Here is a 60948-nt window from a genome sequence, read left to right as displayed (position 1 = left end):
TTGTTTTGTTTTTTTACATTAAAAAAGAACAATAAAATAATAAAATAAATAAAATAATAACGCAATAATAAGGGCGGGTCAACTTTTAAGAATGGTAAATAAATAAAGAGTTAAAAGAGATGGTGACCCCTTTTTAATTTGTTTTTTCTTAGTAACCAGACACTACATAACATGGGCCTTGCCTAAATTATAAAAGAAGGGCCAATATAAATAATTAAATATTACTCATCTTCTTTACTTTTCTGTAACTAATAAGATTCTTTAAACAGAGCCACTCCAATGGATCTAAGTTCTAACGTAAAACTCAATTATCTCATTTTTACTATTCCATTTTTCATCTAAGATACTTTCGAACTCTACCAACAATCGTTTGGGATGGACAAACTATTCCGCCAAAGATTTTTTTTGTTCGATGGCGGGTTCGGTCTCTAAAAAAGACTGGGTTCGATCGTGTTTCTTAACCCCCAGATTATTCGTAATCTGCCCGGGGTCACTTAGTGTTTCTTCATTGGCGCCATCCGTGCATAAAAGCTAGAACTAATTCTTTTTCAGTTTTTTCAAAACTTCTGGAAAGATGGTTAAAGTTACTCCGGTCCCAAGGCCAGCGAGTGACCAAGAAACCCTGGTAACCACAACCCCAGCTACTGGGGGGAACACCGGCGAGTATACAAATTTTACGAACACTACCCCGGTTACCCAAGCCGGGGCAAGTGCAGTAAATTTTACGAACACTACCCCGGTTACCCGAGCCGGGGCAAGTGCAGTAAACAGTCATCCCCTGGGATTCATTGATACCCAGGTGGAAAGACAACAGACGAGGCTCCCCCGCCAAACACTTGAACAAGTTAAAGCGTGGGCGGAAGCACGTCAGAAGGAATTCCAAGTTGAGTTGGACGAACACTTACGTTCCATCCAACAGGCCGACGAATTTGGAAGCACTCGACAACAGCTCAACATGAGCAATGGGTGCGAGTACTCGGACGATGATCGGGAGGAATCCGACACCGACGCAAACCCTCGCCATAGGGCGAAAGGGAAGCGTAAGGAAACGAACTTCCAACCGAGAGAATTTTGGAGAAACCTTCAAACCAAAAAACGCGGGTCGAAACCCACGTGACTTCTCCAAAACCTTTAGACCAGCTGTTGCAAATGCGGGAACGAATGAAACTGCAGCTTCAATGTTGGAGATTACGTACTGCGTAAACAACGAGATTCCGAACCAAGTGCATATCGGCTCGAAAGGCTCGATGACACTCCCATCCCAAGAACATGGAAGGGAGCTCAATTACACAGGCTCCATGTAGATCAATTCCAAACTTGTAAAGAAAAGGCCCAGAGCCACTTCTAATGGAAATGATTCTCCTTATCACATTGACGCTGATGGTCTTACATTTATGAACTTTCCACACTGATATGCCGGTATCCACCGCATAAATAAGTGTGAAAGGAAGTCGTTGCGTGTGGACGGCGGCAAAACCCGCATAAGCACAAAAAACGACAAAAATTTCCAAGAGATGAGGACAACCTTCACGCAGGTCAGTTATAGGTGAAGTTTGGTCATCCCACTAAATGAAAGTGCCGGTCCTACCCGCACAATCATGAAAGAGGAAACTGAACATTAACCTATTGACAACCGCGCGTCGAACGGTTTAACTTATTCAAAACACTGATATGCCGGTATTCACCGCATAAATAAGTGGGAAAGTCGTTGCGTGTGGACGGCGGCAAAACCCGCATAAACACAAAAAACGGCAAACCTTCACGCATGTCAGTTATAGGTGAAGATTAGTCATCCCGCTAAATGAAAGTGACGGTCCTATCCGCACAATCATGATAGAGGAAACTGAACACTAACCTATTGACAACCGCGCGTCGAACGGTTAACTTATTATAAACACTTGGAAAATTGCCAAGTTAAACTAAAGTATGCACGAGCTAATCATATATTGTTTATGCGGCAAAACAAGTGCCAAATTAAGCTATAATATGCATGAGCAAGTCATATAACGTTTATAACGCAAGTCATCCAGTGAAAGTGACGGTCCTACCCGCACAAACATTTATATTTCATTAAAATTCAAACATTACAAGAATGGCCGGGTATCTACCCGCCTACAGAAATATAAATCTATCCTAACGGTGGGAAGAGATCTCAAGGTTCAAACTTCAGGACCACTCCCTCCAAACCCACTTGTACCCGCACCATCAGTTGGTTGTGGCGGTTCAAGGAAAGTCTTGAGAAGGGTTAGCCCATCATCAGCAGCAGCAATTTCGTTCACCTTCTCCACCACTGGATGCGGGAAGGCAGCATACTGGTTCACTACTTGGTCATAGGCAACTTCAGTGTCCGCGTCGTAAAGAGGGAAGTTGGAAGGCGCGATGCCCTTCTCAACAAACCCCAGACCAAGCAAGAAACCAGCCTTTTCCCCATCCTCATGAGAAGCGTTGAGGGCTGCACTCATGACATCGTCGTAAGATGTGTCCGTGAAGATCCGATGCACAACCTACAAAAAGAAAAAATATATCAAAACTTTTCTAAGTATAAAGAAAAGCGCGAAGACATTATGAAGCTACGCATACCTGCGACAACGCTTCTCGTAGAAGCCATTCTTTGGTAACCAGAGAGCCTCCTGGAGGGCAGCTTGAACTTGGTCACGGGCACGTTCGGCTTCACTTTTGTTAAGGTTGGCAAGCAACACTTCCTTAGCAGCAGCCTCTTAACGCCCTTCAGCTTACGCTCAGTGCGGTCAAGCATGCCCCTCTGGTCCAAGATCTCTTGGAGCTTCTTGGCATCTTCCACGGCCAAGGCATCATGAGTCTGCTGGAGCCTCTCTAATTTGGCTTTAAGCTCCTCATTCTCGGCGCGCAGAGGCTCAGCAACAGCTTCAGCCTTGGTGGCCCTCTCGGTCGCGTTCCGCGCAGTTTCCTTAGCCAACCGAAGCTGTTCGTTAACAGCTTGGGCAGCCTTGGAACGGGCCTCGAGACGGGTCTGAACTTCAACCTCGAGGGCCTTGAAGGCCTTCTCCTTCTCCGCAGCAACGGCGGAGAGTCTCCTGTTCTCCTCCCGGATAGCCCGCGTCTGAGCCACTTCTTGGATACGCGCAACCTTTAACTTGTCATTTTCACGACAAAGCAACTCGACGCGCGGCTGCATCCGGGCAAGGAGAATCCGAAGCTCATTTGTCAGCCTACCCTCTTGGTAGCTGGACATGGCTTCCCCCAAAGCGCCACTTGGGGCCGCGTGACGCGCCCACTCGACGCAATCCACAGCCGTCCTAAGGGTTGTTCCCCGGCGGATGTTCCACCGCGGAACATACACCTCATTGGAATCCGACACTGTGAAAACAAAAAACAGTTAGGAAAAGATGATAAAGAAAAAGAGGGCCAAAATAACCCTACACACCTGTAGGGTCGACAACAGGCCGGTAGCTACCGAACCCATCACCTGAACCTAAGGGATATCCATCCAGGAGGTCAGGAAGATGGGAAGGAGGCAAAGATTGGCTAGAAGTCCCAAACATACCTGCTGAACCGGCCGGGGACGACGTAGTCACTGGTGCCGAAGGCACGGTTGAAGCTGCCGCGGTAGAGACCACCGGTGGTGAACTCACTGGAGGTGAACTCACAACCGTGGCCGCCGCTGCGGAAAAGCCCGCAGAAACAATCACCGCCGGCTCAGTGAATGATGCAGTGAATATGGCACTGACAGCCGGCGGAGAGGACGTTGCAGTTGGAACAGTTGCCTCAACGGGATGAGCAACTGAACCAATGCTGCAAACAGGCGCAGCCGCCTGGGTCATCGCCTCGGGTAGATTGACCAAACCTACCGTCATGGGTCCAGAAACGCTCCTCCCCGCTCCACTCTGGAATGCGGTAGCATCCACGCCTGCATGAAGACAAGATATTAATAACAATGGCGGAAAGAATTGCGGGTAAGATTAATTTACACTTACGAGTTTTCTTGAGCTTGAAGGTTCTGACAGGCGGGGACGAACCCGATGGAGCCGGCCTCTTCACGCCGGTCACCGTCGTCGTACTGGGCGGATTGGAGGTGACAGCTGTCTTAACCTCCGGGACAGTTGTCTCCCCACCACCAGGGTTCCTCGCCGCCTCCTCACTTTCGGTTTCCGACTCAGACCGGTTCCCTTGATCGGCAGTGGAGGCAACCTTCAACTTGCCCTTCACGCCGGCAGCTTTCTTCTTCCTCACGAAGAAAGGACCGTCTGCGGATTCCTCATCGGAAGACGACAAAATTAGAGAAACTCCAGCACAGGTTTGCGCATGAAGAGGGCGAAGGTTAATGAAACACTTACCTGGACGCGTGGCACTTAAAATCTCGTGGCCCGGCGGGTAGACCTCCACGAACCTATCCGCCGTTTGCTCCAGGATGGGCAACTCGTTCTCATCAAGAGCACGAGTACCCAGCCGAGCGGGACCACCGCTCTCACGCGGTTGCAGAAGCGACTGCAAATTGTTCCCCTCTGAAAATAAAAAGAAAAGCAATTAGAAGAAAAACCCTAAATCAGCAAGAAGATATGAAGCATACCGTAAGGGATAGAGTTCAAACCGTATTCGAGGACGATGGGAATCTGTGGCGCCTCCGCCCCAGCATCCTTCCACACCCGGCTCATCCCGAGCATCACCATCCCAGACTCCGCAAAGCGGTAAACCGGAGTCTGGATCCGGGAGATCTTGGTAAACCATTCCGCCTCCTGATAGTTGGAGGCGTGAAGGTTCGGGAGTGCTCTCCCGTTCTTAAATGTCATCGCTATGGGGACGACACGGGCAGAGATGTAGAAAAACTCCCGCTTCCAAGACCGAAGACTGCGCTCGGTAGCACATATCTTCAAACCCTTGATCCGAGTGATCAGGGTGTACCAGCCCTGGATGCACCTCCAGGAGTAGAAGGTCATCAGGCGGTCGACGCGGGGCTCAACGCCCAGAATGTGGCACACCCATTCAAAGTGGCGAACCTTTGCGATCGCCATCGGGTGCACCTCCGTCAAATGTACACCGTGTCTCTCCAAAACACGATACACAAACTTCATCAATGGGAACCTGAGATTCCCATACATGAAGAATACAGCATACACCCATATCTTGCCCTTGGGGGCATCGTATACCGTCTGGTGAGACGCAGGAAACTCAGGCTCGAAAGGCTCGAGCATGAACTTCTTGACAATATACTGATACAGGTCATCGGAAAGAGCACACTGGCACTCGCCAGCAGTACTCTTATCGTCCTTATCAGACGCGGAAACCGGGTTCTCGGTGTATACCCCGGACTCCTCGGCAGTAGCCTCAGGATCACGAATGGAAGACATGTTTTGGAAGATGGAAAGAACGATTTCAGGAGAATGCTCGACGGAAAAGTTAGAGTATTCGCCGGAAATCGCTTAGAAGAAGAAGGAAGTGAAACTGTGAGTTGAGATGCATCCTCTCCTCCCCTTTATATACTCATCGCAATGAATGCGATGAATTTAATGCGGGAGAGAGAGAAAAGCGCAGGTGCAATGAAACTATGACACGTGGAAAAAGCAAGTTGGCAACAACTGTCGACAGGACGCGCGCCGTAAACTTCACGGCCACGCGCCCGAAAACTCGCGCCCACGCGCCTGAAAAAGCGTCTGGAATGACCATATACTGACGTCGCCATAACTTCCTGCACATCCTGAAACTGTCAGAAGAAACCGTCGGACGACGCAACCGTCCCTTCAACAGTTGGGACTGTTCTTATCCTTTCACCAACTATTCGAATTTCAAAAAAATTCAAAAAGATTCAAAAGTAAGCGGGACTATACCCCTTACCTTGGCAACCAAGTAACTATAAGACAGGTGCGGGTACAGTGTCAAGGCAAAACCCTTCACATACTTAGCACCTGCAGGGAATTGAAGCCAAGAATACCTCGGCAACCAAGTAACTATAAGACAGGTGCAGGTACAGTGTCAAGGCAAAACCCTTCACATACTTAGCACATGCAGGGAATTGACGCCAGGAATACCTTGGAAGTAGAGGCAAGGCACTGCATGTTGTAGATCCGTCGCCGCCATAAACGGCAGGAGCCGCGGGCATCGGCTTGGCAACACCCAACTTTCCCTAAGATACACAAAGAACTCAGGTATAAACCATCACAATTCTTGAAACAATCACAAACATATTTATCCAAAATCAAAGGAGAGATCGAGTACACCGAAAGTTGTCGTGACATCCAATTGATCCAATTCAGAAAATAACTAATCAAACAGACAAATGGACCGATACACATAGACAACCGGAAATCCACCCGAAAACAGTCGCAATTAGAGCTTTTGCCACAACCATTGACAACCAAAAGTCGCCGGTCTCCGACACGGCCGTCGCCTAGGGTTCCAAAATGTGTTTGAAACCCGGCAACAGTCAATTATCGCCATCGCCTAGGGTTTACCAAACAGAAGCCGGCAATAGACGAATCGGAGACGCAACAGACGAAAATTTTTGCTTTCGTTTGCTTTGGTTACTCTCTCTCTCTCTCTCCAGAAGCCTCCAAGTAAATCACCGGTCGTTGAAGACGATGGTGGTGGATGTTGTAGAAGTGTGAAGACAGAGAAGAAAGATGATGATATCTAAAGATGTAGAGGTGAGACACGTGTGAAGACGGAAATGTGAAGATGCAGAGGTGAGATACGTGTGAAGACGGATGACCACGTGGAGCACTCTTGGCATCAATACAAACTGAACAGAAAATGTACAATAATATATGCAAGAGGTACAACAGCTTATACACAAAGAAGTTGTAAATTAATATATATATAAATTTTGATATCATATGAAACTTTAGTCCAAAGCTCACATTTATTGAAACTAACTTAGGCCAACGTGTTCACAAACGAAAATTTATCATTTCAATACGAAACAATGGTAATTCAACAAAATTCGAGATGTTATAGATGTCAAAAGCAGGACCGGTAGACGAACCATAAGTTGAGGGAGAGGATAGGGCTGACAAGTTAGACACGATACACGAATGCATGACACGAACCTACATGAATTTAACAATATCGGGTATGGCCTTAACAGGTTTCTTGTACTAAACAAATAACCACGAATCGATCTGTTAATTTTCGTGTCTAAACATGTAAAATACTCGTTTACCTGTTAAGTACCTGCTAGTACTTAATTGGATTCTTTATATAAATAATACTCGTTAACCCTAAATATTTATACCAAACAATTGAACACGGCGCACATCATTACAATCCAACGTCAAGTAGACGGCGCACGAACCCTTATCCGATACTTCCTCTTTGGGTCTCCGGTGGCTTATCTTCACATCTCTGGTAGTCGCAACCCTTCGATTCTTCGATCTACCTCTCCACATCTCTGATTCTCAAGCAATTTGGCCTCCTCGTAGTTGCAATGGCACCACCGGTATTAACAGATTCGTGTCTTATCGTGTATACTTGGTATTAATATGTCCGGGTTTGAAATACAGATACACGATAAAGACTCACAATGTTAAAAGAAATAAGGGACCAAAGTTGTTATAAATCTATTAACCAAGAACAAAATGACTATCAATAAGTTAACAGATGTCTGAAAGCCATTGTAGATGCATCTTGTTCTTTGTTCATCCAGATGATGAAACCAGTTAAACTACCTTCACCAACAATATTAACATGGTTACTCATCTCCACCTGCACACTCACAATCTTCTACTACTCCAAACTCCTCCCATACCCAAAACCCTCATCACCACCACCACCACCCTCACCCTGCAACCTCTTCACCGGCAAATGGGTTTTTGACCCGACCCATCAAAAACCCATCTACGACGACACCTGCCCGTTTCACAGAAACGCATGGAACTGTCTTAAAAACCAGAGAGACAACATGGGTGTGATCAATTCTTGGAAATGGGTAACGAATGATTGCGAGTTGAACGAGATTGACCCGGTTGAGTTTATGGGTGTGATGAGGGGTAAACGAATTGGGTTTATTGGGGATTCGTTGAATGAGAATTTTGTGGTGAGTTTGATGTGTCTGCTGCGGGTTGCGGATACGGGTGCGAAGAAGTGGAAGAGGAAAGGGGCTTGGAGAGGGGCTTATTTCCCAAATTTTGATCTTACGGTCGGGTATCATCGCGCGGTTTTGCTGGCAAAATACGTGTAAGTTTTGTTGCGTGTCATCGTTTGTTTATTGCTGAATAATGCGTTACAATATATAGAGAACGGAATTTGATTCGAATTAGTGTAACTTTGATTTAGAATAGCTTGCCATTTGATATATTTGTTTGTAACTTTGATTATAATCTTTTAGATGCTCACTTGGCGAGTGTGTGATGGATATATGTTTGTGCATTGTACCAATTTATACAAAATTTAGTCGAGTCCAATGGGTCATGGATATTAATTTTATGACCCCAAGATATGTGAATGTAATTATTAAAAAACATAGTTTTGCTATCCAAAAAGGGTCAGCAGCACAACTTGTTGCACGTTTGCCTTCTATTTCGATGAGTCGATATAGACACTACTCTTTTTTTTATAGTATAATTGGAAAGACTACAACATAAGTTTTTTTTTATGGATTTTTATCGTTTTGTTTGTGGACAGCTGAGAATCTACCCGACTAGTCACTAGGTTTTGATTATATAAACCCAATATGTAAAATCGTGGAGTTTTATCGTGACATGTGATAGATTCATATTAATGTTGATATATTTTTGCATTTGACCTTGAAAGTCAAACCACATCTCTTTTTATACGCAGTTGACTGGAGTCCAAGTTTGCAGTTTTACATGCCGGTGATACGAATTGGACTATAACTGATTACGTTCTATCATTTATGTGCTTGTAAAGGCTTCTTTCTTATGGGTTTCCAAGATACTTATGCTGATGATATCTTAGCAGCTTGACCAAGTGTCTTGGGAACTCATAAAAATGAAGCCTTTACAAGAACAAAATGATAGATTGTAATTGTTTTATAGTCCATATCATCAGCATGTAAAACTGCAACGTTTGAAACTGGTCCACTGTCTATTAGAAAAGATGTAAATTTGACTTTCAAGGTGAAACACACATATATTCAAATCTAATAAGAATCTGTCACATGTCACAATAAAACTCTCACGATTTTGATGGTATAAATATGAACATTTGTTCGAGTACTTCTTAGTGCTCCAACTCTTGTGAAAATTAGAAGCTTTAGTTTGCATTATTGATAGGTATTCTTACTTGTGGTTACTGATTAAATAAAGGTGGCAGCCAAAACAGTCCACTGAGGAAGACGGAGTGAAGGGCGTGCATCGTGTAGATGTTGATATTCCTGCAAAAGATTGGGCAGATATTGGTGGTTTCTATGATGTTCTCGTCTTCAATACTGGACATTGGTAATTACATCACACTTTAAATCCTCAAAAACATAAATTGAAAAATGTATTTATTTTCTTTACATTTTAATTTTAATGGTTGACTTATATATAGGTGGGGCTACGATAAGTTCCCAAAAGAGACGCCTCTTGCGTTCTATGAAAATGGGAAGCCGATAGTTCCTGCTCCCGACATGTTGGACGGGCTTCAAATTGTACTAAAAAACATGGCGGCTTACATAGATAAAGAGTTCCCAACGACACTTAAATTTTGGCGGCTGCAATCACCTAGGCACTTCCATGGCGGTGACTGGAACCAAAATGGAAGTTGCTTGTTTGACAAACCGCTTGAGAATTCCGAGCTTGACTCGTGGTTTGACCCGAGCAACAATGGAGTGAACAAAGAAGCAAGGGTACTGAATGAGGTTATTGTTAAGGCGCTGCAAGGCACGGGTATTGAAGTACTTGATCTGACTCATTTGAGCGAGTTCAGAGCAGACGCGCATCCTGCTACTTGGTTGGGAAAGAAGGATGCTGTGGCGGTTTGGGGCCAGGATTGCATGCATTGGTGCCTGCCCGGTGTCCCCGACACTTGGGTCAACATTTTGTGGCAACTTGTGCGTTATAGGATTAAGACTTGAAAGGTATGGTGTTTGACTTTGACCTTTTGTAGTGAAGATTAGTGATGGGGTCAACTGTAATTTTTATACTGGATTCATTGTATTGTTTAATGTTTAACTAGTATATTTGAACACAAAACCGAACAAAAAAGATCAACGCCTTAACTGACTTTTTTGGTTATGTTTCGGTTACTCACAAAGCACATCTAATCGAGTTCTTTAGCTGCTTATAAATTTGCAGTGTTCACAAATGATTGTATTTCAAACACTATATTAATCTGAGTTACAAGTAATTGAAACCCTTTTGACAGTTTTAAAAATATTAGTTCTGGTCTAAAGATATTAAATTTGTTTGCCTATTTTGGAGAATTCAACGTCAACCTCGATACCATTATATAAGTTGCCCTTGTAAACTTGTATTGGCCAACATACGGCGAGGATTCACAAAAGCAGGCTAATATTTTTTTTTTGAACGACCAACGAAACTTGTTTATTAGCTGGCCAATGCTTCACCTGGTTATAAAGACCTAAACTAACCATACATGATCAGCCTATATTAAGCGGAAAGTAAGCCTAAGCTCACCGAGTATTTTTTACAAATAACAATAACTTAGAAACAAACCGAATGGACATCACTTCATTCAAAATGGTAACAGTACTGTCACAATGAAAGTGATTATGATAGACTAAATCGTTCGTCATTTTGTCTAATGCGACAATTCAGAAACCTAAAATGACTGATATAAAAAGTAGTAGAGAGATGCAAAAAAATCCAAGTGCTAACATCTCTCGTCATCATCATCTTGGTGATATGCAGCCGCGGTCCTTTTTGACACAACTTGAAGACCCTTTATCTTTATTTTCTTAACAAACTTATGATTCTTTTTTATCTTCACTTTCTTAATACTTTTGCCACATAATTTATTTCCACAAAGTTTGTTCTTCACATCTGTTGAATTTTCTACAAAATCATCACTTGAAGTTGACGGTCCCTCTTCTGTAACGGTTGCAGTCACAGTTTCATTCTTACTGCAGTGGCACTCCGATTTAAAAGATTCTAAAATGGACATTAGTGAGCTCCCCTGCACCACCTCTTCTTTTAGGTGCTTCACATTCTGATATTTATCAGATATCTATTCACTGCATTTGTTCGATCGCCTCATGATTAAACAGAAACCAGAAAAAATACATAAATTTGTTGTTATATATAGTGTAAGTTTGATGTTAATGTTCAAGGGACTTACTGTAATATATCGAGTGCTTGGTCACCGTCTATAAGGAACTTGACCAACTGTAACAATATCGAAATTATATATAAACCGACTACTTCAATTATATTAAGATAAAATGCATGTAAGCGTAAATTAAAAATTAATTGCCTTGGATGTCTCCTCAACTTGTTTCAGATTCTTCAACTCTTGTTCCACCTTTTTCATCTGGATGCCTTCGCATGCGAGTGCTGCTTCAGCAAAATCTTCATTTACTTGCTTCTTTTTAACCGAGAACTCCTTTTTCATCACAGCTGATGTCAATCTCGTCTCCAGGGATCTACTCATCTAATGCATATATAAAAAAAATGATAACCCGAAATGCAAGTGATCAACAAACAAAAATACCTACCTCATCAAGAACTTGCAAAAACCTATCTCCGTCATCCAACAAATGCGACAAACGAAGTTGAAAAACCTCCATTTTGGTAGCTATAACAGCTTTCTGCACACTCAGTTTTCTAACAAGCTGCATGCGGATGAAGTAAATTAAACTATATATAAATGATCATGAAGCAGTTGAGTGAAGATGGAAGCTGCACAAACCATGTCATTTGTTTCTTCTGCATGTCGCAGCGCCTTTTTACATTCGTCTAACTTCACAGGAACGTGTAAGCTACTCTGTGCAGCGTCTTCTTTTGCTTGTTCTGCAGCTTTCTCTTCACACTCCACTTCTCTCATAAGCTTCATAACTGATTCCATTTTTAAATCCAGAGAGTTCTGCATAAACCATATTTTTGTTAGGGTTGTGCACGGTTCGGTTAATAGCCTCAACCAAATTTACCGATTCAATTATTTTTTCTGTTTTCGGTTTGGTTAATAACCAAAATCAAATTTGGGCTAAATCTTTTACTTAGAAAAACATGAAATGAGTTTGCAAGTACATGAAATGGAGATATAAATACATGCAATGGTGGTATAATTCTATAAATACATGAAATAATGGTATCAAAAATTAAATACATGACCTCGATGCATAAAAGCTAAAAAAATATGAATATATGAATTGTTCCATTTGGTTCGATTAACCGAGGGTACAAAAAATAACTAATAACCGCTTTTTGATTAATTCAGTTATCGGTTAATTTCGGTTCGGTTTCGCCGGTTGTCAGTTAACGGTTCAATTATTGTTCTTGTAAATAAAGTACTTCAAATATATATAAAGATTTAGATAAGTTTGTAACAGATGGAAAGATTTACCTTATTATTTGTAATATCTTTAATGGAAGTGTCAATAAGTTGAGTGATACACAATTGGCTTGAACCTGCAGACATCACATTGTTTGATGAAGAATCATCATCATCATCCTTCTCATGATGAACCATTTTAACCTCCAGATCAATCATAATGCAAAATAACCTGCAATGAACCAACACCAACTGACTAAGCAGTTGAGAACCTGATAACAAGAATACCGGGAGTCTAGGCAGAATTTATTGTTTGACCGTTTAAGTTACTTTAAACTGTGCCGTGGACGCCGATTCATTTTCTACTTTTTCATTTAATCAGTAAGTTTAATATTTTCTGGTTTCAACTATTTTTTAAAAATAAAGTAAACACCTCAAATGAAATAGTCAATAACGGTTTACATTAATTAAATAGATAAGCAAAAATATATGACCTGTAAGTAATTGAACGTATGGTGTAAATATTCTCTCTATGTTTAAGTCATCAACATTCCAACCCTTTAAATAGGGAATAATGATACATGATCAATCACATTCGAATACAATCTCGTAAAGAGATAAATCATATGCTAAAATATTTCATTCTATTGACTAAGACTAAGTTTATCAACAATCTCACAAAAGTTTGTTACACTATTTGAGAATTAAAAAAATAAATTAAATCAACTTAATCCAACAACTTGGCCGTGCACACAGCCCAAGTCGTGACCCTCATTCATTTAAATATTTGTTTTCTTTTTTTCTTTCACACAATTCCTTTTCTATACAAATTGATTTGTTTAATAATTTATATTATTTAACTTATTTTAAAATTTAAAAAACACAGTTTAGTTTAGTTTATATATTATGAGCATTTCAATATAAATTTTATTAAAAACGAAGCATTTTTAAAAACATGTATTTTTTTATATTATTATATGTAAATTTTGTGTTGTTAATACTTTTAAAAATTCAAGGTTTCTTTACAAAATTATGATATTATCTAATTCGTCAAGTGTCCACACTTTGTAGTTTCCATCTTATGTACTTCAATTTTAAATTCAGTGTCATGTTTGTAACTTGAATTATCGAGCATCACCGGAATTATTTTGTGCGTCAAGAAGCAATGATGGTAAGATATGAGGATCGGTATTTGCAATCTATGTAGTTATATATAAAAAAATATAAAGAGTTTTTTATATTAACATTTAAAAAAATATTAAATCCACGTCACCACTCCACGTTAACATAAAAAAAGTTAAAAAGATTTTTTATGTGAAACAAAAAAGAAAAATGCCAAAAAAAACATGTTAAAACTTTTCATTTAATTAAATAAAATATTAGAGTTGATGACTTAATTAATTAGAACAACTTAAAAATTAAGTGATGTAATTGAAACAATTTAAAATTTAATTATTATTGTTTACTATTATAGTAAATTGACCCATTTTTATAAATACAATTTACGCGTTACGGCTGTGTTCCAGAGTTAGTTTTGAGGAGGGAAAGGAAAGGGTTTGGAAAGAGTTGAGAAAATTTTATGTTCCTGAGTTATTTTTAAGGAGAAAAAGGATAGAAAAAGAAAGAAAAGTGGGAGAGTTTTAGTGTATACGTTTTTCTTTCCATATTGGAAAGATTTGCAGAGAAAGAAGAGATAAATATCAGGTTCAATTTTCAGTTCCACTTTTACCCTCATCAACAAGATGACGAGTTTATATCCCCACAACCCGCCATGTCTTCAACCCACCTTCCATTGTTGAACCTGCAATTCAATTGCTTCCACGGGTAAAGAATTTCCTTACTTTTATATTAAACATTCATCTCGATTGCACTGCCTACGGCCCGCTTTGTGTTTGCTCCACAAATCGTAAGATAAAGAGATGAAATTTTGAAATCGCAGACCTAGAACAAAACCACACCAGCTGCTGTTTTGTTTTAGTTTCCGATTTCGATTTCAATTTCAATTCAATTTAAAATGTTTTGAAGCACTGCAAACCCTAATTTAAAAAAGAACTTTTTCTGCAAATTGTTTAATTTGAGGGCAGTTCAGTTTGATTTACAAGTGCGATTTTCTAGAAAATGATTGGATTCATTCTAATATACAATTTGCCATAAAAAGATATTTATTATTGGATCAATTCCAGATCAGTGGTGATAGTTCATATGTTTTAATGAAACGTTTGACAATCCCATTGTATACTCTTGCATTGGATATAATTATTACTTTTAGATTTATGTTAATTATGTGTTTAATTAAATTAAAAATTGTTTGGAATTTAAACAAGCATGCTGGTCAAATGAAAATCAACTTGGGATAGATATCAATACCAGTGATTTGACAAATGTTAGCCTATTACTTCCAAGGGTATAGTAGTAAATTTGTAACTTTCTTTTCTTTTCCTTCTAGCTCGAGAACACATAAACTGTTTAATTTTCTTTTTTTTTATATTCTTTTTCATTAAACTCGGGAACACAGAATGAAATCACTTTTTTCCATTTCATTTCCTTTCTTTTCTTTCTAATTTTCGAAACATAGCGTACAAGTCGTAATGAAGAAAGTACAACCCCATAAGATTACAAAAAAGAAGAGATGATATGCAGCAGCAACGGATATATTAACAGAAATCCCCAAATATAGAACCACCACAAACCCTAACAACAAAATCAAATCTATTTTCTCAATTAACCAATCAATCATGGCCCTAATTAGGCTTCATCTTCATATTCATCTCCACCCAACACCATTCAACCATCTCCAAACCCTACACTGCCCCACAAAGCTTCGAATCCCATGCTCCAATTCAAACTCAAACAGCAGCAGCAGCAGCATAAGTGATACAGAACTAGCGATGGATTTGGAAGCAGAGATAGAGAAGATGACGACACAGGTGGTGCAGACACAGGAAGCCATGCGAAGGAGCAGGAAGCTTCTGTACGCAGAGATGTGTTCGTATCTCGGATTGGGAGAAGAGGAGTTGAGGAGGAAATGGGAGAGAATGGAGGAAGATGATAAGTGGGTTTTGGCTCAGGAGTTTGTTTCGGACTGGGGTTCGAACTTTCATCCGTTGTCCGCGAAATCGGTTAAGGAATTGGTGGATCAACACCTGTTTCATGATGCTAATGGTAATGGTATTGATGATGATGATCATTTTTTGTTTAGTGGGTTGAAGAAACTCATGGGGTTTCCATGATGTTTTAACAATTTTTATGTAGCTCAAATGTTTAGTTGTTATTTGTTCCATTAGTTTTTAAGTGAGTCTAACGCGCGCCATGAACATGGTTGATTCGAGGCATTTGGCTCGGGTTGTTCTAAACCGACTAAAGCGACGCATTTGTTTTAAAACTCACCGAAAGAGTTGTTTATGTAGAAAATGTGAGTTGAAACTACATGCCTTATAAGCATGTAGAAAATGTGGTAAATCAACTACATGAATACATTTGAGAACATCCTTGAGTCCTTGACTTCTTAAAATTAAACCATGACGATCTCTGAAACCGCCTTGACACTCTCAAAGAACAGACATGAGTAAATCGCACCACACCACAACCGTAAATCCTAAAAATTTGAATGGCAAATGGTTACGAAGATTACGTGAATACATGCTCAAGAAACCCACATGAAAAGTTAGAAAAATAAACTGAACACCTGTTTGACATGAGTCTAAAATTGCTACTATTTTTAAGTCGGAATCTAAGGCTTCAGTGTCTTCTGCAAGTTCTTCCTCATGCTTGTTTTTATCTGAAAATGTAAAAGAAATTCCATGATTGTAGTGAACTTCAATGCTTACTATAAGCATAAAGGGCAAATCAAAACTAAGTTGCAAAAAGTGAACTTAATACCTTCTCAATCGAACAACCAATCACGAATGCACAACAATGTCAAGGGTGCTACACAATTAACTTTTCAATTCAACTCATACGTATTCAACTGTATGCATATGTGCAAATGACACCATCATGCCAAACTACTAGCTACCAAGCATGTGTATATGCTGACCTTTAAGTGTATGTACAAATTTAATTCAGTTCAGGGAATATATACGTGAGGAACATGAGCAATCTTCCACCAGTCTACACCATTCTTCGGCCAGCAACGTTGCTTAAGAACAGGACAGTGATGAATAGACAGATGCTGGAGTGCATTAAGGCGTCGAAGACCCACCGGCAAACTAGTCACATTCTGGCAATCTGAGATTGTCAATGATCTTAGACACAAAAAGCTATCAAACCACTCTGGCAAACCACCCAGCCTAGCACAGCTATGGAGTTGTAAAGTCTCTAGTTGGGTGGCAAATTTGAGACTCTCGGGTAATAGTTGCAGCTCGGGGCAATTTATGAGAGTCAAGCGCTTGAGTGCAAAAAGATGGTGGAACCCATCAGGCAAAGCGACTAGACTTGAGCAGTACATAATGGTCAAGTGCTCCAGGGAAGTGAGGTGTTGCAGCCCCAAGGAAATGGAACCCAAGTTATTGCAGTTTTAAATGGACAAGGTTTTAAGAGATTTCAAACCTCCGATCTCTTCGCCCAAAATATTAATGCTGTGGCATTCAGTGATCTCGAATGACTTTAAAGCAGTAAGTTTCTGGAAACCTTTTGGCAAAGAAGATAAACGCTGACACCAACAAATGGTTAATGTCTGAAGAGAGTTTAGGTTTTGGAACTCCGAAGGCAAGGATTGAAGATTTGGGCAGGATATGATGTCGATGGAAGTGAGAAGAGAATTATATTCAAACAGTTCTGCTGGTAAAAGGAATAACTCTCCAAAGTCTTGAATTACAAGTGTCAAGAGTGAAGTTGACTTGCTGGTGGGATCTAGTATTCTCGGGCTGCAACTGTGCAGCGACAAGTGTTGAAGTGACAAGAATACAGGCGTCTGAGTAAGGTTGGGAGAGTTCTTTATGGTCAGCTTTCTCAATACTGGAAATACGCTTTTGTCGTCCAAACCACACCATTCTTCCAGAACCGGGAAATCTTTGATCTGCAACTCTTGTAATGATGGGAATGCCACAATGCTATTTTCACCGTACAACTCTGGACCAATTTTTTCAAGCTTATTCATTCCTTCGATCCTGAGTGTCTTCAAACCAAGATTATGGCCTAAAGTAGGGAGGCACACAATTTCTCTGCAGTTTACCAACTCAACGGTGGACAGCTTCCCAAGTGACCATTTAGAAAATGTCCGAGGAAATGCAAGTCCCGGGTACCCTAACACATGCAGACTCTTCACGTTTTCATGTGGTCTGAGGCAGGAAAGAACCTCTTCCGCTAGCTTACCATCCATGACCATTGTTGAGGTTGGTTCTGAAGGTTGCGGCTCGGAATCTTTCTTTCCCATTTGCAACCAAGAGAGACTACCTTTTGAAGTACGATTCATGATGAGATTACTGTCATCATTACCCCAACACAAACCTAATGACTTCAGATACCCTTTCTTCCATATCTTGGCTTCGTTTGCTTCTTCTGTCTCACGTACGTTCTCCAAATGTTTGATTTTTAGATCTCCTCTAAGGTTTAGAGGACCTAATACCTCCAGGTTACTCAAACGGGACACTATGTACATTGGCAACATCTGAAGTTGAAGTAGCTCCTCAATTCCATTAGGCATATGAGCCATTCTATCGCATCCTGCTATGTTCAGATGCCTCAGATTTTGCACATTATTCAGTTCAGGCAATAGGTTGAGATTACAGCAACTGAATAGGTTAATAGTCAGCAACGAACGCAGGAGGTTGACTCGAATGGGTAAACATTTGATACTTGAATAAGACTGGTCAAGATACTTTAAACACCGGAGATCGCCAAGGGATTCAGGCAGCTGTATGTTGCAATAACTCACATTCAGAACACGTAAGTAGGTAAAGCTGGATAGCATCTTTGGGTGGACCGGTGCATCATATCCTCCACATGACAGTAGTAGCAGAGTCCTCATGTGTTGTGCTTGGTAGAATGTTTCAGGCAGCTGAAAAGAACCAGAAGACTCGATTGATAGATGACGCATTTGTGCAACATTAGTAGGTGTGCCAGAGTCTAGTGTAATGGTGTCGTTTCTGGTTAAGGAGCGGGCGAGATCATAGAAAAGATCATGCAGCTTATACATCTTTGTTTGATCTTCAATAATCTCCTCAAAAAAAGACATCCATGACAACTCTTTGAAGTAGTCATCTCCGGTGTCCTCTGGCTCGGTTCCTTCTTGTGATTGAATCAACCCTTCTGCCATCCATATAAGAATCAGCTCCTTTCTTTTGATTAAATAATGTTTCGGGAATACAGAACAGAATGTGAAGCAGTGCTTAAGATGTGACGGCAAGTGTAAATAACTCAGCATCAGTGCTGCTATGATTCCGCTTTGGTTGCCTACATCCAAAGTCCACACATCACTATTCTGCACCACCAACCACTCTTCTTCCTTCCTCTTGAAACGCATTAAACTTCCAAGAGTTTTTACTGCTAACGGCACGCCACTACATTTCCCCAATATCCGTTTTCCAATCTCCAAAAGATTCGGATAAGTGTCCTGATCTCCTTGACGAAAAGCACGCCTTTCAAATAAAGTCCAACAATCATCATCAGCCAAACCCTAGAGGTAATACGAGGAAGCCCGATTTGGATCAATAATCATAGCTACTTTCTCACTACGAGTGGTCACAAGAATCTTGCTTCCATTAGCACCGCCTTGAAGCAACGGCGTTAGTTTATCCCATTTTTCTTCATCCTCATTCCAAACATCATCAAGTACAATAAGAAACCTCTTTTTGTGTAAAATATCCCAAAACTTGGACTGAATTACATCCATCTCTGATAAATTGCATACCTCACCGGTTGCAGACTCGATAACTCACCTCAAGATCTTCTCCACATCAAAAGTTTGAGAAACAAAAAGCCACAATCTCAAATCAAAGTGTTCAACCACCTTCTCATCAAAATACGCCAACTGCGCTAGAGTGGTCTTCCCCAGGCCACCAATACCAACTATAAAAACCGCTGGAAGGTTTCCTTCCGCACCAACATTTAATAACAACTCTATAATCCTTTCCCTATCCTTCTCCCTTCCAAAAACTTCAGACTCGACAACAAAAGATCCAGTAGCCCGTTCATCTGAAGCCGCGTTACCACCGTGAACAGCTTCTTTCAGATGCAAATTCTGTAGCCCTTCGGTTGCAGCCGCCTCTAAAACTTCTAGAACCTTCCTCACTTTCTCTGTGCTTGTAGATATAGATCTGAGTGACAGCCATTTTTTAGGAAGGTCATACTTTTCTTCCAGTAGCAAGTAGGGGTATGCTTTGTTTGTAAAGTCTTCAAGAAAGTCAACTGCTTGGTCAACTGTATCTTTGAGCTGAGAAATCCAGATTCTGACAACTTTGTCAGTAAGTTGTCGCTTTTCGGCGTTTTCGACAACAGCTTGGATCATGGGGAGGATCTGTTCTATCCTCTTGAAGTTGTCCCTGAGCCCACATTTATTACCAAGTGTTTGCAGAAGAGGAGAAGCCAGTTTTTCAAAGATCACCTGCAGAAGTGGAGGTAATACCATTTCTGCCATATTTTATATCTTCTTTTGCTGTAATTCTATACTTTATTGATGGAATCAGAACCAAATGATTGGCAAAGGAACAGAATGTCAGAAATTCAGTGCAGCCTATAGCCTTTTCTTCTCCCAAGTGCACTGATGATAAATAATAATATAAATTTATAAAAAGAGTTGGTAGACTTTGTAGACCATTTTTCAAGAAAGGTAATATCCTGGAAACAATTGCTTCAGAACAAATAGTTTTTTTATGGATAGCTACCTAAGGGAGGTTTCAACCGTTGGTCTAGTTTTTTTTTTTTTTTTTTAATATCTATTTTTTTTTTCCTGGTTCAAGTATAATAATAATAATAGGGTAGGGACTTCTTTTTCTGTCTGTAACAAAAAGTCTAAAAGTCACAATTGGGCTTCCAGTTAAGTATTGTCCTGATTTTTTTCTATGAATCTCCTATCTGTATATTCAACAAATAAATAACAATTCTGGCATGTGATCTTGGATTATCATCATAATGATTCTAGTTGTTTATTTATTTACTGAGGTGGTGTGCCCCTATTTGTCATCCATATTCCCCTTCTCATTTATTGTTTGGATTATTGGCAGACAGTGGCAACATGTGACTTAACCACCAAGTTGGATAAAAATTGGTTTATTTATCTACCAAACATATGATTGCATTTTTTTTACAAGACTAAAGTGACAATTTGGAATTTGTTTACTAACTTTGTACATGTTATTGATGTTTAAACTGAATTTAGTTATTTATTGCGGTACAAGGGTTTAACCTTCATTGTTGTAAAGTGTGTTTACAGGTCAAAGTGTCATTGTAAATACTTAGAGGTGTATATTGTAAAAGGGTCGTTAGTATTAACCTGTATATTGCTAAACGACACATCGATTATGTTAGCCACAACCTTGAAATCACACAAAAATAAGCCATAACTTATAGAAGATGATTACATTCTCGGTATGTTCTGTTTCCCGCTCGTTAGAAACTAGCCGAGAATAAAGGCACCTTGTTGATTGACTTGTTTAAACTCATTTACGCATCACAACTATTCACAAGGAATGAAATGTTATCAAATGTGATGCTTATAATCCAAAAGGAGGACAATATAAATCTTGGGAGTTAGATAAGATACTAGTCACAAAAGAAAAGTTATCTTTTTTTTTTCTCATACTTAGGATTGAGAGATCCAAAGGGATAGAAACCTTAAAAAGAGTTATAAATATGTTCTTTTGAATCTTGACTGTAGAACTTATGGTTTAAGAATGAATTAATGGTCTATCAAGTTTAATGAAATGTGATGGAGGCAATTAAACAAATTTCTTATGGCAACTTCACTCAAATTATGTAATTGAACCTCTTAGACCATGTGTAGTCATAACTCTCTACATCCAAGCATTATGCGTCACGTGGTGCTCAGTCAGAGTTATGGTTTTTTACAAAAACAGGCTGTAGTCATAATTCTCCACCCCCAGGCATTATGCGCCACGTGGCGCCCAATCACTTTTACACTTTTTGTTTTTTTTTTTTAATTTTTGATAAGAATAATCAAATAACAATAATATTTTATTAAATAAATATTACATGAAAATAAAAAAAAACTATTCGTCGTTGTTGTCGTCGTCTTCGCCCTCGTCGTCTTCGCCCTCTTCGTCGTCGTTTTCATCGTCTTCGCCATCGTCGTCGTTGTCTTCATCATCGTCTTCATTGTTGCCCTCGTTTTGATCATCGTTTTCACCAGGCAGAGGCCGATACATCCAAAGATGTTGGACCAAATCCTCCTTTAGTGTGTTATGTATCTCTCTTGACCGCACGGAATCCGAGTTTTCGAGTCGTTGCTCCATACTTGCCGGAGTCTGTGGTGGATTCGGGTCCGGTATGAAAGTTGGACATATTGCTCTTCCCTCGTCCTCGATGATCATGTTATGCATTATGATACACGCATACATAGCACATCTCATTCTTTCTAAAGACCACAGACGACAAAGATTTTTAACATAATGCCATCGTTGTTGAAGAACACCAAAACGCCTCTAGATATCCTTTCTCGCAGACTCTTGCACTTTCTTAAAAAACAAGTTGTCTTTTTTCATCCATCGGGTCTCTGAATGTTTTAACGATTATCGCAAACTCTAGATATATTCCATCACCCAGATAGTACCCATGATGGTAGAAGTTATCGTTAGCCCAAAACGAAGCGACGGGAACGGTCCCAGATATGTAACTCTCCATCACAGGAGACTGCTCTAAGACGGTTATGTCATTGTTGGAACCAGGAACACCAAAGAATGCCGACCAAATCCAAAGGTCGTATGAAGCGATCGCTTGAGGGCTGACCGTTGGTCCTTTTTGGTCACCTCGTGTGAATTGACCTCGCCATGCAGTTGGAAAATTAGCCCATTCCCAATACATGCAATCTACACTCCCTATCATGCCGGGGAAACCATGCACCCTTGTATGTGCCTCGTAAAGACGTAGATCGTTAAAGTTGGGCTCTCTCAGATAATGTGGTCCATATAGTTTCAATATTCCGATATTTTACAAAACTTTTATAAAATAAATGATCACAGTAAACAAGTGATAAACTATTTAAAAAAAAACAAAACGTACCGTAACAAAAATACTCCAAGGTGTCCCGAGTTGTTTTTTCGGCCATTTTTAAATACTCGTCGTTGATGCCGGTCATGTTTCCGTAGGCGAGCACGCGTACGACTGACATAACCTTCTGAATAGTCGTGAATCTTAGTGTCCCTCAAGCGTCAGGCTTTTGCTGAAAGTAATCAAACTCACGCTCCAAATAATTGGTGATGCGCATAAATAAATTTTTAGACATCCGAAAACGACGCCTAAAGGTCTTCGGGTTCTTGTATCTCGGCAGTCGCAGAAGTAATCCGCCATCAACCGGTTGTTGGCTTCGGTACGATCTCGTTCGATATATGCTCTTTTTGAAACGGGGGGGGGGGGGGAGAGCTAATCGCACTCGTAACAGAACTCATATACTTTGTCGCGAGCATAATCACACTCGTAACCGCGTGTTCCTCTTCCACGTCCTCGGCTTGTTGGTCGGGCCCGAAAAATTGTTTATATATAGATGGAGGATCCATATATAGTGAATTTTTTGTAAGGAATTATAGAGTTGAAAGAGAATTTTTATAAATTTGATGAGTTTTGATTGGGGATGAAATTGTTTAATATATAGGAAATAATTTTTTTTATTCTCCAACGGTAACAAGCAACGTCATCTCCTTGAATTTCGTGCCATTCCTAGCGTTTTACATACAACGTAGATTTAAAAAAATACATAACGCAGGGGGGGCGGTGTACCCCCCGCGTTTTCCTCCAAAACGTTGGTGGCAAAGTTGCCACTACGGGTGGTCTTAACGCGTAGTACACTAACAAAAATTGAGTGAAGTTGTTGCCATAAAAAGGGTACAAAATGTTGTTGGAAAGTAAATATGATAATGGTGTAGAAGTATGACATTTTTCGCTTGCCATCGAGATAAATTGAATCATACAAATATGATGGCAGTTGTGTTTAACATGATACTGGTAAATCTTAATAATTTACGGAAGGCATAAAGGATGTGGGGGGGTATTTATGGGTTCAACATAAATAAAGTTCTACATAATTAAGGAAGACTAATTGGTAAAAGTGCATTAATAAAGGGTAAATTTCTAAATCTAGTTAAGCAAAATATTTACGTTAAATTGTTAGTTATTCTACTAATTATTACACTACATAATTTTTTTATATTTGAAAAAGACCATGTGAAATAATATGACAACATATACAAAGATAGAAAGGTTACAAACGTAGTGCTTTGACGAAACTACCCTCACCATCTTCAATTCAATTCAATTCTCGCATGTCTTAATCAAAAGACAATTCATTCTAGTGGTTAGATATTGAGACTCATTTCATTTCAGACGGAAATTAATTATAAAGATGTCTACCTCCTCCGGCCACCATGAAGAACAACAACAAGAGCAAGCTATTGGTGACAATAATATGATTAATGTGGAACAAATGGCACCCATCAACATTGTTAATGAATAAACTCATCACGAACAACAACAACAACAACAACAAGTAGCTGCTATTGTGGAACAAGTTACACCCATCAACATCCAAACAATTCATGTGTTTGAAGCAGCAGCGGGACAAATCATCCGTACAGATCCACCACCCATGAACAACAATGTATCGAGATACATTGGAATCATACAAATATGATGGCAGATGTGTTTAACATGATACCGGTAAATCTTAATAATTTATGGAAGGCATAAAGGCTATACAAATATGATGGCAGTCACATGCATGTATATATTTACCTTAGTTTTTTTGTTTTTGTATATGTGTGTGTGTTTGTATATATATATATATATATACCGGAAAGAATAGCATGAAGGCTCCCTTCACCAGTGAAAACGCAATGTAACAATCAATTTTATTAAGATTAGCTTTGGTTATATTCTTTACGTTAGCAAACAGAAAAAAAATGATATGGGTAAGTAAGGTGCCGTAAAGTGACCCAAAGATTGTTTAGCGGCACCAAACTTTCCATTTATATATATTAGACAAAAAATAAAAATGATGAGAAGTGAATAATAAATACTTGTAAGATTTAGGGTGAGCAATAATTTTGTAATATATCAAGCACTATAGGACATAAACCATTTCATCAAAATGAAAAACGTATTGCCATTTGACCTGAAAGTTTAATATGTAAATAAATACTCTAGGGCAATGCGTAAACATGTGATATACTTTAAATCTGGTTTCTGAAAGCAAATGTTTAAAAAAATAAATACTCTCATTGATCTTTTCCTCAATTCTAAAGCCTGATGGAATGTTGATCATTGGCACCAATTTTAGCGGATTGTGATGATTTAATATCGCATAATCACATTCAAAAGATGAATCCAAACACACCCATTACCGTAAACGACTAAAACATTCAATTAATACTTTAATCACCCATCTGCACAATTAACCAAAAGATCTGACACGAAGAAGACGATGATGACTCAAGGACTTGGTGAGAAGATGGCGATAAAACCGGGAAACCACAATTGAACACCACTAATGAATCGAACCCATACAAGCGAATTGGTAAATTATGTTTAAAAAGTACAAACCTGTCGCAAAACGCGAGCTCACCTGCTAGTATTAGATAGATAATAACAATAAGTGAATAATAGTGAAATTTAAGAAAACAAGAACACAAATAAACCCCAAAAACCCAAGTTTCATTTCAATCTTGAACCACTCCATTCTACAAAAGCATCAATCTTTCTTCAAAACCCACTTCACCAACTGCATGATACACCTTCCAGATCAAAACCCTTAATCAATCAATGGCTTTATCCGAGATCGAAATCGTATCCGATTCTTCCAAACCCAATACAGAACAACAAGTTGTAATCGTTGACGTATTTGGTGCTTGTGCTTATGGCGATCTTCCCAAATTAATTAAATTCGTTGAACAAGACGGTGCTTCTGTCAATCAACCGGATGGTAATGGGTATTACCCACTTCAGTGGGCAGCTCTTAATAACTTTGCTGATGTTGTACAGTATATTATTGAGGTATTTATGTATGTTGGTTAATTATGTTATGGTTAGTTAATAGTCAGATCTGTGTGATTAGATCTTAACTGTTTGTTTTGATGTTGATGATAATATAGCATGGTGGTGATGTTCATGCTGTTGATCATGTGGGGCAGACCGCGTTGCATTGGGCGGCGGTTCGGGGTTCGGTTGCGGCTGCAGAGGTGTTGTTGCAGAATGGTGCTTGGGTTGAGGCTGCTGATGTGAATGCTTATAGGGTAAGTTATTTTAGTTTTGTGTAAAATCAACTGTAGATTAGGAATAGGGGTGTAAACGAGTTGAGCTTGTTTTGACTTACGAGAGCTCAAGCTAGAGCTTGGCTTGTTTCGAGCTCTTTTATAAAGCTTGACCTTGGCTTGTGAATCGTTTTTTTAAGATGAGTTCTGCTATAGTTTATTGTTTATTAAATAATTTTTATATATTTTGAGAAAAACCTTAAATGGGGCTTAAGCTCAGCTTGAGCTCGTGTGCAGTACCTTAAACAAGCCTAAGCTCGACTCAAGGTGGCTATGCAGTGTGAAATGAATACATACGAGTCCAAAAGAGTAAAGCTTATTTCAACCTCCTTATAGCTTATTGCCATAAGTCATAAGTTACAAAAGTGTAACTTTTGACTTATTCCGCTCACAACTTTCAGTTTTGCCAAAAGACTTATGACTTTTTATAAAAGTCATAAGGAGGGTAAAATAAGCAATCCTAAACACCCCCTAAATATACACAAGGCTCGATAACTAAACGGGCTTTATTTGAGGCTCGGGGTCGATAAGGATCTGCTCATTTCGAGCTGTTTATCGGTTCAATCTCAAGTAGCTTGCAAGTGGCTCGGCTCGTTTGCACCGCTAATTGTGAATTTTGAAGTTAATAGTCTAGTTGTGAAAGCTTACAGTTATGGGCTTATCCGCAGGCAGTTCATGTTGCAGCTCAGTATGGTCAAACATCATTCTTGAACTACATTGTAGCCAAATATCATGCTGATTTTGATGTACCGGATAATGACGGAAGGACCCCTCTTCATTGGTATGTTAAACTCATAATGAGTATGGGAGTACTTCAATATTATTTAAAGTTTCTGAAATTGAATATGAAATAATATGTTCTTATTTATGCTCAATCAGGGCTGCTTATAAAGGATTTGCAGATACAATAAGATTACTTCTTTTTTGGGATGCCTTTCAAGGAAAACAAGATAAAGAAGGTACTTTTTTTTATTAGAATTAGGGCTGTTGGCTGTCCAAAGAGCTTGTGGCTCAGCTGTCCAAACACCCCCTAATACAAGTTAACCATTAGATGAATGTCCATAATGACAAATTTATTTTTTCACTAGGTTGCACCCCTTTGCATTGGGCTGCATTGAGAGGAAATTTGGAGGCTTGTATTGTACTTATACACGCAGGGACAAAACAGGAATTGATGGTGAAAGAATGCTGGATTTACACCTGCACAAATTGCAGCAGATAGGGGCCATCGCCACATTTCGTTAATCCTTGTGTGTATCGCCTTTTCTAATAATTTTTATTTCAACAATATAAGTTTTGCACAAAGAGAGATTTATTTGATAACGTTATAAATCTCAATTAATGTGGTGCGCACATATGATGTATATATGTGTGAACCCTCGGGTGGGCAAAAGTGAAATTGCACTAATTTTGACGTTATTTTACTAATCTCGTGAAAATAACGTTAAAAGTGACGGACGGTTAATCAGGCATCATGTAGTGGCGTTGATAGCCGAAAGACAAGGGTACATGCACCGATCAGCCGGTGTCCCGATGATTGAGTGCTATGTGTCTTATGTCCAAGGCTTGATGCAAAACTACTATCGAGCCGGGGGTCTCACCGAAAGCAGCCTCTCTATCCTTATAGGGTAGAGGTAAGGCTGTCTACATCTTACCCTCCTCAGACCCTACCATAGCTTTGCTATTGGTGGGATATACTGAGTACGATGATGATGATGATGATAAATCTCAATTAATGCAATCTAATGCTCTTCGTGGACACAATAGTTGTTGGAAAGATAAAGGCTGGATCAATAAAGTTTGGGATATAGGTTACGCCCCTATATTGTTCTGCATAGTATTTGTCTGCACGATAATTTTCATCAATTCTATTCTTTTTGGTGGGTAAATGTAAATCAACAATTATTAATATGCTCTCTTTGAGTTAAATAAGTATGCTAATCAGGATGTTTTATTTTTTTGATTTTTTTATGTTAGCTTCTAATCTTTAAAGGTGACTGCTGTTGTTGGGCTTTGGGGATGGACTGCTGTTTCACTTTCAATTGCTTCACTATTGATGTTTGTTCGTTGCAGCAGGTACACTTTATTTGGTTACAATAAAAAAAAGTTCATAATATTTTTCCTTACTTAATAAAAGATTTATTTGGTTGCAGTAAAGATCCCGGTTATGTGAAAACATCTGGAAGGATTAATAATAATGCTGATGCAGAGGTATACTTCTTCTTCGTGAAGTAATTTTACATTTACCCTAAACAACCGATTTTGTTTCAAGAACGCATTGCCTGCTTCTCAAAATCTAATCTTTTATGCCCTAAAAATTTGTTTATGATTCTACTTGTGACTTCTTTAGGGTCCTTTGTTGAAAATTGATCCAACCAACACGGCTAATTGGACTGGAAATTGGTCTCAGCTCTGTCCTACTTGCAAGGTTCTTATAAACTCATTCTATACTTCACCTACAAATGGGTCGAATTATTAAAATATTTAAGGCTTTATCATATTGATGCTAAATGACTATTTTGCCCAGATAATAAGGCCCGTTCGCTCCAAGCACTGTCCTACATGCAAACGCTGCGTGGAACAGTTTGACCACCACTGCCCCTGGATCTCAAATTGTGTCGGAAAGGTATTTATTCAATATATTAATATTTTTCAAGAAACTCGGTGGCATAATTTTTATTCCAATTACTTTTTTATCATTGCAGAAGAATAAGTGGGATTTCTTCGTGTTTTTATTCTTGGGCCTATTGACTTCATTGATAGGCGGGGTGGTCGCCATTCATAGTATGTTAAAATCAATTACTCAGACACCTGTATTTTTGTGATGTTTATTGTATTCAAATTTACATCTTTACCCTTAAAATGACAGGAATATGGACTTCGATACCAGCATTGCAGAGTGAAGAATCTTGGATTCATCATGTTGTTTTTCAACATCCTGGTGTTGTTGTCTTTCTTTTTTTCGATTTATCTATCTTGCTTGCTGCTGGAACTTTGTTCGTCATACAAGCTTACCAGGTGATAATTCTCTCAATCTTCTAACATACAAATAAATCCAAACTAGGGTTGTAAACGAGCCGAGCCCAAGCTTGACTAGGCTTGAGCTCGGCTTGTTCAACTTACAAGAGCTCGAGCTCGGCTCGTGAGTAGTTTTTATAGCTCGAGCTCGACTCAAGCCAGGCTCGTTTGTTGTTGATTAGTTAATTTATACACGCTTTTATTATTTTACATAAAAGTTTTATATTATAATTGTTGTACATTTATATCAAATTTTTATGTACACTAATAGTTATTATATAAATATATATTTAATATACTAAATAAAGCTATTAAATAATAGGCTCGCAAGCCAACTCGAGCTTGATAAGTGAAGCTTGGGCTCGTTTGTCAAGGAAGCTTATTTTTAGGCTCGAGCTCGTTTATGTTCAGATCGATTCGAGCTTTTAAGCGAGCCGATCTCGAGTAGCTTACGAGCGGCATGGCTATTGTTAGGTTCGGAGTCACACACAAACACGAATACAATAGTAAAACCGAAAGAATAAACGAAAGAGACACAAGGATTTAAGTGGTTCGGTCACGGTGTATGACCTACGTCCACTGTCGATAACTAGGGTTTTCTTATTATTGAGTGATACCAACTTACAAGTACAGGAGAGAATATATAGACTAGACAATTAGGGTTTAACCCTTTAACTAAACTGGGCCTGATTAGAGCTTTTGGGTTTGGCCAAAACTCAAACAGCTTAATCTCCTAATTCTGTCTATTCGTCTAAACCGGACCCGACCCATGATGGATCGGAGACCACAACATAACAATCTCCCACTTGGGCTTCGAGACATCTTCTCTAAACCACCACTTGGATGCGTCAAACATTTCAACCTGCTCCCATTTGGAGACGTAAAATGTCTTCACCAGCATTGCCTTGTACATGTAAAATGAAACCCATCTGGTTTTGCACCTCCTAGTTACCCTTCGCCTTCTCAACATTATTCCTGAAGGCCTGCTGAAGCTCTGCACAGCTTCAGCTTATCCAGCATCACCGGCTTGGTGAACATATCTGCTGGATTCTTAGCACCTGAGATATTTTTCAAACTGAAAACACCATCACTGATCAAATCTCTGACAAAGTGATATCTCCTCCCGATGTGCTTAGTCTTCGAATGATAGACTGGATTCTTCGCAAGTTTCACTGCACTCTCATTGTCACAATATAAGAAGAACTCTGCCTGTTTCTTTCCCAACTCTTCAAGAAAAGTTCTCAACCATACTAATTCTTTACTTGCTTCAGCTGCTGCCATATATTCTGCCTCAGTGGTTGATAAAGCAACACTTTTCTGAAGTCTGGACATCCAACATACTGCTGTTCCCCCAACTGTGAAAACATAACCAGTAGTGCTTTTAAACGTCTTCTTACATCCACCCAGATCAGCATCTGAATAACCCCTGAGAAATGTATCCTTCCCCTTAAAACATAACCCCAAACTGGAAGTACCCTTTAAGTATCTGAGTAACCATTTCACCGCTTCCCAATGTTCCTTTCCCGGATCCGACATAAAACGACTAACTACCCCGACAGCATGAGCAATGTCTGGCCGTGTACAAACCATGGCGTACATGAGACTGCCAACAGCAGATGCATACGGAACTTTAGCCATCTCTGTTCTTTCTTCCTCTGTTCTGGGAGACTGGTCTTTGGTAAGTTTGAAATGACTTCCCAGAGGTGTGTTTCTCGGTTTAGTCTTCTCATCATTCATCCTGAATCTTTCTAACACTTTCCCTATGTATTTCTCTTGGGATAGTGTTATGGAGCCATCTTTCTTTCTGGATATACTCATCCCCAAAATCTATTTGGCTGGACCAAGATCTTTCATCTCAAATTCATCAGACAACTGTTTCTTCAACTTGCGAATCTCCTTCATATCAGATCCTGCAATTAACATATCATCTACATAAAGAAGTAGAATGATATATGAGCCTTTAAACTTCTTTAAGTAGCAGCAATGGTCGGCCTCGCATTTCTTGTACCCAGTTCTCACCATAAAATCATCAAACTTTAGGTACCATTGCCTAGGTGCCTGCTTCAGACCATACAAGCTTTTCTTCAATTTGCAGACCCATTTTTCTTTCCCGGCAACCTGAAATCCCTCAGGTTGTGCCATATAGATCTCCTCGTCAAGATCACCATGTAAAAATGCTGTCTTAACATCTAATTGCTCTAGATGTAAATTTTCTGCAGCAACAATACTTAAGATCAATCTGATGGTGGTCATCTTCACAACTGGAGAGAATATTTCATTATAATCAATTCCCTTCTTTTGCTGGAAACCCTTGACCACTAAACGAGCTTTGTATCGTTTAGACCCATCATGTTCTTCCTTGACTCTATAGACCCATTTATTCTGTAGAACTCTTTTATCTGGTGGAAACTTGGTTAAAACCCATGTCTGGTTTTTACTCAAAGAGTTCATCTCCTCCTTCATAGCATGCTCCCACTGGAGCGAATCTTTCAACTTAAGTGCTTCATAATAACTCTCTGGCTCACCATTTTCAGTTAAAGGAGATAATTAACTGAAGGTTTGTAACGTACCGGCTGTTTAGAAACTCTGGTGGACCTCCTAACCCAGTGCTGAGGCGGGTCAGGTTCTTGTGGAGACTGTTCATCCTCAGACTCTAAACTCCCACTGTCAGAGACTCCCTCTGACTCTTCATTTCCACCAATATCATCATCTTCAAATTCAGGAACTGTGGTTTCTTCAGTTTCTGTCTCGGGTTCGGTAGCTGACTCAACTGTCTTTTTCTGAGCATCAATTTCATATTCAACCTGCTCTTTCTGAACCCTTGATTTTGAAGTGTTTCTATCTTTGTATAACTCAGCCTCATTAAAAGTTGCATGCTTGCTTCTGACTACTTTTCTGCTTACTAAATCCCAAAGCCTGTAGCCCATTTCGTTTGACCCATATCCAATGAAAACATATTTTTTAGCTTTAGCATCAAGCTTGTCATTTTTCACTAGATCATAAGCGCTACACCCAAAGACTTTCAAATGCTTATAATCTGCAGCTTTACCTTTCCACTCTTCTTCTGGTGTCTTGAAACCCAGCGGTACTGACAATCCCCGGTTAATTAAATAAGCTGCAGTGTTAACTGCATCTGCCCAGAACGTCTTTGGAAGCCCGGCATTAAGTCTCATACTTCTTGCCCTTTCATTTAACGTCCTGTTCATTCGTTCTGCCACTCCATTTTGTTGAGGAGTGCCAGGGACTGTAAAGATCATCCGAATACCGTACTCTTCACAATAATCACGGAATTCTTTGCTAACGTATTCACCACCGTTATCCGACTTCAAGCATTTCACCTTCAAATCAGTTTCCAATTCAACAGCAGTTTTCCATTTCTTAAAAGTATCAAAAACATCAGATTTATTTTTAAGAAAGTAAACCCATACCTTGCGTGTCGAATCATCAATGAAGGTGACATAATAGTGCGATCCTCCCAAAGAAGAGACTGAAGTTGGTCCATAGACATCAGAGTGAATAAGCTCCAATTTCTGAGCTTTCGGTTGTTTTCCGGTCTTCACAAAAGATACTTTCTTCTTTTTACCGAAAACACATGGTTCACAAAATTCAGATTCAACCTTCTTCAGTTCTGGAATTTTTCCTCTAGCAACGAGCATTTTCATCCCTTTTTCACTCATGTGGCCGAGTCGTTGGTGCCACAAACTAGACTGACTCGGTCCACTGGTCACTGCATTTACCCCATCAGCTGGAATTTCAACCATGTATAAAGTGCCCTTCTTTTTACCTCTGGCGATCACAAGATTCCCTTTCACAACTTTCCATTGACCCCCACCAAACATAACATCATATCCTTGGTCATCTAACTGCCCAACAGAAATTAGCTTTCTTCTAAGGCTAGGAACGACCCGAACATCCTTTAGAGTCCATGAGGTGCCCAATGAAGTTTTTAGTTCAATATCCCCCATCCCCGTGATATCAACAGCATGATTATTAGCCAAACGAACTTTACCAAAATTACCTGTTCGGAGATTCTTCATCTTCTTCGTGCTATAAGTGGCATGAAAAGATGCACCAGAATCCATAATCCATGAATCTGTTGATTCTTCAACACAGCAGATAAGAGTCTCTTCTGAACCTTCTGAATCATCTGAACCGGTGGCGAGATTAACTTCCTTCTTAGATTCTTTCTTTTCTTTTGAAATTGAGGGGTTAGGGCATTGGTTTCTGAAATGCCCCATTTCTTTGCAATTCCAACACTCAATGTCTTTTCTGGGCTTTGACTGACTTCTTCTTCTAGACTTTGACCTACCCCTGCCATTACCTTTCTCTCTTCTCCTACCTCTCCCTTCGGTGCTCAATATAGAACTAGATGTCTCACCAGAATTCCTTCTTCTTATGTCCTCCCCTAAAATCAAATCCCGGACTCCTTCAAAAGTAAGCTTAGTATTCCCAGAAGAACTACTAACTGCAGTAACAGTCCCTGACCAACTTTCGGGTAACGAGGATAACAAGAGTAACGCTTGAACTTCATCATCAAACTTGATATCAACAGAAGACAAACGAGAAATAATAGTGTTGAAGTCATTAACATGAGAGGTAACAGATGCCCCTTCCTTCATTCTGGTGTTAACTAGCTGTCTAATCAGAAATACCTTGTTTGATGCAGAAGGCTTTTCATACATATTTGACAAGGCTTTCATAAGACCATACGTGGTAGTTTCATTTACAATATTGAATGCCACATTCTTAGCTAGTGAGAGTCTAATAACAGCTATGGCTTTTCTGTCAAGTACCTTCCACTCATCATCTTTCATACTTTCCGGTTTCCTCTCTTCTAGTGCTTCCATTAAGTCTTTCTGACATAGCAAATCCTCAATTTGCATTTTCCACCATCCAAAATCCTGACCATCAAACTTCTCAATCTTGATCTTTCCGTCCTCAGCCATTATCCAAACTGAGTTTTGATTACAGCAAACAACCAAACTACCCAAGGAATAAAAGGACTGGAAACTGATCAGAAAAAACGAACCAGCAGCTGCGGAACCCTAATCAGCGGCGGCGGAACTGTAGCGGCGGCGGGGGGTACTGTAGCGGCGGCGGCACTGTAGCGGCGGCGGTACTGTAGCAGCGGCGGTGGAACTGTAGCAGCGGAGCGGCGGCGGCGGAACTGTGTGTATAATCGAGAACCAGGCTCTGATGCCAATTGTTAGGTTCGGAGTCACACACAAACACGAATACAATAGTAAAACCGAAAGAATAAACGAAAGAGACACAAGGATTTAAGTGGTTCGGTCACGGTGTATGACCTACGTCCACTGTCGATAACTAGGGTTTTCTTATTATTGAGTGATACCAACTTACAAGTACAGGAGAGAATATATAGACTAGACAATTAGGGTTTAACCCTTTAACTAAACTGGGCTTGATTAGAGCTTTTGGGTTTGGCCAAAACTCAAACAGCTTAATCTCCTAATTCTGTCTATTCGTCTAAACCGGACCCGACCCATGATGGATCGGAGACCACAACATAACAGCTATACCCTTAATCCTTACTACTACAACCATTTTTGATATCTTATTCTGCTAATTTAATATTATATAATAATTTAAGTGGGAAAAGCCAAGTTGTGTTGTTTGATGAATGGTGTTTTGTGAATGTAGATTGGTCGAAACATAACAACAAATGAATATGTAAATGCTACACGATACGCGTATCTACAAGGAGCACAAGGGGTGTTTCATAACCCGTATAACCATGGAATTGTCAAGAATTGTTCAGACTTTCTAATCCGAGGCTATACAGATGACGATGAAGTTAAATGGTCTCCTTTGCAACAAGTTGCCAGATAGCACTATAGCAGTACCCTACTGTTTGACACTAGTTTATTAGGAAAAAAAACATTACATCTTGATATGTTACAAAATGAGGGTTTGTATACTCATGTTTTAGATCTGTATTTTGTAGATTGCAAAGGTGACTGACAAATATATGAATGTATTGAGAAAACCTGAACTGAGACATGGATTCAGAAGTTAAATTTTACATTGCTTTCTAATAGTATAAATAGATATTGATTTGTATTAGTTGCTTCACTTGACAATGGGATTGCTATTTGCTAGTTATAGAGTCTAAACTCTAAAGGCTTTAGATTAGTGAAAATGTACACAAATTCAACATGGTACCTTTTGCCATCATGATCTTGCTATGAAAGTAGAAATGTGAAGAATATTGAGCATGATCTTAGGGGTGGGTGTATGTGTACAAAAAATGTAATAATTAATATGATGATATCTTTGTATGTTAGAAAAATATAAATAAATATGATCTAAGCATATTTAAACACATTCTTGAACTTCGCAACTGTATATTCTTTTAGCTTATTATCGTCAATCACGAGTCTGAATAAAGATAAGAGTATTCGTAATCGTAACAATGAGAGTTGAAGAGTGGCCCAAATATTTATATCACTTAAGACACCACAATGATTAACACTTTATGGTACTAATATAATGCGCTACACCCACAACTAATGAAAATTCAAATATATGGCAAAGTGGCGAGGGGTTGGTACTTGGTACACAACACCTTCCAAGAAGTGTATAACAGTGTGCAAATGCTAAACAAAATATTTTTTTGGACATAAAGTCTTTATTCATTGTCTTGTTTTGACTAAGTTTTTGGTTAGAAATCATTTAGTTTCGATAGAGCCTAATCGAGTCTTGTTTGAGAAATCAAATATTTGTAAAAATGCTTAAATATTCGTAAAGGCCGTAGGGAACAAATTGGTTGGGTTGGTCACTTGAAAAATTCAACTTAAGAGATTTACTTAGCTGGATAAGAAGAAAAGGTATTGTTTATTTCATGACTTTTAAATCACTTCAAAAGTATTTATTATAATCTCTCATTTAAGCATTTTTACAAATATTTGATTTCTCAAACAAGACCCGATTAGTCTCTATCGAAACTAAAAGATTGCTAATAAAAAACTTAGTCGAAACAAGACAATTAATAAAGACTTTATGTTCAATAAAGACAAATGCCGTGTCAACCGTAACATTTGCATGTGTTCATTAACATATGGAGCAAGACATGTCATGTGCTCAAAAATGCCCATAAATAGTATCCGTAAATTTTATTGGTCTATTACATCTGTATATGAAGGATACGCATAAATGCTAGCTAATCAAAGGTACACAAACACCTTTCAAGAAGTGTATAATAGTGTGCAAATGCCAAACAAAATCTGATATACAACAGAATATGTCACATCATACGAGCCATATGATAGAGTAAAAAATAATCATAATACAACCTATATGATATAATCAAATACAACCATATTTTATGTAATACAACTGTATGTATGTCTGTATGACTAATTAAAAATTTAAAATTAATGTTATCCCAAAGTCATTTACTTAAGGAATATTTTATGTTTTAGGTTTAGTATCATGAGAGTTGGTTTGTGTATGATTGAACAGAGACGCCTCCTATTAAAAAAAGTAAATAATGACGTGTGTTCTTATCTCTTACTGTTCTATTATTATTTAATTAAATTAAATACTAATTAATTAATTATATTAACACTCATGTCCAAATTTGATTATTTTATTATAATTAATAATAATATACTACGAAGTAAAAGTGTTATATTATATAGTGGTCATCCTCAGTGTCACGTTTGCTTGTGCTGATCCGAATCCGATCACTCAGTCACTGACTGACTCTAGATATTAACGGAGGATAACCCGATCCATCTGTTCTGCAGAAACCATGCTTCGACTATCAATCCGACGAGGTAAACTTTGATTAATCCATTCATAATCTATTTGTTTGCTTATCGAATCGAATCAATTGATTGTGTAACAAACAACAGGTTCTACTTTGAGTCCTCAAATATTATTCCCCCTTAAGTATTATTCTACCGCTACTCAGCAATCCTTAAGACACAACGATCCACCGGTATATTCTGTTTGACTACTTATTAGTATAAATAAATCATTTCTTTTAACACTATTAGTTGTTATGAATCAGAAAGTGCCAAACCTAATTGGAGGTAGCTTTGTTAACTCACAGTCATCGGACTTTATTGATGTTATTAATCCGGTAAGTCTATTCTCAGTTCTTGCATGCTCATTTTTGTTATTAATTATTATTGTTTAATTAATTAAGGGTTATTGGTTTGGATTAGGCAACACAACAAGTTGTTTCTCAAATACCTTTGACCAAAACCGAGGAGTTTAAAGCTGCTGTTTCGGCAGCCAAACAGGCGTTTCCAGCATGGCGAAACACGCCAATCACTACTCGCCAACGCGTCATGCTCAAACTTCAACAACTTATTAGAAGAGACATGGTTAGCACTTTGCATATACTTATTAGTTACAAATTTGTTATCTTGTGTGTGTATGTCATCATCCATTTGTAGGCAGCCAAACATTTGTTTATTTATGTTTGTTAATATATTCATTAAAATTCTTTAGCCTCATTATAAGTTAGTCTAATTTTATTAACTTTAAGGCCAAACGTATTTTTGTTCACATTTGGTTTTAATTGGTTTTAGCTCGGTTATGTCATTCATGAACTGAACCGCTTGTTTGTGCTGTTAATGAACGAACATAAATGAAAACGAATACATGCATTTTCTTAACTAACGAACACGAACAAGAAAGCCTTGTTCGTTTAGTTGTTTATGTCTGATCAGTTAAAGTTATGAACATGAACATGCTTCATTTGTGTTCGTTCGGTTCGTTTACAAGCCTATCCATTTGTCTCAGGACAAGCTTGCCATGAACATTACTACAGAGCAAGGAAAGACATTGAAGGATGCACAGGGTGACGTGTTCCGTGGACTCGGTAGGTTATTTCATATTATAATACCTAAGTTTGAAATAATAATTAACGTACGGTATCATTCGATTTTAAAGAGGTGGTGGAACATGCTTGTGGAATGGCGAGTTTACAAATGGGCGAGTTTTCTTCAAATGTATCTAATGGAATTGATACGTACAGTATCAGAGAGCCACTTGGTGTGTGTGCGGGTATATGCCCCTTCAACTTCCCTGCAATGATTCCCTTGTGGGTATGTTTGCCAATATCAGATTGTTTGATATATGTGTTATTGTTATTATAATAAAAATGCTTATTTGATTTTGTTTGCAGATGTTTCCAGTTGCTGTTACCAGTGGTAATACTTTTGTTCTAAAGCCGTCAGAGAAAGATCCAGGTCATTTTCACATATCTATAAGGATTTTATTTCTGAAATTTTGTTTTATACTGATATATCTTTGCAATTTTGTACCCGCTTGTAGGGGCTTCTATGTTACTTGCTGAGCTGGCGATGGAAGCCGGTTTACCCAACGGTGTGTTGAATATTGTTCATGGCACCCATGTATGATTCCTCCTTACTAATCATAACATCTTTGCTATTCTTCTTTCATTATCTTTATACTTGATAAATAAAGTACATGTTGTGCACAATTCTAGGGCCCCTAAAATGTTTTTTCCTGCTTTTTTTCTCCAATCATTTCCTTATTTTCCTCCGCAATCAAATTATCGTTTCTTTAGATCACCTGCAATCGAATCGCCGTTTTCCTTATTTTAGGTATTAGTTTTGATTATTATATCTATACCTGATAAATAAGTTACTATCCACTGCCACATGTCACAATTCTGTGAGCTCAACCTACTTTTTCCTGCTTTTCTTATTTCATCTCTCACCCCTTCGTAATAAATAAATTTACTACTTGCAAAACTAAAGAAATTTGATTTCAGTTTGAAACACAGGATTCCTTTATTTAATCTAGTGTGCTTGTAGAATATTAGTTTAAAATTTGTAGAAAGATGCATATGACCCGCGAGCTTTTGTATTAACCCACTGATATTTGTTTTGAGGCAGGACATTGTGAATGCTATCTGTGATGATGAAGACATTAAGGCTATATCATTTGTTGGTTCAAACACGGTAGGTAATAGTTTTATGGTTTTATTTTTCCAATGTTAAGATTGTACTAATGTAAAGCATGCATCTTGCTTTTACTTTTCACTAATAATGTTATAAGCTATTGATATCTATTTACTTGTCATTTTTCATTCTAGGCGGGAATGCATATATATGCAAGAGCATCAGCAAAAGGAAAACGCGTTCAGGTACACTCACTTTTGTGTATTTTCCAACCGATGCAAGTTTATAACCGATTAATATTTTTACAGTCAAATATGGGAGCTAAAAATCATGGTATTGTAATGCCTGATGCGAGCGTTGACGCTACTTTAAATGCTTTAGTTGCTGCTGGTTTTGGGGCTGCAGGACAAAGGTGTATGGCTTTGAGCACTGTTGTTTTTGTCGGAGATTCAAAAGAATGGTATTTTATTTATTACTAATCACTTATATTTTTAGGTTTATTAGTTTATTTAAATTAATTCTACTAAATATATGTTTGTGTTTTACAGGGAAAATGAGTTGGTGAAGCGTGCCAAGGCATTGAAAGTAAATGCGGGGACAGAACCTGATGCTGACTTAGGTCCAGTAATTAGCAAACAGGCAAGTATATATTTTTAAAATGAGTTAAATACGGTTTTAGTTCCTGTGTTTGACTCGAATATCCATTTGAGTGCGTTAGTTATAATTTGACTTTTTTAGTTCCTTTTCGTTTCAATTAAAGTCATACAACTAACACCAACCATTCTTTTTGTTAAGTTTACGTGTAAAGACCAAAATATCCCTGTTATTAAAATTTTAAAAGCATTAAAATGTGGGTTTAATTGAAATGGAAATGAAACAATTGGCATAAAAACTAATGTACTAAAATGGTTATTTGGGTCAAGCGGTCAAGCCACAGGTACTAAAACCATCTTATACTCCTAGTCTGATAGGAATCATAGTCTAGTTCTATTCTAAATTGTCATTTGTCTATTGTTAGAGGGGGTCAAGTGCAATTTACTTTTCTATACATAAGTGTCAATATAGCATAGGGAGAGGGGGGAAAGAATATTAGTGAGATCATCGGGCTCTTTGCTAGGCATTGAGAAGGGCATGGCCCTGGGCCACTTCGGTGGTTAGTTATCGAGTCTGTATCATCTTCTTCGTATCTGTTTCAATTCCAATATATTGTGCTTTTTCTCAATTTCAGTTGAATTGTTAGTAATCAGAATCGAACCCTAACATAGTCCAATAGTTCTAGTTTGACCTTTTTTAGTCCAATAGTTTCATTTCCGTTTCATTTAAAGTCAGACAACTAACAGCATCCAGTTTTCTCTTAAAAGTTGTGTGAAAAGACCAAGATACCCCCGTTAAAAAACATAAAAATGAATGTTGTCTTTTCAGGAAAAAAAAATAAACGGTGTTAGAGGCGTGGGTTTAACTGAAACGAAGATGAAACTATTGGGCTAAAAACTGATTAAATAAAACCATATTTAACTATTTTATAATTTATCAGGCAAAAGAGCGAGTGTGCAGATTGGTTCAGAGTGGTGTCGAAAGTGGTGCTAGACTGCTGCTTGATGGAAGAGATATTGTGGTTCCGGGATATGAACAAGGGAACTTTGTAGGACCCACAATTTTGTCTGGTGTTACTGAAGATATGGAATGCTACAAGGTATTTGTTTCTCCATTACAGACAAATTTTTTTTCATTCTTTGAGACATGGCTTATGTTTTTAATTTTTACATATTGCAGGAAGAGATCTTTGGCCCGGTTCTTCTTTGCATGCAGGTTGACAGTTTGGAGGAGGCTATTAATATTCTTAACAGAAATAAGTAATTTGTTTGTTTCTCCACAAAAACTAGTGTTGATGTTGAAACTTTTTAAGGCTTTTATTAAAGAGAAGCTTGTTTTGCAGATATGGCAATGGAGCAGCTATTTTCACATCATCTGGTGTGGCTGCCAGAAAATTTCAAACGGATATTGAAGCCGGACAGGTAATAATAATAATACATTAACAATGGGACACCTATTACCAGAAACTTAGAATACAAGAATACAAAGAAACTAATGTTTGTGCATGCAGGTTGGCATAAATGTTCCAATTCCAGTTCCATTGCCATTTTTCTCGTTTACGGGATCTAAAGCATCTTTTGCTGGTGACCTCAACTTCTATGGTGCGTGCTTACGTGGTTTTTTATTTTTAAAAATGTATATAGTATAAACGGGCGTCATTTTGATGAGTTGTGAATTTGTAGGCAAAGCGGGGGTTAACTTTTATACTCAGATCAAGACCGTGACTCAACAATGGAAGGATTTAGGTGGTTCTGGAGTTTCTCTTGCAATGCCAACTTCTCAGAAGTAGTCAAGTCTTGATAATTATGGAAAATGCAATGATAATACTGTTTGGTTTATGTATTCTGTACTCACAAGCTACCAATCAAATTCAGTGAGTAATTAGTTGTCAGTCAAATTATGAAAAGCTTTTCTGTGGTTTTAAACATGACCAAACTAATAATCAATTACAAAAAATAAATATAAAGAGGTCACTGCTGAGGCACTTGTTGGTGCTTAACATGTTGAGACCTGTAGAAATAAATTGTACAACTAATCCTGAAAAATGAACCTTCTCTTCATCATTAGTAACCTTTATGAGTTTTGGTCAAAACAGTCATAAGTAGTAAAATATCTTCAACAAAGATCATTCTTTGCTACAATTTGTTTTTCGAAGGTGACTTGTCTATTTAAAGTTTTCTATTATCAACATTTTTTCAATGACACAACTTACAAAAGTCTTTAAAATTGATATATACATCTCTTGAGAAAGTATTATCAACAAATTATTGTATTTTCTTTTCTTTAACCAAAATTCACTTGAATTTGTATCACTGGGCTATAGAGCCTAGACGCCAAATCATTCAAGAAATTTGGATTTTTTGTACCATTTGTGCCACAATCTAGAAGCCAAAAATAATTATTTTTTAGAATATAACCAAGACTATAGAAAAAATCATAGTGGTTGAGTTGACCTCAAATCAATTTAAACTTATTTAACATAAAAGATATGAAATCTAGTTTGAAATTTTCCAAAAAAATTAAATAGTTTTATTAAATTTTTCTAAAGAATTTAGAGATCGGTGTAAACGGAGATCATGACGAGGATACTCTAAACATAACAAAAGTAATAACGATGACCAAATTTTCATCAATTCTGACCTCGGAAATCAACAGGTTTGACTTCGGAAAGTCAACATGTATAAGCTCTTATTGCTCAAATTTGAGTTCAACCGCGAATCAAATCATTATGAGTCATAAAATTATCAAAACTGCACATGAACAGAAAAAAAGCAACTGTTTTTGCCATCGTCGACTATTCCTGCCGAACGTGTTTTTCTGGGCGAATTATATCAGTCTATGTAAACTATCTATTAACAAGTATGGGTATTTGAAGAACCAGAAAAACGCCTTTAATTATCAACCCGGAGGGGGGGGGGGAAGAACGAAGAAATTATACTTTTTTCTTTTCTGCATGTGTGTGTGTGTTGTATATCATATGCTGGAAACAAGAATCTTTGTCTGAAGCAAGGCTGACTTTTGAGGTCAAACCGACTAAACTTTTGAGGTTCATTGCCATCTTCCGCTTGATGATGATTTGGTACGTCTCACCCAACATGTGTTTGTTCTCTGTTATTAAAAGTTTACAAACATTAGTGTTAAAATGCAAAATCAGAAACGTGTTTGACTTTTGAGGACAAGCCAAAACTACCTAATCGTTGAGTAAAAGATTTCAACTTACATTGATAGAATCCCCTCTCAAGGTCTCTATCGACTCCTCGAGCTCCATTTGTTTTGAAGCCGTAGCAAATAACGCCTGCAACGAAAAAAGTACAATGCACACATTTAACAAAAGAAAATAAAAAAAATGCAAAACAAAAAATCAAACCTTTTTAGTCTTTTGCAAATCATACTCCATCGATCGTATACGATTCATCGACTCCACAAGCATTTCCTCTTTTTCTTGTGGAATTTTTGAAGGTTTAGTTGACAGCTCAGCCACCATTGCTTCTAACTGTTTTAACTTCTCCTCACACGGGTGCAAAAGTTCTTTTTCTACTGGACCCGTTTCATTCACATCATTCGCAAACTGGTTCTCGTTGTTAAACGACTTGATAATATTTCTTGACAAAAAACTCACCAACCCAAAAGTTAAAAGAAAAATGTAGGTTAACACTTTGTACGGAAAACTGAGAAGTTTATTCACAGCGGATGATTCTTCAACTGTTTTTGATAATGCCAAATCATCTGGATAAATAGTTGAGTAACAGTTAGAAATAATATACTTGTTATAATCCTATATCTCTAGCCCTGCTTGCGGTGCGCACATATGATGTATATATGTGTGAACCCTCGGGTGGGCAAAAGTGAAATTGCACTAATTTTGACGTTATTTTACTAATCTCGTGAAAATAACGTTAAAAGTGACAGACGGTTAATCAGGCATCATGTAGTGGCGTTGATAGCTGAAAGATAAGGGTACATGCACCGATCAGCTGGTGTCCCGATGATTGAGTGCTATGTGCCTTATGTCCAAGGCTTGATGCAAAACTACTATCGAGCCGGGGGTCTCACCGGAAGCAGCCTCTCTATCCCTATGGGGTAGAGGTAAGGCTGCCTACATCTTACCCTCCTCAGACCCTACCATAGCTTTGCTATTGGTGGGATATACTGAGTACGATGATGATGATGATGATGAATCCTATATCTAAAGGTATATTAGGCCTCTAAACAAACCGACCATTCAGTGTACAGTTCATGAACCGTTTGGTATATTATTATTTTAAAAATAGTATTTTTAATATATTATTATTTTCAAAAACTTAAAATGACAATGTAATAAAAAAATATTAAATAACGTTTTCAACCCAACCTGCACTAAGAATGTAAAAAAAATGTAATAAATACGCATAATGAATCACTTACTTCTGGGGATAACATCAATCTGAGAACTGGGAACTACTGGTTCAACTCTTGTTTTGCTATAAACAGGTATGTTGACCGTGCTCTACAAGATAACATGATAAATAATAATTAAATTACTGAGTTCTTTTAGTTATTTATCAAACAAACTTTTTATAAACATTTACACCCACTATAACTTTCAACCATGAAACATATATCCAAACACCCATTAAAACTTTAAACCAAGAAACACATACTCTAATATTTAGAGACATTGATCTTCGAGGAACATGAGTTTTAAACCCCGTGCTCGGTGCTAAATCCCCAGATATTTTATGGCCTGTGTTCTGCATTAAAAGCAAATTTTCAGGGGAAAAAACACCAAAAAGACGCTTACAACGGTTTACTAAAAATTGTATAATTACTGGACCTGAGAAACGATTGACTTGACTTCTAAATTAGAATCATCATAAAAGCTATCATTTTTTTCTGTATTTCCCCCGTTAATTAGCTGCAAAAAGAATACAAACAATGAAAACATGCACCAATTTGTATGAAAACTCCAGTCGTTTCTCGTAATAACAGCCCTAGACCTGTAATGAAACCACAGTGAACAGTTCTTGAACTGTTCAGCGGAAAGATCGTTTATGTTCGTTTAATTAATAAACGGACGAACATGAACCTTTTTTTTTCACGTTCATGAATGTTCGTTCATTTACATTCTTTTATATTCGTTAGTTAACCTTTGTTGATATATTCATCTAAGCTTAAATCTAGTTTTATCAAAACTTTAGACACGAAAAAAAGATGTTCATGTTACTTTTAATTGATGTTTGCTCGGTTATGCCCGTTCATCTGTTCAGTTATATCTGTTCATTTACGTTCGTGAAACATAAACTCAGTTTTTAATAAACAGGCACAAAAACACCACGTTTTAATTGTTCGTCTTCGACTGTTTGTTCGATTAAACTAAAAAAACAAACACAAACATGTCCCATTCGTGTTTGTTCCATTCGTTTACAAGCCTAAACGAGTCAAATGTAGATAACGAGATAGGAAAGAAAATAAGCCATACTGGTCAAACGTCACCTTAATCATATTATTTTAAAAACACTGTAACCATATTCAACATTATAAATAAAACTCAATTTTACACAACTACCTTCATCAACTCTTGATCATGCCAAGGACCCTTGTCTGACCGCATACATCCACCTTCATTAGCACATGAACAATTTCCACCAAGAAAATCTGGTAATTGCCTATAAATTCACAAAACAATAAATTATAGGCTAAAAAAGGTTAAATATAGATTATCAGTATTATTAGTCACTATTTTTTATTAGAGTTTGGTCCTCTTTATCCCACAGGCTCGTTTTAGGTTTGCAATCATAACTTTTAGATATATTATTATTCCAGTCTCTTTTACAAAGAAAAAGAAAAAGGAAAAACCTTGAATCGATAACTTCCAACAGTTTGCTCTGATACTTACTACCAAGAACCTGTAAATTTCCAAATGTCAAATCAACATTTAGTCAAACAAAAGTCAGCATTACATGAAACACAAAAGACAAATCTTAGTTATCTTTACATGTATCTTTGATGTGGTTCTTGGATCAAGAAACCCTTTAACTGTATTCCATGCTAATTTAAATCCGTGGCCAGCATTGACAATGAACATCTGATGTAAAGTCTGATTAACCAAAAATTAAATATAAAAAGGTCAAAAACGGTAGACACATGACAAAATGGTAATACTAATAATAAAGATCAAAGTCGGACCTCAGGATAGTTATCTCCGTCTATTTTTTGCATTCGCATTAACAAATCGTGTGCAACCTTACCAAAACTCATCCAGTTCTACAAACAAGAGACGATTAAAAATAATTATTGAAGACAAAATGAGGTAAAAGTAAAGATAAAATGTCAAGATCGACTCGTTAAAAGCTCAAATCGAACCAAACCGAGCTTAAGCGAGTTCGAGCCAAAAAAAGCTCGTTTATCAAGCTCTCGTAGGGTCATGGGTCTGCACGAGCGTGCTATTTACATAAGCTGCCTAAAATTATTAATTTTTTTTTTTAAAGAAAAGCTAACCATTCCATGAACATCCAGTATGGTTGTGCAGGAATCTATATGTCTTCTAGCTGCAACGGAACATGCTGGAAACTTCTCAGAAAAAGCTTTCTCGAAACCTTGTACATGGTAACTTAAAAATCTGTCAACCGTTGTGACATTCATAAGCTTAGAGGGTTCCACTTTTCCTAACCGTTCAATATAAACGGGCCGCCCCTCTTTGTCCACACCATGATAGCCATGAGGATAGTATCTTAGAACCTCTTCATATTCATCATATACAAAATCCTGCACACAATCGCAACAACCATGTTCTTCAAGATAGTGTTTGAATGTGTTTAAGGTTGTAATAATAAGTTGTAAAACTGCTTGAACAATTCTTATATTTGTTGTAACAATTCAAATTTGAAAATATGTAAATGCAAGGTTTAATTGACATTAAACATTACTGGTAACAAAACATTAGTATTTAATACTAACAATTATTTTTCTTCTCTAATAGTATTATTAAAACAATAATTTAAGGTGGGTCAAATGTCTTTAAAATAAGAAAAATATGAAAGGTAAATCCATTAAATGGACCAAAAAATAAAAAATCTGCACCATTACACAAATTATGAGTTCTTCATCTGTACCTTTGGTATCAAATTTTTATGAAATTTTTAAAGAAACAAAGTTGACTTTGAAAAAGTATCTTTTTAACAAAAGACATGTTCACATCTTTCCAGTGACCAATTTAATGTTCTAGAAACATTTGAATTAGACCTTAACAATACAGAGATTTGCATACCATAAAAAAGTCACATAATCATACCTTTAAAATAGAATCCGCACCATATTCTTCCCTCCAGTTAAGCATATCTACCCACATTTGGGCCGCCTTATCAATATCAAATTTTCTAGCCTTCAAAAATCTGCAAACGCGTGATTAATGTAGATTGTATGTTTGACTTTTTGACTTATAGGGATTTCAAAATGAATAAAGCAATAGCTGTTTTGCTTATTCTCTTAAAAGATTGTATCATTTTTAACATAAATATTTGTAAACTCAAAAACTTAAAACCATTTGCACAGCACAAAATAACCATTTTACCACAAGAATAAAATCATATCAAATATGCAATTTTTTTCCATTTAATAGGGAATACTGACCACCTTTTCAAATTAAAATTAAAAGATCAAAAAAGGTAAGAAAATATATACTACAAAAAAGGTTAAATCTTAAAAAATCTGTCTTCTACGTTTGCATTATAAAAGTGCCATGAATATTGCAGCATTTCTTAAAAAAAAGTCAAAAGTCAAAGCCAATTACCAATCCATTGCCAATGTTAAATGTAGATTGATGGCATTAAAATTTAGTCCACTTCTTATATGATTCTATTAAAAGGTAGGATTTTGATTTCCAAATTTAAAAAAAATAATAATAATTCAACATTTTTGGCTTATTCTCTTTAAAATTTGCATCATGTTTTAATCTAAAAATTGGTAGACTCAAAACTTAAACTTCAATAAACCAATAAAAGTTTAAACTAATCATTTGCACAAAACAAAGGAACCATTTTTCCACAAACCTAAAATCATATCAAATACGCAATAACGCAGATATTTACCTCAACAACGTATGATAATCATCATGAACATCAGGAAGCAACTCTTTCTCAATCAAGATTTCACGAAAAGCATTCACTACTTCCTCTTCTTCATCGTCTCTAACATCATCGATCGAAATAGAAGCAAATCGACAATTTGAAACCCTCTTATTATTCATCGTTTTAAGCGAACTTACCACATTTGGCATCGCACCGATCGCCTTTTTCTTCAAAGATCTAACCCTAACTCTTTTTTTATCATCCCCATTTGCCCCCAAATCATATCTTTGAGTACCCCTATCTTCTTGAGTCAATGCTACTACATAATAACAACAATAAATTAATATTAAAAAAATAAAATAATAGCCACTTGTGTGTGTGTGTGATCAAATTCATTAAAATTTACCTGGCATTTTATAAAAATTTGGAATTTACAAGAACTCTGCATCAATTGATCCAAAAACACCCAATTGGAAAACTGCATTAGGTTACAAGATTATATATTATGAGATTATAGATCTATAAAGATTCTTCCAATCAAGATCATGATCATCAATCAGACAAACATATTATTCAAATTTACAAAAAGGGTATTCAAGAATTTGTGCAAAATCAAGAATCTTGATTTAGCCCAGATTAAGATTATCTTATATCAATCGAATAATAATAATAACCCATAAAGATTGAGTCTTGGGTACCTGGAAACAACCCACATTCAAAGGAATGAAAGATCGGTGAAATGAATGGAGAAAGGAAGAATCTTGATGAAGAAGAACAGAAGAGTGTAGTAATGCGTTTGCTTTGTGAATACTCGCTGATTTGCTGTAAAGAAACAGTAGTTTTTATTATTAGTATTATATAAACAAACAAGATGGAAGGTTGGAGGAGAGGTGATCTCTCTTAATTACTTTTATATAAATATTAATTAATAATAATTAATTCATCTTTGATAGGGAATACCAACCATTGGGGTGTGCTTTCTATTTTTATATAAAAGATTAAAAAAAATTAAAATTAAAAAGAAAAATCTTGAAAATGTTAGTTTCAACTCGATACTTTCGTTACTTCTTTTACGAGAGGTCGTGGGTTGAAGTCTCATTTGAAGTTCACTAGAGATTTCTCGGTTATGGGTTTGCTCCCGGGAGGTATGCAACGTCACCACATTCTATTATTTAGACGAAAGAGTGATTCATTTGTCAGGGTGATCTCGAATATTTCTTGTTAAAAGAAAAAAAAATCACCTCAACTTAAAATTAAGTAAGTCGTTTTTTAAAAGAAAGGGTAAATTTGAGATACTTTAAATTAATATTTAAAGTTAACATTTAATGCTTTTAATGTTTGAGGTATGGAATAATATTAGAGTTTGTTCATGTACCACATTATGTGGGTTTAATTATAACTTATAAGCTTATGGGAGAGATTTACATAAAAAACCACCCCTAACTAGATAAGCATGAATGATATTATTAATCAATCAATTTTTATATTTAGTTTTTCATTTATTTTAATTATAAAGTTAGTACAAATAGGGGAAAAAAATCATACCTTCCATGAAATTTTGGCATCCACCAACGAAACATTGAATTGGCCCCATGAAAAATAATTATTAAAATTCTTATAAGCTAATTAATGTAAACATTTATTTGGGCAATTCAAAGCTATTTAAAAATAATAATTTGGATAATTGAAGTTCAAACTAAGATTATGGTTTTTCTAATAAGAGGTCATGGGTTCAAATCTCATTTAAACAAAATGTCATGTGCATGTTGGGGGGGGGGGGGGATTTACTATAATGGCCATTTGAGCGATGGGTTTCCCCTATAAGTTGTTTGCAATCGCGGGCATGAATGACCTTCTATTAATGGGTGTGGCCAGACTTTGTTGGTAATTCAAAACAAAATAGCAGGCTCGTTTGACTACTAACTTAAACCGCATAATCATTTATGTAAACCTACAAAAAAACTAAAATCAATTTTAATTAAAAACAACTCATAAACTATAACATATATGGATAATGTCCCTAACTCAGACCCAATCATCAGTCCTATTAAAAACTACTCATACACTCGAAACATGCTTCTTGTGCTTTGCCATATGTCCCCCAACATTTTATATCGTTTTTTTCCGCGTCACTGCTTCATATAGCATCTAGCTCAAGCCTAATGCTATCATCAAAATGAGAGTAAGAGTCCCTAAAAAAACAAGAAGCATCAAAAACATATAAATGTCTTGCCAATTGCCAAATATGTTTGTCTATTTAATAAATCTGAAACCAATACTTTCACTAGCCACCTAAAAACTAAGGCACATAAATAATATCTATAACATAACTTATTTCATAAGAAGTTGGTTTGTTTTGTTTGCTTTGTCGGTGGGTCACTAAAAGAAAATGCTTATATGGTTATTGTCAATGACATTTCCTTGTGTTTTTCACTTTAGGCATTTATAAAATGATTGATCGTTACTTTAAACAACCTAAACCCAAGCTCTTAAATCACAATATTATTATTAATATAATTAAGTGAATTATTGTTCCTATGTAAAAAGTACGAAGTGATTTTAACTTGTCATGTGAGCTGAGGGATGGCAACGCCATCCGTAATACCAAAACCATCCACTCCTCGTCTCAATTTTTATGACAAAAGAAGTTTCCTTCATCATTCTTTTCGTTGACATGATTTATCTTGATTTATTGTTAGACAAATTACAACTTATTGGTGGTGGTAAAGATGTATTCCTCTAATCTAATTGTTCAGGGTTTAAATCATGCAATGTGCATGTTTGGTGTATTATAGGTAGTTAAAGCATTCCTGACCGCATCTTTAATTTCATATCTATAATTACACTTAAAATCACTATATTTTCTCATTTCTTTTCCTTTTCAGTTAAATAATATATTTTTTTTTATAATTTTATCATTGCATATTTTTTCTCCTTCACTCACCACCATTTTCAAAAACATTAAAAATTATAATTGATGAATAATGTTTCTTCAAATTTTCTCATGAACAAAAGTTTATCTATCTCCATTCACAATTACTCTACATAATATAGAAAATTCACTCAAAATAATTTGAAGTTCTGTTGAGAATGCTCTTAATACTTAACAGGGGTATAGTATGTGTCATTTTAAAAACATCAATTCAAAATTGAGACAAAAAGAATATGTAGACACAAATTGTGCAGCATCGAAGTCTAGTACGTAGAAAAACAGAAAAAACAGATTTTTCACGTGTTTGTATTTATTTCGGTTAAGTAGGGAATTCGTTATCACCATCTCTCATTAGAAGGATCATTCATCTGGCATCCTATCACCTACTTCTTTTATATATGTTTTTAAAATACATGTAATTAACTAATTATTCATAAAGATGTCTTTTTTAACACTTTCATTTATTTCGCTTAACAAGGTTTATTGGCTTTTTTATATAATAAATAAATACATATACAAAAGTCAGCTGTCCGTTGGAAGGAGTGATTTGTGCGTCACGGTGACTTTTGCTCCGTTTTGTCGTAAATCACCGACGGAAGTTCTTAAGGGCTCCGTTGATGTGCCACTTTTACTTATTTATTACCAAAAGTTTACTAAATCAAAATACTCATTTTGTTTTAAAATAAAAATATAAAATATATTAATTTAACTTATAGAAAAAAACCTAATAAGTATCGTGAATCAAATCATTACAACTTCAACAGGATTTAGACCTAAGAAAATAGATCAGGTAATAAGTCAAAACAAAATAATAATATCAATAATAGTTATAATAAAAAGAGTATATTACAAAAAAAATTTATGTATTACTCAAATTGCGAAACCTATCATATTGGCACCATTTAAGATGGAAATTATATTGAATTTCCTTTTTTTAAAAGTTATTACGTTTTATATTATTTCCCCTTTGATTAATTTAACTTTTACGGTTAGTTTTATAAAATGATAAGATGGTCTTTACCCTTTAAAAGACAAAAATGTGTAATTCTCATTGATATTTTTTTTCATTCTTTCTGTTTATTTTATTTACTTTACTTGTCTTTGTTTTCTATTTTTACCATTTTTATTATTTTATAAAGCTATCTTATTTTCATTAATTAATTCACTTAAATGTTTTTATAATTTTTTCAAGTTTTTAATTTATAATAAGTTTATTTACAGATTTTAATTTGTTATAGCTTTATTATAAGGTTTTTTTTTATTTATTTATTATACATCTTGTAACCACCACAAGGTAAAGTTTGTTAAGTTGTCGAAGAAGAAATCAAATACATATTTCCCTAAGAAATCATATACATATTCCCCTAAGCAGATTGTTGATTATAAAACCGTATCTTAATTTTATCATCAACACAAATTCTTCTGATACGATTTAAATTTCTAGAAACTATATTAAGTTAGGGATGTCTAGTGGTTGCGAATTCTTTGGTTCATCAACTCATATTCTTCTCCTTTTTTTCAACTTAAATATGTTAATTTATAAAAATTATGTTATTAAAACAATCTTTTTTAAACGTAAAAATTACTGGGAATATGTGAACCTTTTATTATCTATATATAAATTATGGGGAAAGTTAACATACACATGAAATTAACGTGTTAAACGTGGAAATCAACTAGAGTAATTATGTAATTACTCTATGATGTAATTACATAATTACTCTACTTGTATATATAATTACTCTACTTGATTCTCATGTATAGCACGTTAATTTCATTTGTATTTGATCCAAATCCATAAATTATAAACAACATCCTTAAAAATTATAAAATACTATGAATATGTTCATGAGGTTGGTTTTGTTAGGTATTAGGTATATAATCGATTTAATTAAGCATTATTACTTAATTATACACCTATTTTTAATCGACATACTTTATAGAACTAACATAAAGATTGAAAGAGAGAAATACAACCTTACAAAGAAGGGGATGATACATTGTTATGAATCATAACAATGTCACCAATTATCCCAATTAAGATGGAGTAATGTTACTATAACTTTTACCTAAAGAAAACCCATATCTTAAATCTCTTCACATGTGTAGAGTAGATTAACGGATGTAATTCTTTGTTATCCAAGTGCACTAAAGATATATCCCTACTATTGCATGAATAACCTCTTCATGTTTTCTTCGAGAGAGAAAGTTGGTTGGTGAGGTCGATAGTCATCTCTATGCAATCAGTTGACACTAATGAGAGATTGCACCAACATTAAATATGACCAAAGTAATTTAGCAAAAGCACACGAAACCAACTGAAGATTGCTGGTTTTCATTGATTTCTAAAACATTTTGCAAATATACGAATCAATAATCATACCTATTTTAGACAAGGCCACCATTGCTGAGATACAATTCAACCAAACTCGTCAAATAAAAACATTTACCTTTTAATGGCACCCCATTTGTTTGAATGAAATTCTTCCGTTGACGAGCCATCCAATTCAGCCAACATGTGATCAATTTCTAACCATAGCCCATTTGCATAGAAGATACCCAAGTCTTTATCCTCCTACACCCATTAGTCATTTTTGTCGAAAAATACATACTTTTGTAGCAACACTTGTAATTATGTCATTACCCATTTATAATTAAATATGTGTTTATTAAAATGATTTAACATGACAACTCAAAGTTGATTATTTTCATCTCGAGATCATTTAAGGTTTCTAATCGTATTAAAGATTACCAGTTTGCCACCCTTGACATCATCACTTAAGTGAAGTCCATGTTGTAGTGTGTCATTTCTAGGGCATGATTTTTCAACCATTCTATAAAAGAAAACTATTTGAATTAAAGACCATACTTTATTAATCATATGTAACTAAGAAGAAATTAAGAAAACTAAGCTCTTACATCATCTTCTAGAAAGAAGTTTATTCATCAAATAAAATAACAAAAACAAAAAAAAGTTAGTGATGATGCCATTAGATACGAATAAAATTCAAACTAAAGCATACTTTAAATAAATAAGAAAAATAAATAAATATGATTTGAAATAAAAATACCAGACATTTTGGTGTTTGCAGTCTTGTTTCATGCGTATCTTCGAGAAATAATATTATATGGTCAATCATTTCCTTATATTTTCTTACTATTTGAAAGTGTTTTCCAATTCACGATACCACAAACATCATGATTAATCTAAAAAATCATTAAAAAAATTAGGTATTTATAGATAGTTACAAAATAAATGACAAAACAAGTATAAATGCATCGTGTGTGTATTTTTATTTATCAACACACGTTTATGTCTTTTTATACATTTGTTTTTTTTGTCTTATGTGTTGTCTATTTTAGAAGTTTGGGATTTCATGGTTATAACTTATAAGTCATTTTTATTTTGACGGGATGGTACGGTGTAGAATAAGAGGTCGATAGCCTAATACTCGTAAAATGTAACATTTAGTCGTTCAAAAAAATAGCACGGTTATAAAATTCTCAATTTCATATGTTTTGTAGATATCCGTTACATTAATGTGTGCTTAGTTTGAAGGTTCTTTCATGTTACTAGGGATCGTTATTTGAATCTGACGTAAAAGCTAAAACAACCCATTTCAATTATGTTGCTCAAAGTCAATCAACCCCACCTAAAAAAAGATAAAAGTACAATTACAACAATTTCATATGTATAACAATTTCAGCTTTTTAAAAACTTTTTATTATTTTTTGATTTTTATATGATATATTACTAATTTTATTTCGATACTGCTGTAATAATGCATGCCTCATATAATAATCTATCAGCTAAGACTATACTTGTTATAAATCTGCCAAAAAAATCATAATTAATCATACGTACACCTAACAGTTAACACTCTACAATCTACATGAATACATATCATGAATATTGACAGCAACGTTGCACATTGTGTCTTAGACACTTAGGTCCAACAGTCCATTGATAATATGTCGTTAATCGTCAAAGACAAATTGTCTAAAATAAAATCTTTTAATTTTCATCTTTATATTTTTTGTTAATTTCAACTTTGTAGTAGTATATGGCTTTTCCTCAAGTCCTCAACGCCATGTGTAATTCTTGTTCTAATTATATATTATATTGTTCCTGGTGAGAAAAACTGCTACAATGTTCAACATACACCGTTGGATCATGCTGAGATCAAATCTGGACCATCCAAACTTTGGCATGTGCTGCTGCGTTAAACCCTTGCATCAATGTTGGTGGTGTTGAAGCTTTAATAGAAAAAATTTGTGATGAGCTAGGGTTAAACGACGATCAAAACCCCTATTATAGCCAAACTTTAAAGAATGCTTTCAACACCACCTTGTCAAACATGTATGATGTCTACCTTACAAAATACGGGTCGTCTTCCCAAATTCATGACTCGTTAAGAGCTGTTGCCCAATCCCAATCCCAAACCGACCTTGAAATGGGGATGTACTACATGATTTGGGAAGACGCCGGTAAACGTCAAAAGGTAAACACCCCAAGCAGTGAACTTGGAAGGTATGGTGGTACCAACTTTGTGAAACACATGACTCCGGATGAATTTAGAAGTCTTGATTTGCTGGCTTGGTGGAGAGGTAAGGAGGATGAGTTTCCGATCCTCGCCGCCATGGCCAAAGATTTACTAACGGTCCAAGCTTCCACGGTAGCTTCGGAGTCTGCTTTTTCTGTTTCTGGCAGGGTTATATCGATTAGGAGGACTCGACTCACTGCACCAGCTATAGAGATGTCGATTTGCTACAAGGATTACTTGGACTCTTTAGATAGGGCACAACATCAACGCTCACTCGAGGGGGAAATGGAGTATGAAGCGGGCTTGTATGAAGACGAGGTCAATGAAGGACACACTCAACCAATGACCGATGAAGAAGCCGCGTACGACGATTACCTAAGAAATAGCTCGGGATCGGGTAGCGAAGAAAATTAGTTAAAGAAACAGCAAACATGGAGGCAAATCATGAGTAAGAAACAGCAAGTTGTTCATGTAATCGTGTCTAAGCATTCTTTTTCCTAATATGTGCTCTTATTTACTTGTTGATTTGGATTTTTCTAATTTAGTTAAAGAAACAGCAAACATGGAGGCAAATCATGAACAAACTGCGATTGGGAACAACAGGAGCATCTGCTAGTTCACGATTTAATGTTTGTATTTTTGAGTTAAATCATGAACAACAGTTATTGGCAGAGATTTCTTCAGTGTTAATGATTTAATGTTTGTATTTTTGAGTTACGAATATGCGATAACGATTTAATGTTTGTATTTTTAATGTAAAAACTATAAATGAAAGTTATGTGTTTTTAATCTTTGGTTTGTTGAAAACACATTCACCAACACACACTCATACTCATCTTCCAAGCAAAGAACCCTAACAACGAAAGCAAAGAATGGCTTCGGTCAGTCCGTTTTGCCTTGTAGTTACCGTTTTGCCTTGTAGTTACCGGTTTGTTTATACTGTGAAAAAATAATGGTCTTCATTAAGTATAAAATATAAAAAACAAATATTCGTATTTGAAACCGCGAAATTTAAAAAAAAAAAAAAAAAAAACCGGTTAATAAAAAAACCGGTTTATTAACCGGTTCTAACCGGTTTCTAAACCGGTCCTAACCGGTTAGACCGGTTAGGGTTTTGACAGCAAAAAACCGGTTATTAACCGGTCCGGTTATTAACCGAACCGGTTTTTTTCCGGGCCAAAAAAAACCGGTCCGTTTAATAACCGAACCGGTTTTTTTAAAAAAACCGGTTTGTGCACCTCTAATCCAAAGGCCATTAAAACCTTCTAGAAGCAGCAGTTGAGAGCGGTTATGCAATCCGTATATGATTCCTAAACTTTAGGACATGTGATCATTAACATACAATTCAAATTGATTCCGCTTTTCATTCCATCCAGCTCCTACAATTCAGCAACACATAACCGCCTACCATAAACCACCATACAGATCATATTAATTATAAATTAATTTTTTAAATGTACCATATATCTTCCAATAAAATATTAAGAGAGAAGCATTTATAAATTAATGAAAAATAAAAACAGGTAAACATTTAAAACTTCTACAAATCATTAAAATCAAATCAAAATATCCAATAAACGATAAATTTTATAAGAGTACCAAAATCATACAACTAAACATTTCTACATTCTAATTATATTAAATTAATAATAAATAGCATTATGACTGTATCTATCTATCTTTTTTCTTCAAAAAAGTAGTTAAAAAAATAAATTATAAATTATACCAAATAGTTTACATGAGGACCAAAGTCATACACTAAAATTTTCTACATTCTACTTATATTAAATTAACAATAAATAAGCATAAGTCATACACTATATCTATTTTTTTCCTTCTGAAAATCAATTAAAAATTAATTTATAAATTAAACCGAATAATTGGTTATGTATGAATTATGCTTATTTAAAATTTTAAAAAATTCCATTTACCTCCATTGAAAATGGCGCAAATTAACTATTGCCACTCTCCTTTATAATTCAAAATTAAATAGAGTAGTGGGTTAGTGGGATAACACATGGCAGCAATTCATTTGTTATGCATCACTATATAAGAACTTTCACGGCAGTAAAAATAGCATTGCATTTGTCTGAATTTGCTGCAATGAAGATCACCCTTGTAAACACAAAAACGGATCCCACGGTAATTTGTTAACCAACTTATATTTGCTAGCTTCATTTTATAAATTTGGACATTATGCTAAAAAGTATTTTTTTTTTCATGTTCTATGTTAGAGTGAGCCATCTACACAGCCTCAAAACATGATGCAGAAGAAAAAAATGAAAAAGAAACCTAAAGAAGAAAGACAAATCATACCCGGATCACCTTCTGTAAGTTTAAAACTTTTAGCCTTTTAGTTCCTACCCGCTGCAATCCTTTATTCCATCTCTACAAGTTCAGCTAAACTTAAACTGCAATTCAAAAAACCATACAAATAATTATTTCATGAATATAACATTTGAGTATCCATTTCTTGTGCAGACTAATTCAGACAGTGTTCTAATTTGTGTTCAGATAATTTCATATGGACCCAATTTCAGTAAATAAGAATTGAATTAAAGGTTCAATCTAGGATTGAGATATAAGACTAAAGTCTTAAGCCGGATCGTGTATCCGACTAACAAATATTTATACTCGTAACTATAGGTTCGAGATAAAGAAAGGGAAAGACCCTTGGACGGTGAGTGAAGCCGATCCTAAAGAGATAAGGTGAATACGCACCCAAACTTTTAAACTTATTTTCAAATGAGTCAAACTTGTTATGTGAAATTGTTTACAAGGAACTATGTGTTCCTAAAACCGTTATAACTATGGGTATAAACCTAGCCCTCAGACTGTGGTATACGTATGTCTGGATCCTTACATAGGTGGTACTATGCGATGTATGGGCATGATCGCACCACCCTTGGTCGTAGGACGCTCTCCTGCAGGGAGTACGACCTTACGTGTATATTTACGGGTACTTAACTAAGTCGAATGTTGCGGTGTTTGCTGAGGTGACCTAGCGTAGAGGCTCGATTTATAATGTGTTATTTGACTTTGTTATTCTTAATCCACGTTGGGCCGAGGCATGCGTAGTCTCGAGGGGTAATAAAGTAAAAGAAGTTATTTTGCGTCAGCGTGTTCACCAGCATTCGTTGCTGACGTATTTTCTTACATTTTGCAGGTGAACAAGTTTAGCACTTGGAGTGACAAAGTGCTTATATATCCGATAGCTCGGATTTTATTTTGTAAAACTTAATATATGGTGGTTTTGTACTATAAACAAGTAATCTTTTGTTAACTCAAACGGGTATTCTATAATCCCGCCTTTTATGTAAATATTATATTTCGATCCTTAAAATTTATACGTCTTCCGCAAACTAAACGTAACTCTGATTTATTTACAATTACGATACCAACTTATGGGTCATACTCCTAGGCCTTAGATGGGGGTGTGACAGGTTGGTATCAGAGCCATCGATCTTAGCGAATTGGGTATCATAAAACAATACCCAAGCTTCGATCCAAGTATAGGAAATAATTGTTTATGTGTATTAGGGATAAGATAGGCTGGTAACCTTTCTTTCCCACTCTACATTCTAAACCACCCATAATATTAGATGTCATTCAAAGCTCACATTGAAGACTTTGTGCGCAAGGCAAAGGAGGCTGGAATTGCCGAACCCTACCCTGAAGATAACATGAGTGACGGATACTATGAAGCATACTTCAACCAAGATGTGGAACGTGACTTGTCCAAACCCGTGTACTACTGTAAGGCCCCGTTACCGGTAGCCCTACTTTCGTGTTGGATTTACTCATAAACGCAGTTCTAAATATCAGAGTTAATTAAAACATTCGCGGAACATTAAGAACATTCAAACCATTACATTCCATAACCATAATTCTTGTCTTATCGGGCATTCATAGTCATTTAAAAACAAAACATAGTCTTTTAAAATAAAACATCTTAGCAAAATCTTCAGATGCCAGCTTCGTCCAACTCTGCCATGTGTCCTCCTCAAGCTACCTGCCTCATTCTACTCACCTGCGTGCATACTAAAAGTCAGCTACGCTGAGTGAGTTCTAGTTAATCACATAATCATACAATACCTTCTTACATTTCATACTTAACCTCTTAACTTTCTTTCATACACACATAAGTGCATATACTTTCATTCTTACCTTCATACTTTCTTTACATACATAATCATACATTTTAAAGAGCCTTTCGCCCTATAACCTCACAGATATTATAAGGGTCTGGTCCCTTTGTTTCGTGTAACCGTACCATACCTGTTCATACATACTTTCCTTGACAATACGTGCAATCTTCGAAGAGCGTTCACGTGCCATCATCATAACATACATACATTATGCAAACATCATATATTCATACATACATCATATCTCTCATCATACTTATCAATCATATCTTAACTACCACCTGACGGTTCATGCAATATCCGAAGATCGTTCACGCACCGTCAAGCAATCATCATACATAAATCATACAAGGCATACACTTATCACTTAAGATAAGTGTATTAACTATCACATCGAGTATGCACACAGCCCCGAAAACATAACAAGGAAGTGGGGCTAGAAACTCACCTGAATCCTGTTACGCTCTCCGTTAATCGTTATTCCCTTCTTGAGTTGTGCACGGCTAACTGTATAATATTTACACGTATCAATTAACTACTACTACTCATGTTGTATTTCTATCTTTATATAACCCACAACGAACGGGGGTCCGGGGGCAGCGCCCCTGGCAGCGGGTGTCACACCCTCAAAATCCACTAACGGAGTTTTACCGTCAGAGGGTGTGAACTAACAGGATCGGAATCATTAGTTATAATCAAACCATAAAAACGTTTAATAGAAAATAAGTGCGGAAGCGTAAAAACCAAAAGACTAAAGTTGCGTCACGCAGGACGACTTAAAATCCAATGACAACAGTTTAAAATCAGTTTGCATAAACAAAAGCGTTTCAATCAATGCATGATCCTATACCGCGCGCCCGCCTCGGCTACCTGAGAATAACATACTAAAAGTGTCAACACGAGGTTGGTGAGTTCACAAGTTTATATAAAATAAAGCGTTTAACGTGTTGCGTTTAACGTTTTCGCTTGCAGGCGAAGTTCGCTTATAGGCGAAGTTGTCAGCAGCCGCCGCTGTTCATCTTTAATCCCCAAAATCCTTATCGTTTTACCGAGAAATCCATGGGTATGGTATTTGACTAACCCGCGATCATTCCTATGGTCGTTTTTGGATAAGGTTTGACCCGAAAACACGTAAAGTTTGGACCTTTAGGCTTAAAACGTTCAATAAGGTTTTCTTTAACGGGTCGCTCATAATCGCAGATTCGTTAGGTTCATTTTAACATCAAGTTTGCCACTTTAATACTAGTTTAGGCCCGATATACTATGGGTTTAAGTCTCAAGACTAACCGTTCATGAAAACGTAAACTTTAACATGGAGAACATATCTTTAACGCGTTTGAAGGTTACGGTATAGCTTGGTTACGAAAGTTAGGCCTCGAATCTATCTTGTATCACGAGAATATATCCAAAATCGATGCTTGTGTGGCTCGGATCTCACCTTCACTCTCGGCCGAAGGTTTATGGTGTAGGGGTGTGTGTGTTTTTGAATGTGTAGGGATTTGGATGGAAGAATTAAGATTTAGGGTTTAAGGATGGTTTAAGGGAGTATTTATACTCCTTAAAGCCCATGGACCTAAGGCCCATTACCTTAATCTATCTCAATTGAATCCAAGTCCATGATCATTTCTTGTTTAATATTAGCTAATATTATTAAATGCCCGACCATTCAACGAAATCTTTCTTTATTTAATATTATAAAATTTAGGATGTTACAAGTCTTCCCTCCTTAAAGAGGTTTCGTCCCCGAAACCTAGCTATTACATAAACAGACTAGGGTAGAACTTGCGCATCTCATCCTCAGCTTCCCAAGTAGCATCTGATCCCTTGCGATGTTTCCATATCACATTTACCAAAGGTATAATCTTGTGACGAAGCTGCTTCTCCTTGCGATAAACGATCTCTATCGGTTGCTCGATGTAGTTCAATTGTTCATCAACCTCAATGTCCATCAATGGAACGTGAGACGTGTCATCAGCTAGACACTTCC

At 36.7% G+C, this 60948-nt stretch overlaps 3 protein-coding genes and 2 pseudogenes across 4 annotated transcripts; 3 read left to right on the top strand and 2 right to left on the bottom strand.

Moving 5' to 3' along the window:
* Window positions 1-7551: 7551 nt before the first annotated feature.
* On the top strand, window positions 7552-10056 carry LOC143553882 (protein trichome birefringence-like 12). Its single transcript, XM_077043774.1, has 3 exons — window positions 7552-8145; window positions 9237-9368; window positions 9463-10056. Exons 1-3 carry the CDS (start codon window positions 7616-7618, stop codon window positions 9986-9988), a joined length of 1188 nt encoding a protein of 395 aa, XP_076899889.1. The 5' UTR covers window positions 7552-7615; the 3' UTR covers window positions 9989-10056.
* Window positions 10057-15984: 5928 nt separating this feature from the next.
* On the bottom strand, window positions 15985-20049 carry LOC143553881 (putative disease resistance protein RGA1; annotated as a pseudogene).
* Window positions 20050-25139: 5090 nt separating this feature from the next.
* Window positions 25140-34841, top strand: LOC143553880 (putative protein S-acyltransferase 23; annotated as a pseudogene). Its single transcript, XR_013138911.1, has 13 exons — window positions 25140-25521; window positions 25620-25760; window positions 26447-26559; window positions 26658-26737; window positions 26867-27027; window positions 27519-27658; window positions 27756-27854; window positions 27932-27989; window positions 28129-28206; window positions 28306-28404; window positions 28484-28562; window positions 28648-28796; window positions 34458-34841. The product of XR_013138911.1 is annotated as a putative protein S-acyltransferase 23 (transcript).
* Window positions 34842-36436: 1595 nt separating this feature from the next.
* On the top strand, window positions 36437-41203 carry LOC143553890 (methylmalonate-semialdehyde dehydrogenase [acylating], mitochondrial-like). The gene is made up of 17 exons (XM_077043780.1): window positions 36437-36595; window positions 36674-36759; window positions 36832-36903; window positions 36989-37150; window positions 37572-37650; window positions 37722-37876; window positions 37957-38020; window positions 38106-38185; window positions 38693-38758; window positions 38893-38943; window positions 39007-39158; window positions 39247-39337; window positions 40233-40391; window positions 40472-40551; window positions 40635-40713; window positions 40803-40893; window positions 40975-41203. The coding sequence occupies exons 1-17, from the start codon at window positions 36571-36573 to the stop codon at window positions 41079-41081; spliced, it is 1599 nt and encodes a 532-aa protein (XP_076899895.1). The 5' UTR covers window positions 36437-36570; the 3' UTR covers window positions 41082-41203.
* Window positions 41204-41994: 791 nt separating this feature from the next.
* Window positions 41995-47820, bottom strand: LOC143553879 (phosphatidylinositol/phosphatidylcholine transfer protein SFH9-like). The gene is made up of 14 exons (XM_077043773.1): window positions 47744-47820; window positions 47359-47653; window positions 46563-46662; window positions 45770-46036; window positions 45458-45535; window positions 45267-45368; window positions 45128-45177; window positions 44838-44937; window positions 44106-44186; window positions 43933-44022; window positions 43697-43778; window positions 42660-43018; window positions 42513-42587; window positions 41995-42400 (listed from the first exon to the last, which is right to left on the bottom strand). The coding sequence occupies exons 1-14, from the start codon at window positions 47748-47750 to the stop codon at window positions 42341-42343; spliced, it is 1746 nt and encodes a 581-aa protein (XP_076899888.1). The 5' UTR covers window positions 47751-47820; the 3' UTR covers window positions 41995-42340.
* Between the last annotated feature and the right edge of the window lie 13128 nt (window positions 47821-60948).

The sequence above is a fragment of the Bidens hawaiensis genome, unplaced genomic scaffold, assembly GCF_021521415.1.
Source record: "Bidens hawaiensis isolate Kalapana, Puna unplaced genomic scaffold, B.hawaiensis_p1.1 tig00017405_1, whole genome shotgun sequence".
NCBI lineage: Eukaryota > Viridiplantae > Streptophyta > Magnoliopsida > Asterales > Asteraceae > Bidens > Bidens hawaiensis.
The sequence above is the reverse complement of the archived record's forward strand: the minus strand, read 5'-3'. Positions and strand labels throughout refer to the sequence as shown.

Coding starts and splice junctions, on each gene's coding strand:
- LOC143553882 (XM_077043774.1), top strand. CDS start 7,616: ATGATGAAACCAGTTAAACTACCTTCACCAACAATATTAACATGGTTA. Junction 8,146..9,236: donor GTTTTGCTGGCAAAATACGT/GTAAGTTTTGTT, acceptor GATTAAATAAAG/GTGGCAGCCAAAACAGTCCA. Junction 9,369..9,462: donor GTCTTCAATACTGGACATTG/GTAATTACATCA, acceptor ACTTATATATAG/GTGGGGCTACGATAAGTTCC.
- LOC143553890 (XM_077043780.1), top strand. CDS start 36,571: ATGCTTCGACTATCAATCCGACGAG. Junction 39,159..39,246: donor GTCGGAGATTCAAAAGAATG/GTATTTTATTTA, acceptor TGTGTTTTACAG/GGAAAATGAGTTGGTGAAGC. Junction 40,714..40,802: donor CGGATATTGAAGCCGGACAG/GTAATAATAATA, acceptor TTGTGCATGCAG/GTTGGCATAAATGTTCCAAT.
- LOC143553879 (XM_077043773.1), bottom strand. Junction 45,178..45,266: donor GAACCACATCAAAGATACAT/GTAAAGATAACT, acceptor GGAAATTTACAG/GTTCTTGGTAGTAAGTATCA. Junction 44,023..44,105: donor TCAAGTCAATCGTTTCTCAG/GTCCAGTAATTA, acceptor CTTTTAATGCAG/AACACAGGCCATAAAATATC.